Here is a 71,459-nt window from a genome sequence, read left to right on the forward strand (position 1 = left end):
TCCCCACATAATTTCACACATTTACCTAGTCTTAGGATAGTCTCAAAAGGCCTTCAGAACACTCATTACTCCTCTTAGCACCTTAAAGCCTATTTTTCCCAATTTAAAGTTGATTGCCTGTTACACAGGAGCTATAAGATTTTTTTTTGTCTAGTGCCTAAACCCAAGCTTAGACACCTATATAAATTATTTTACACATAAAAGTGTTCTCACTTTGGGAAACAATATCTCCGAACATATACCTCCTTTGAAAATGGCCAAAACTCATTTTAAGGCCATACAAGGGACCTACTTTATTTTCTTTTGTCTTTCACCAATTCACACACTTTAGAACATTATTCTACGTATAAAAGTGTGCTCGCTTTGCAAAGTAGTAACTCCTAGCACATAACTCCTTTGAAAATGGCAGATTCACATATAAGGCCCAAAGATGGAACTTATTCATTTTTTCTTTTCATCTAACCTAACCAAAGGTTTAAACATCTAATCATATAGCCCTTAGACCATATAAGTGCTCACTAGCACAAACAGTCACTCTTAACACGTACTCCCTTTGTAAATGGCTAAGAGGAACATAAAGGAAACCATGTCAATTTCAAGATTCCAATGCTTTAGTCCATCAAATTCAAGCTTATCGTACACATCTAATCCGAGATTCATTAACATATTCATGATTTCCCAAGGTTCCACAATTAAAGCACATAGGCCTAAAAGTGGCATTTTTACAACCAAGGAATTCTTCAACCATTTAACTCCCACACTCTCTTATACATATATACATACATACATATATTCCAAAGCCTACACACATGTTCAAAATTTAATTTGCATTTCAAACTCCTATTTTCCCCCTTAGGGTCGAACATGCATAGGAGAGGAGCCATAGAATTTTTCTTTTTATTTACATAACTACATACACAATTCAAACTCTTAACATATATTCTTCCCTACTCACAACTCAAAACTCCAAAGACAAGGAATAATCATTAAACCCTAACATGCTCTTAAACATTCAAGACTTGGGATCAAAATTGGAACGATAGAAATAGAGATTTTTTACCTATAATCAACAATCCAAAGCCCAAAGATCATCCACCAAGCTTGGATCATAAAAAAATCCACTTTCTTGACCTTGTGAATAGTGTCACGAAAAGGGGGGGACTTTTCACACACTTAATTCTAATCTAAACCAAGTAGTGGAATGGACTCCTTAGGTGCTTTACTATCAAAATGGTGTAATGAACCTTTGTATTTGGTTGAGTGAGGATGGAGAAACAAAGAGAGGAAAAAACTTGAAAACCTAGCTCTAATAGAGAGGGAGGGGATCGGCCAAAAGGAGAAAGAAGAGGAAGAAGGTGAGTGAATAGTGTTTCACTTAAGCCACTTGATCTTATAAGACATGTGATCATTTAACGGATGTTTTCTTCTCAATCAAATTCACTTAACGCGACCCAATATTCACTCAAAGCTACGACTATAATTTTATTTTTCTGATTTTACTTACATTCACTTATAAGCTATTCACATATGAATTCAGACACTGTTTCCGAAAACATGCACCGCGAATCACTAACTGTGCAATTTTGCACGCAAAATTGTAAAACTTTTGAACTGAATACTTTTGGTTTAAAAATAACTTGTATGACATATATTGGACTTAAACATACTTTTACTAAATTTTTTCAGATTTCTGGACTCTACAGATTGTCTAAACGACAGTACAAAATACCCAGCATAAGCACGTTTTATGAGATTTTTGCAAAAAGTGTCAGACTACACCATTTTCCGTTCTGAACTCATATTTGGCATCAGAATTTCCAAATTAGGTCGCTAACATCATTATACTCATTTCCAAGCTCTACCGGTTGCTACAAGCATTGCAGAATACTAGGCAAAAGTTCATGACCTAGTCATGATTACAGTCAAAACACTCGAAATCATGTTCTGAATCTAATTATGACATTTAAATTTTTAAATTAAATCTCTAACTAAGATTTACCAATTGGGATCATTATAAGCAGCATAATCTTCTAGTCTCCTAGGCCAACTTCGAGTACGAGTTGAACTTCTATGCAATGTAACAGGGCACCACTTTTCCAAGGGAATATCTCACAACACAAGGCTTTTCAAGGAATTCTAAATTAATGGTTTTACTCACAAGAGAAAACTAAGCATCTTTGATATTTACTCCTCTTGATTTCATTCATTAAATCAAAAGCTAAGTTTCAAGCTCCAACGTCAATGGCTTGCTCGAGCTTGGAAGGGAAACACAATGGGGAATGAGGCTTTTGTTGAAAAGATCTATGTTTACAATTGTTTTAACTTTTACATTAATAAAGTAACAAATAAAGTAATACCTCATGTATCCTTTCATCTATTTAAAGTCACAAGACCACATTTAATTCATCTAAGGTGATTTTCAACTTAATAAATGTTACTTAATAATGTCTCACCATATTATTTAACATTTTTGGGTATAGTTTGCCTAATTACCATTTTACTCCAAAACTCTTACTAATTGCACTTTTGCCCAAAAGTGACTTAATTCCATTTAATTAGATCTCATCTCTAATTAATTTCCATTATGCATGATTAAACATTTAATCACATGCAATTTTCACATTTCATAGGTTAGGATTATTATAAATATCAACAAATCAACAACCTCATAGATTTTGTTAGTCTATCCTTAGATCAAACAAAACCTGGCAATATATTCAGATCAGAATCATATACCAACATCCCTATTGTCATGCATAACTCAAGCATCCCTTTATGATTGACCAGTTCACAAAAGAATTAAGAATGATAAATAGAATAATTGCACAACATGAAAACAAGAACACTACATTGAGAGGAAAAAATAAATTAATTCAAGATTCAAAAGGGTTCCATCTAGCTTTAACTACAAAAGAAACTAGCGAGACATGGCAAAGGAAATGAAAACAAAAGAAATCATAAAGGCTTCCTCAAACTCCATCGCAATGAAGGTGTAGTGAATCTCTACGAATCTCCCAGCTTGATATCCTTTCATGAAAAGCTCTCTAAAAGGTCATGAAAGAACTATTCGTAAAGACGCCAGTGAATAGGAATTTGGATTGTGCTTTCCTTTTTGGGGCGCTCAAATGCCAAATCTTTTGAATGAGATTTTATCTACTTTTGAGTTTGCAAGTCCAAATGTTATCAATTATCTAAAACACCAAAAAATATAAAAAATTAACTTAATTAATCATAAAAAAATAACTTAATAACAGTTCATCTCATATTATTTCAATATTAACAATTTAAGACATTAAATTCATATTTTAAGACATTAAATTCATATTTTAATTCTTAATTTAGGATTTCTAAGTCTTCATTTTGCATATAAAATATTATGAATTTAAGGTAAGTATACCATGTGATGGGTATTGTATTCTACCAAATTCATGCTGAAATCCCATAGCTTCTTGGCCAAATCAACGTCTACTCCCTTTGAGTTTGCTTTGGCAACATTATTATCGACAAAATACTCGCCACTGATTCCCCTCGCTTGGGGGTGCAATGCTACATAGCATGTTGTTGCTGCTCCCTGTAATGAGGTTGAAAAGGTGCACATGGACTATTACAAGAATCAAATGTTAAATATTAAATTTTTTAATACTCTTTTATTATATTAAATAACAAAACAATGTCCCTGATATCTATTTATTCATAGGTCATATTGATTTAATTTACCTGCTGGATACTTTTAAGCATAAATCTCCCAAGTATTTTAATTACACCTGCATAAACCAAACATAAAAATATCCATAAAACCCAACAACTGTCATTATTTGCATGGAAAAGTACTTGCATAAAAAACTATATGTGAAGAAAAAAAAAAAATATGAAGACAACATGAATTGATGTTGCACTTAAAGTGCCATAATTGACAAAGGCTGTCTCCAGGTAAACATGAGAAGTGTTTTTTTTAAAGGATTGATTCTTGTTCAGTGAGTAAAAGGATAGTGTAATGTATAAAGCTCTCACTGTGCGCAGGATCCAAAAAAAAGGGTATATAGTGAGAGCCTTGCCTCGAATGTATAAGAAGTTTGTTACATTATGTAAATATGTGACACCAACCGTTATTTAAACAACATTCATGTACATATTACAGAATATTTCATTTACAAATCACATGATTTACATAATTCCTATACAGGCTAATAAACTCACATGAATAGTGCAATGTAGTAGTTACCAGATAGTGCCCTATTGTGACGAAAAATATTGGTGATAATGGTTCCCGGATGAAGAGAATTAGCAGTGATATCTACCCCATCTTCCTGATCACGATATAACAACAAACAAGTAATATTATATACATCACAGGCAAAACCAGAGGGCCATTTTTACTCACAAACAATTGAGAAGGAAGTCAACTAAACTAAGAGAGAAAAGAATGAGAAAACTAAACCAAATTTTCTCACAAGTGATGCAAAGTTTGAGCATTTCCATAAACCTGAAAGATTGGCTACAAACCCGATTGAAATCTAGGACTAACAAAAATTGGTCACTGATAATCAGAAACTTTTCCTTAAAATTAGTTAACAAACATCCATTAAAAAGATATGAACAGTTTTGACAAAAAGATATTAGATAATGAAGTAACATATCCTACATAACCAGTCCAGTTTTAAAACACTCAAGACATACACTTGTATGCAAATCACTACTCATTAGTGCAAGTTGGTGTGACAATGATTAACTCGTTTATATTGGAACCATCGCTGAATCATGCATTAAATAAACTTAAAAAAAGGTCAAGCCATGGTCTAGAATATTCGATCAGAAATATCAGTTTCTTGATGAAATTGTGAAAGCAAAAGACAATGAAAATAACATATGCAACATCAGGGCCATCAATTTCTTAATAATCAGTCAAAAGTTTAGAGACATTAATGAGATATGATTAATGTTAACTTATAATGGTTATCAATAACCAGCTAAAATGTTGCATTATGGTAAACAACACTATTAACTAAATCTTTCAACAAAGTAACACATTACTTATTTTACGGTACAATATTTTAACATACCTTGAATTGTCTTGCAAGTTCATTGGCATGTAAAATGTTAGCAAGCTTTGATTGCCCATATGCAAGTGAATTATTGTAACTGCACACAAGGAAGCAAACATAATGAACTACACAAAACAAAACACTTATCCTTTGCACAGATACCACAGGAACCATATATGTGTGCTTAATTCTAAATGCAGGTTTTCTGTATATAGACTTAGTCTGACACATTCTGAGTGATAGGTCACAACAAATATATACATAGTAATGTGACACCTAATGCCACATATGGTGGGCACCCAAAAACAAAGGGAACATAGCTGAAAGAGAATGTTGAGATATATAGTTCCACATTGGTTATATGAGCAACTAATGTGGCCTTTATAAGGCTTTGGGTACTTCCACCCCAAAAGCTAGCAGCTCAAAGGGTGAGAGTGCCCAAGGTCTTATAAACTTCACTTTAGTTGCTCATACAACCAATGTGAGACTATATATCTCAACAGAGAAGTCTAATATAAAATTAAATATCACTTATCAATTTAAGCTTTTGAGTTAAATTGATTGCATTACATAGCATTAAAGCTTGTCACCAAGTGGTCACAAATTCCATCCTCACTGCGCCCACTTTTCTAAAAAGTATTTAACTATGGAATTGATTGCTTTACAATCACAAATTAAAGATTGACAATGGTAATAAAATTGAAGTGTTTAGCAAAATTATTCTTGTATTGATAAATTTCTACAAGAGTAAGGCTTAGGTAGTTGTCGCCAGTCTTACCTTGATTGATCATTGATTTTATCAAAACGGATTCCTTCACGATATGTTAACTGGTGAGAAAACGAGGAGACATTAACAATTCTTCCTTGACTCTTACTTTCACTTGTTGTTTTCTTCATAGTATCCAACAAAAGATTTGTTAAAAGAAAATGACCTGTGGAATTATGTTAAATAAAATCAAAAGGATTAAGATCATTTTCACATCTTCTCAGCATATGCTTTTAAAGAAACAGTAGAAGAGTTATTTGATGTTTTATATAAATTATCACCCAATTATATAAGCTAAGAATGATCTTAAGTATAGAAGGACTACACATAGATTTCAAGTAAAAATGATTTATAACCCTTTCCCAGGACCCAGAGAGACAGGTTTCACATGTGTCTGCTGCTACAAAGTGACAAAACTAGCACCTTTCATCCCTTTCTTAATCCTCTGAATCAGAAAGAACAATAAATTATATTCCCTACACTACCTTTTTTTTTTTGTCTTATTGTTTCTTTTTTACCCCTTATACAATGAAAAGCTCATAAAAAATTTCATGTTACGAAAGGTTAGATATTCTATACATACCTAAGTAATTTGTTGCAAATTGTAGTTCAATGTTGTCATTGGACAGAGTGAAAGGGGGTGCCATAATTCCTGCATTGTTTCTTAAAGTTGCAACAAACAAATAAACCAGAAAACATTACTATTCCATTGTTTTTCCTTGAATGATTAGAATTAAGAAGTGTGTATAAATGGACATAAGAGTGAGTAACTGACAACTGTATTAAAGAAAACACACACGGGTTGGTTACTCGTACATGGGTATAATAATAAGAAATCTTATATCAAATCTTGATGGGCTTGTATCTAATAACTTATATATCTAATAAATAAGAGCCGCTAGATATAAAATAGGATTAATGGCCAAGATATAAAGTGTATCTTATATCGGTGCAAAATAATCTTAATCCATATATATATATATATATATATATATAGGTTTGGATTTGTCATTTAACATGACACAACAAACTTTCTTACACATACAAAATTTTGTGGAGTCCACATTTTTTGAAGAAAAAAGAAAAAAAAATTACGGCACGCAAAACGAATCTCTATAACATTACACAATCATTTTTTCTACAACATAACTCTTATAAAACCCATATATATATATATATATATATATATATATATATATATATATATATATATATATATATATATGTATATATGTTACATAGTTAAAAAATAGTTGCAGGAATGAATATTACTATTCCTGTAACATACTTCTTATATTTTCCAGGACATCTTATACTGGTGTAAGTAACTCATTTTTAACTACCGGTGTAAAATGATCCTGACCCTATATATATATATATATATATATATATATTTATACTTTAGAACTATTTCTCGATGGGGGCAGGGGAAGGGATATAACTCATAGTGTCAACGTGGTGGTAAAAAAAATCAATTAATACCGCGTACAAATAATAAGTTTTATCTATTAATTTCATATTTATAACTAATGATTGATATGATTTATAGTTGTAAGCTTATGCTAAATAAAAAGTGATAATATTTTTTAGTAAAAGAAGGTACGACAGTATGGAAGTTGGATAAAAAAAAACAAAAAGGAAGAAAGAAAACATGGATTTGTCAGACAAGAACAAAAGAAATGGATAATTCCCAGTTTCCAAAACAAAATAAAATAAAATGGGAAAACACTGAAAAAAGTGACCTGTGACAATAGCAGTGAGACCACTTCCATCGATTCCATGAGTGACTTCCTCTGCAGTGGAAGATGATGAAAACCCAGATGCCCCTTTTCTGCAAAACGGCCACATGTTTTTTTTTCTCTCCCTCAAGTCAACTCTTAAAACTCTCAATCTCAAAGGACTACAACCTATCTAGTATTTGTTCCTTATATATTTTTTTATATCATATGATATATCATACAAATATTGGACGACTTTTTATTTTTGTCTTAAGAGTTGGGAGTTGTAAACGTTGCATAAAATTTGTAGGAAGATTCCCTCATGTTTCCCATGGTGGTGTCAAGTTGAAAAGAAATAATATTGGGAAGGCACTTGTTACAAAATTTAAAATTCAAAGTATATGATATGAAATATTTTTTAATTAATATTGTGAAGGCACTTGTTACAAAATCTTTTTTATAATTATTAAAATTAAATTTTTGCCAACAAAAGGTAGAACTGAGAGCGGCAGAAGGAGGAAGAAGTCTTAGGAAGACCCTGTCGGATGAAATTAATGTACAGTTGAGATGTTCCTGTCCGTACGAGATTATATTAATGCGATAAAAGTGGTTACTTTTAAAAAAAATCTTTATTTAATAAATAAGAAACTAATTTTATAAAATATAATCAAAAGTCAAAGATAAAAAACATTTTTAATATTTAAAAAACTGAAATCCCTTTCTTTCGAAGTTATACACGTACTTAAAGCCAATATCCAATTTTGGTCTTCACAAAATTCAGTAGAAATATATATTTTCCATATTCATTCATGACTCAATTACTCTCTCTCTATTTTGTGTAAGGATAACAGCTCTAAGAATTTTTTTTATAATTATAAAACTTAGATTAGGAAAAAAATACGTCCCGTATAGTTTTTTTTATAATTGTATATAAATTATTTACAATAAACTCAAAACCATGTTGTTTTGAGACAAAAATTAAGGTATTTTTATAATATTAATTTATTTTAGAGTTATAATACTCTTTATCATTATAATTTTTTAATTTTTCAACCTTAAAACGACATCATTTTAAGAGTGAATGTAGATAACTTATCTGCAGTAATTGTACAAATATTTTTCTGTAAAACTAATATAGACGAAAAGTTCGTTCATGTATGTCAATCCTCATCGACAAGAATTCTTCATTTTAACTATAAAACTATCCAAAAGAAAAAATATTATGAAATAATTGTATAAAAATTAAATAATAATTAAATAATTTAATTATAATAATATTAAGAAGAAAAATCAAGAATAATTTACCAGTCATGTATTTTATTAGATGCGAGTAGAATTTGTAAAGAACCTTGGGATACACTACCCCAAAAGCTAGTTCAAAAGGTGAGATAGCCCAAAGCCTTATAAACTCCACTTTAGTATATATCTCAACACGCCCCTTCACACAATAGCTTATTGGGCTTGAAGAGTGGATGATGCAACAGGCCAAGTCTACTTGTGCTAAGAAATTCCACAAGAGAAAGTGGGGGACGGCGAGGATCGAACTCGGGACACGAGGCTCTGATACAATGTAAAGAACCTTGAGATACTCCACCCAAAAGCTAGCTCAAAGGGTGGGAGAACCCAAAACTTTATAAACTCCACGTTAGTATATATCTCAAGAGAATTCCCATCTCAGACTTGTTATTGTTACACAATTATAAATTAATTCTCCCATAAAATTAAGGGAAAAGTGTCTATACTTTTAAATTACACAACTTACATCCTTTCACTCTCACAAAGAGGTGGGACCCACAACTTTATTTTTTTTGTCAACTCTCTCTCCTCCTTTATCTATCTCTTTCTCTCTCTTAAAATGACACAACTTTACATCCTTCAAAATTATACACACTTTTCCCTAAAATTAATTATTCCCATATAATAAAGTAAAATTCTCACTTTTTTTTGTTTAGACAGCATATCCATATGTATGTATTCTGATAGGAGAAGGGTGAAGGGAAAAGAAGAACGCATGAGAAGGATAAAGATATAAAATTGGGCTTTTTAACCCATATAAATCAAATTCAGTAAAATATTTTATTCATTTAATTCTTTTGATAAATTATTTATTAATTTAAAGCGAAAGAAGTACACGACAATGCGCATAAAAATACACACGAAAGGCCACCATATCCTACATGTCGACGGACTGAGGTGCACACAAAGGATTTTTTTAATATGATCCAGGATTATCATAGTCTTTTCACTAAGAATTTTTTTTTCTCTTTTCTCTTTTTTTCTTACCTCCACGCCACCAATTTTTTCTTGGGCGGGGAGCACACAAAATTAGCTCCACACAAGATTGTGCCGCATCTAAAATGCAGAAAAGGACTATGTGCGTCTTAGGCTATATATTCGCGGTAGGCACTAGGCCGCTAGCCCCCTCCCCCACTCTCATTCCCTAATTTTCTCAAATTTCATTTTATCTCTACTTCGGTGATCTCACTCTCAAGTAAGTAGCTTTAACTCTACACTTTTTTTAATTCACAGAATTGACTAGGTAGGATAATTGATTTTATTTAGATAAGATAGTGACTATTATGGTTAGATAATAAAGTGATGTTAATATGCTTAGGTATTGTAGAAACATTAAGTTAGCACCTTAAAATTGTTAGAAATTAAGATTTAATGTGTTAATATATTAACACCCCGACTAGGAGGAACATATATTACACTGAGAATCTCAATAGCCGACTTACATACATATATACAAAAGGAAAGAATCCAAAACAACGTTTCCTACACTCTAATTACAAGGTTTATAAAATTCTCAAATACAAACAGTTGCAATTACATAACAAAAAACTGGTACAAAATGCATCATCCATGAAGAGGTTTTCCATGAGCTAGACGTTTTTCTACTTCCGCTTCTTACCTGAAATGGGTCTCGTAATATGGGTGAGATATAAATGTCAATAAGCTATAAAACTAACTTTCATACTTTGTAGTAATTCAAGGTATAGGTTTAGCCATATTTTTTTATGATTTTATATTGAAATTTATACTATTTTTTTCTTTAATCTAAATTCATTTGATTCGTGCATCTAGTTGAAGATACGTTGTTGGGTGTTTTGTTTTGTTTTTTTTTTCCATTGAGGCTGCCTGTGCTCGAGAAATAGCTGTCATATATCCTGCTCTGGTTGGCTGTTCTCTTAGTAACTGTCCTGCCATGTATTTCATAAAAAATAGACATGTACACACGCACACACACACATATAAAAGTCACTAGTCATTTTAAAGCTATTGTATAGGCACTTAGGGCCCGGATAAGCTATTGTATCTGTGTACCGCAAATAGCGATTGTGTGCCTGTCCATTATGGACTTGTATGTATATTGAGCTCAAGCACGTGACACGTCTCTCACAAGTGTAATTGTGGCACTTATAAAGGCATTATGCCCATAATTGTACTGTATGTATATTTATTTAATAGGTATAATACCACAACTGTAACTATAACATGCTCTTGGTTTCTCAAAGGAAGTGTATAACTAATCATGGAAATCGGTAAATAAACATAAACAAGGATTGGATCGTCTAACTACTATCTTTGAAGGAAAGCTCATCAATCATAACAATAACAATAAAGCAATAGAACATTGAAATTATCAAGGATCTAACTACACTATCACATTTCATGCTACAGGTATCCTCGCTAGTTGCTCGCTGAAGCGAGCTACACTAGCGAGGAAGGTTAGAAAGTGTATAAGCTAACAAGGAATGCTCACTCAAGTCCAACGAGCTACTCTAGAGAGCATTTTCCCCACGAACCTGCTCGTTAGGCTACTCGCACTACAAGAAAATTGATTTTCAGAGGCATTTATATCTGCATTTTGAGGCGGTTCAAACTGCCTCTAAATGCTTGGTTAAGCGGTTCATAAATCGTCTCATTTATCATAGTCGCGAGTATAGTACCCCTAACCTGATTAATTAGTAAATTACATGTAGTTAAGTAATTAAGCATGTATAAGTGGGTTTAATTAAGTAAAAGACCTAATTAATAAACTCGGGTCACTTTTGAGGTAAAAAATGCAGTTAGTGAAAATTATAGGGTAAAAATATGTGTAGGCAAAAGTACCCAAAATATAAAAGTAAAAGTAAAAATATTCCTAGAAAAATATTCCACACCTGTGGGTAAAGTTTGAAAGAGAACGGAGTTAAATAGGTAGATAAGCTTATACCCGGTGGATGTAACTTAACTATGTTAAGTGTAAAAAATCATAAAACCCCTCCTATTTTCTTCATCTTCTTCGACGACAACAGAGGGAGAGAAGGAGAGAAGCCATTATCTTGAAGCTCAAAACCCTAACTTCTCTATTTCTCCACCAAATCCATCCATTCCAAAGTCAATCTTGCCTCAAATTTCATCCTCTTTAAAACACACAACTCTATTTTAGTTGGGAACCAATGTGGGAGGAGATTTTGGTTGTTTGTGGGGGCGAACATCTAGAATATTGGAGGGCTTGTGGTGAACCATTGTCTCATGGATGCTTGATACTTCTTCCTTGGACCCTTGTGGTGGTGTTGTGGTAAGCATTTTCACCTTAGTTGGTGTGTTGAGGAGATGCATATTAAGGGTTCTGTTATGAAAATGTGGTTTAAGATTGAGTAGTTTGAGCTTGATTGAGGATTAACCCTTTTGGGAATGTTGCTAGGAATGAGAAATGAATGGTAGAAATGAGTTTAGGTTGTCATTTTAGCACGCTTTGATATTTGAGAAAATTATGCTTGAAATTAAGGATTTTCTTGAATGGTAAGCCATTGTTTGATTGTAGGTTTGATTGTGTTCCTTGTATTGATAGGATTGAGGTAAGAGAACCAACTGCAACCCTTGTGGTTGTGTTCAATTGAGGAAATGAAAGCTTTGAGGTAAGTTCAAGTGCGAGGTAAACCTTCGGACTATAGGGTTGATCCCCTTGAGTGGTCCATCAAACGCCATTAAGGAGTAATGGTTTATAGGTGTGATATGTAATGATAATAGTAAATGTATGCTCATGCATTGACTCATGCATTGATAAATGTTATGATTTCTTAATGATCGTTGATTGATTATCAATTGTTATGGTGATATTTAGTCGTAAATATTGATTGACGTTATGATTGATAGTATTATGACAAGGTGATTGGTAGGAACTTCGCTTGAAAACAATCCTATGTGGATCTCTCTTGGAGGTTCCTATATTGAGCTTAGGGACTTCTCTTGGAAACAGCCCTATGTGGATCTCTATGTGGTAAGAGCCTAAGAGAAACAGCCCTTCGTGGATCTCTCTTGGAAGTCCATGTGATGTTTAAGGATAAGATTATGTTAAGTTGTTGTTATTATATATTCACCGGAAGTGAACCTTTGGGTGGAGTAATCTCCAAGGACCTCTGGTTTACTATGGTGTATTCGTACATCTCACCCCGTGTGGTGAGGCATCATTTCAGGTATTAGCAGAGATGATACTGGACAAGGCAAAGGTCCCAAGTAGCTGGCCTATGATAAATGACATTTGGAGATTTCTTGTTATATAGAAATCCCTATGTATATGATATTTTGATGCATTAGTTGTATATGAATGCATCTAGGACTTAGAAGTTGATCAGTGATGTTGTATAGCCTTTGCGCACCTATTTTGAGACTTTAATCACTTGTTATTTCTAAGTCTTTGGTATGTAATCACTATGAAGAATGTTGTTGTAATTGATATTGACACATTAATGGAATGTGATGCTATGTTCTTGTCATTTTGACTTGCAGAATGAATTATGAAAATGATGTAACTATTGAGGCATTGATGTTGTAAACAAAAATATCTTGAAGCATTATATGATGTAAGATTGTCAATTAGGTCTTATGGTGTGGGAGAGTTAATTCCCCAAAGAAAAATAGGTTAAAACAAGGGAGGGCATGTGTTGCCTAGTTGGAAAGCGTTAAAATGCTAAAAAGGACATTAAAATGCGCTCACTCCAAAGAAAAAAGGGAACGTCCCCTATTGGAGAGCAGTGTAACGGGCTAATGAGCGTCAGAAGCGCAAAAAATGCATAGAATACCTGTGGTGGATGTTAAAACGCGCTATAGGGCGTTACAACGTGCTATAGTGTTATTTCCTTTGGGTCCTGAGCATTTTAACGCGCTATTGAGCGTTGAAACGGGCTACTAAAACAAAAAATGGGTTTGATGAGCGCGTTGAAATACTCTGGAGAATGTTAAAATACGCTACCCGAAATTAGCACAAGCATACTTTAGTAAAACTTGCATAACTTGAGCTACGGTGCTCCAAATTGAGTGAGGTTTAGACCTATGTGAAGCTAACATATAAGACTATAACCCTGTAATATATTAGAACCATTCATTGAGTATATAAATACCATTTTAGGATAGAAGTTGATGTTACAACTCCAAAAGTTCGATTTTGAAAGTTATTTTGCGAGTTTAATAACTCCGGCTATACTTAACCAAATGATTAATGTTATACCTTTCTGGAAAGCCCTAGAGGTATAGTTTCACATACTTACGTATTAGAGTTAATAGTTATATTGATGTTGATGTATGAGAACCCCAAAAAAACATGTCTGTTAAAGAACGTTATGATATTAAGTAAGCAATTAACTACTCCGTAACGTCACACAATTATACTTATCTCATTGGTTATTTTAAATACGATATTTCTTAAAAAGGGAAAAGGAACAAGGTTTTAAAAAGAAAAAGTTTATCCGTATTTTAATTGAACTAATGTGATTGAAATTGCGCTTAATATCATAAAGCAATGATAACAAACCGGTTCTAGAATGGGGTGTTACAGCAAGGCAAAATACGGCGATTTTCACAAAATGCTGGAATAACCGCCTCTACATGACAATTTGAGGCGGTTATTTTAACCGCCTCCAAAAGACAATCTGAGGCGGTTATATTAAGTGCCTCCGAATAACGTGTAACTGCCTCCGAATAGTTAAAATTATATAAAATTTTATTTTTAATATTAAAATTGTTAATTTTAAAAGTTAATATAATTTTTATTTTTAAGTTTTTATTTTTAATATAATTTTCGACAGTGATTAGTTAATATAATTTTTTTTGCAACAAATTATTTTTAAAAGTTAATATAATTTTTATTAGTTGAATATAAATAGCTTATTGAATTTTGAATATGTGTCTATTAGTGTGGGTTGTTATATAGAAGGGAATGAATAAAGAGGAACGAGGCCATCCAATGTGGGACTTCAAAGTGTAGGTGAGATGATTTTTTTTCAATGTGCAACAGTAATCTTTGAAAATTTATATATAACACCAGATGATTCAGCTTAAAAATCGGAACGGTCATATTAAAGTATTACAAGACAAGAACACACTAACCAAATTTGAGAACGATCCAAGGACTGAACACAGAGATCTCCTTCTTTGAATCTCACTGTCCGATAGATCATGAGCCGCCTCTAAAAATGCTTTGGAGGTTGTTATTTTAACCACCTTTAATGTATATTTTGAGGCGATTTACATGAATTGCCTCCAAATGTCTATTAGAGGCGGTTAAAATAATTGTCCACATTTACCATTCAGAGGCAGTTACAATAAAACCGTCTCTAATTGCTACATTTAGTGGCAACTATACATCAACCGCCACTAAATGATCAATAGGGGAGGTTATTTTAACTGCATCTAATATACATTTGGAGGTGGTTATGGTTGAATTGCCTCTAAAGGTAGAAATTAGAGGCAGTTTTAATGTAACCGCCTCTGAATGGTAAATGGGGGGCGATTATTTTAACCGCCTCTAGTACACATTTTGAGGCGGTTTCACGTTAACCGCCTCGAATCAATTAAATCGACGGGAAATATTGCCTCTATGTATCAATTGGAGGCAGTTTAAGTGAAACTGCCTCAGTTAAACAGCCTCTAAATACCAAATTTCTTGTAGTGTCGCTTCAGTGAGAAAGCTCAGCGAGTAGTACCAGAATGTAGATTTCTGGTTCTGCTGTTGGTTTAGGTGTTTGGGTTGTAAAAGCCCCTTCGATTTTCGACTCTAGAACATAATCCTATGTCTAACCATACAGGTAATCATGCATGCATGATGACCCTAGTCAAAATCGTAATGAGTCATGAGGCACTATAACATGCATATACCATTTACCTTACTTGTAAAAAAGGGTTATCAAATATTATTGAATTATATATTAATCTGATACAAAGAGGTCTCTATTTATAGAGACTAAAAAACCTAATTCTTGACCTAATGGGCTTGGCCCAATACAACAAATACTAATAATAATAAAAGACCTAATATTTACAACACTCCCCTTCAAGCTGAGGAATAGATATTTATCATTCTCAGCTTGCTAGTAAGTTCTTGAAATCTGTCTGAAGGAAGTCCCTTTGTCAATAGATCAGCTAATTGACTCGCAGTGGGAATGTATGGAGTGGTAATCAACCCGCTATCAAGTTTCTCTTTGATGAAATGGCGGTCGACCTCAATATGTTTAGTCTGATCATGTTGAACCGGATTATGAGCTATACAAATAGCAGACTTATTGCCACATAGCAGCTTCATAGGTCCCTCACATTTTATTTTGAGATCATTAAGTATAATTTTCAGCCACAGTAACTCACAAATGCCTTGAGCCATAGCTCGAAATTCAGCTTCTGCACTTGACCTGTCAACCACATCTTGTTTCTTACTTCTCCATGTCACTAAGTTACCGCAAAGAAACATGCAATAACCAGTGGTAGATCGACGGTCAGTCACGGATCCAACATAATCAGCATCAGTGCAGACTTCTAAAGAGAGATTGCCATCACGTCGGAATAACAATCCTTTACCGGGAGTAGCTTTAAGATACTGAAGAATTCTCTCTACTACCTGCATGTGTTTCTCCTTTGGATCGTGCATAAACTGGCTAACAACACTAACAGCATAAGCTAGGTCTGGTCTAGTATGAGCTAGATATATCAATTTCCCAACTAGCCGTTGATATTGTCCTTTATCAACTGGAGGATTCTCCTCTTCATAGCCTATCTTGTGATTCTGCTCAATAGGAGTATTAAAGGGTTTACACCTGAGCTTTCATGTTGTTGTCCTCAGCAATGAATTAAAAACAGAGAAGAAATTGAGATTCTTTACAAATGAAATTCATGAGGATAAACTTCAATTGACAGAAGATCAACATTTTATGATACAAGCTTATAACCATGCAATCTCTTATTTTCTATGATGTGCCCGACATCATTTGTGATTTTTCAACAGATCAGTAGAGATTATATATACAGACTTCCAAACAAAACACCCCCTCACTAGGAACTTCTCAAAAATTATGAGAATTTGTCTCTCTTGCACTCTAGTGTTTAAGGATGCATTTATCACTCAATCTTCACTGTACTCAAACTACCCTAAGCTTGCCCATCTTCTCACTTTCTACAGTAACAATGATCCATAGAGCAGATCAAAAAGGTCTTTGAATAGTTGGCAATATGGCTTGGTATGTAGCTTGACTAGGGGTAGAAGTTTATGCTAGAGGAAGGGTTCAGATTAAATGAATCAGATTCAGCTAAGAGGAGCATTACAATTGTATTTATCCATATTTTTCTTAATTCCCCCAACTTTCTTCCTTTTCATTCCTTGTACTTTCTTTGAACCTTTCTTCCTCCTTTTTCTTCCAGACACTTTGTGTCTTTAATCCTTTTTCTTTTTTTCTTTTTCTTTTCTTCTTTTCTTTCAGACACTTTGTGTCTTTAATCCCCTTTTCTTTTTCTTCCTTCTTTTTTATATCTCCAACACTTTGTAACACTTTGTGCATTCATTCATTACAGGAAACACTTTTCTCCCAGCAGAACTTTTCATCCAATATCACTTATCTGAACCTTTTAATCTGAAGAATTGGAATGAATGTAGGTTCTTGGTTTTATAGACAAACAAGGTTAAGCTCAAGGGTTTCATGCAATGGAAAAATTAAGGTTGGCCATTTAAACTTTCTGGTTCAAGAAGGAAGTGCCTCAATCATTTCTACCCTACACATCATAAACCATTTCAAGCAAGAAACAGGGCAAGTTCTAGAGTTATTCATGCAGTGAAGTGCTCTCTGAACAAAATTTTCTGTATAGGCTCAAATTCTCACAGTTCAAAGTGCATGCTTGACTTTCTCTATATGAATCAAAACTAATCTTTCTACTCTTACACATTGAATGAGTCATGCAATCATTTCATTTAAGCTCAACATGCAAGGTATAAGATTGTATCCTTAGTTTGATCAATCATATAAAACTTTGATCAGTCTAATCCTCATGGAATTCCGTATCAAAACTGAAATCCAAATTCTGTATCAAAACTAAAATCTAAATCACACAAGAAAACTTAGAAAAGAAAAAGATTGAGATATTTCCCTGTTTTGGCTCATCAATTTGTGCGACATCTCCATGAAGTTTGCATGTCATTCAATCACACCCAATTCCCAGATTTAAACGTTGCTGTCCCCAGCAACTAATTTAAATCTAAAACAGCAATGGATCACTGAAACACATTCATATATAAACCAATAGCATTAGTACTATCGTAATGTGCATCATGCAAAAACAGTGAATATCCCAATGTACTTAACTTAATTACAAAAGTAAACTAACAACAAAATAAAACTAAAAGAAACTAACAACAAAATAAAAAGAATTTGAGAGTGTGTGAAATGAGAGTGAGGGAGTAGAATATGAGAGTGTTTGAAATGAGAGTGAGGGAGTAGAATTTGAGAGTGTGAAACACATGAGATAACCATGTAAATCATATAAGTGGACCAGCGCTAAAATGTTGAAATCAAGCGTTTTAGCGCTGGTCTCCAGAGACATATGCACATTGATGTGCGTCGCATCACGCTAAAACGGTCACGTCTGAACGTTTTAGCGCTCTAGACCAGAATTTTGAGAAAAATAAAAATTCACACATAAATATAGATTGCTGAAAAATAAAAATTCAATCTCAAATATTAATGGTGTCTGTCAATGTTGAAAGAACAAATCCCCGGCAACGGCGCCAAAAACTTGGTGTGGAATTAGCAAGTGTACTAGTCACACAAGAAATAAAATGATGAGTAAAGATCGTTCCCACGAGGATTTATGTTCAAGCACCGACTAACCATATATACTTAAGTTGAATCAACCAGAATATTATTAATTGCATTGGTTTCTTGTCACCAGAAATTTAGTTGAATTGCATAAAAACTTGATAAACAAATAAAATGTGATTATAATTTAAACAAGTAGTCAGATGTCAATTTTTCTCAAGCATGAATTTATGGATGAACCAATTTCCATAATGAATTATCTACTATGTGATGTTGATCAACCTTTTTCTTATCATCAAGATGTAATGTCTTACTACCCTGATTGATACATAATCAGAAACCCCAATGTCTTGGTGATTCCCTTCTTAATACATGCATTAATTACTAAGGTCTTAAGATTACATCAGAATCCTAGCATCAATGTCTTGACTACTAGAACACTGATGATGAAGTTGTCAGATACAGAAACAATGTAAACATGTCTGTTCTACACTATTCCCTTAATAGAAATAATTAATCAAGATAACTTCATACAATCACATAAGAGATAAACAAAATATCTAATTAACCATTCATAAATTCACACTTGAGTTCCATTGAATCATACTACAAAGGACTCTACTTAGACATAATGAAAATATAAACAAGAGAAGAAGAAATATCAAACTCCATTGTCATGATGGTTGAGTCTTTAGTCTTCAATTACAGTTACATAAAATGTACTAACTAATACAATACTAGATCCTAAGAAATTTGGAAGTTCAGAGAGAATGAGGAGTCAGATCAGATCTATGAAAGATCTTATCTGATATCCCCTCTCCTAGTATGAGAGATTATAGATATGATAGGCTATGAGATCTGAGATATGTCAGAATGTGAAGGCCCTTGCCTTTTATAGAGTTACAAAATACAACTGAAAACTGCCATAGGCGCTAAAACGTTCATTGATGGGCGTTTTAGCGTCCATGTTTGATGGATGCCCAACTGCTTTTAATTGATTCCAACGTTAAAATGGTTGACTTGGACGTTTTAGCGTTCAAGACCAGAGTCTTTTCCCACATCAGAGCGCTAAAACGTTTGATCAGGAGGTTTTAGCGCCCAAGACCAGAAACTTTTCCAACAGCAGCGCACTAAAACGTCAGTGTTGGAAGTTTTAGCGCTCGGCACCAGCAACTTTTGTCTTCAGTTTGCAGCAGCGCGCTAAAATGTTCTGTGTGGACGTTTTAGCGCTCAACACTTGAGCATTCTCCCTTTCTTCAGAATCTTCTTCCTTCTCTTTTTTGCTTCTTGAGCTTCATTTTCGTACAAGAACAATGTAAATTTTCAACATAAGCTTCAGAACTTGTATTTAGGACTTTCTAGGAAATTAACCCTCTTTTCCATCCATTTAATCACATAAATTAAGCTAATTCATGCTTTAAAACCTTATAAACCAAGGGTTTATCACCTGCTTCTTTGAGAAGATCAAGAACATATTTTCTCTGGCTGATAAAAATTCCTTTCCTTGAATGAGCTACTTCTATCCCTAGGAAATATCTCAGTTTCCCTAGGTCTTTGACTTCGAACTCAGAGGCAAGCCGTGTTTGCAGAATCGGTTTTTTCGCAAAATCATCACCTGTGATAATAATTTCATCAACATATACAAGGAGCACAGGAAGCTTCCCATTATGGGAATGCTTAAATAAAAGAGTGTGATCTCATTGACTCTGTCTGTATCCTAAGGTCATCATAACCTTAGTAAACCTTCCAAACCAGGCACGAGGTGACTGCTTCAATCCATACAAGGCCTTTTTTAATCTACAAACTTTATTTTCTCCTTTCACAAAATCAAAACCAGGCGAGATTTCCATGTAGACTTCTTCTTCTAACTCACCATTGAGGAAAGCATTTTTCACATCAAATTGATTTATATCCCAATCGTAATGGGCAGCAAGGGACAACAAGACTCTCACCGTATTCATCTTTACAACTGGAGCAAATGTTTCTTCATAATCAATGCCATAGGTTTGAGTGTAACCTTTGGCAACTAATCGAGCTTTGTATCTCTCAAGAGTTCCATCAGAATTATATTTCAGGGCATAAACCCATCTGCACCTTACTTCTTTCTTTCCATTAGGTCTATCAATGACCTTCCATGTTTTATTTTTCTCCAACGCATTCATCTCCTCTTGCATGGCTTGAGCCCAATTCCCATCTTTCAAGGCTTCATGTACTGATTTTGGGATTGCAATAGAGTCTAGTGCTGAAACAAAACTTTTGTGCTGCACAGAAATATTAGCAGGGGAAACAAAATGGGAGATAGGGTATTGAGTACAAGAGGGACAGGAGGAACAAGATTTCTTAGGACAAGATTTTTTTCCTTTTCTAAGAGCAATGGGTAAATCATCAGAATCAGTAGTAATGGGTAAGTAATCAGAAGTATTAACATCAAGATCAGAAATATGAGATTCAGGACTTACCAGTGGTTCAGACGATCGAGGTTGCTGCTGAGGCGGATCAACTCAGGTGTCATAATCTTCTGTATCTCTAGTGAACTTGATGTATCAGTCACAAAAGGATCAGTCACAGGAGGATCACTCACAGGAGGATCAAACACAGAAGGAACAGGAACAATAGGGACAAGAGGAGGATACACTTACACAGTAAAGAAGTAGACACTGAAGACTCAAAGAAGGGAGGTGATGAGCTTTCTGGTTAAGGATTCTCCCCCTAAAGATGAGGACCTTGGAAAAAGGACTCAGATTCTTGAAATGTAACATCCATAGAAACAAAAAATTTCCTACTACCAGGGTGAAAGCACATGTAGCCCTTCTTATCGGGAACATAACCAAGAAAAACACATTTAATAGCCCTAGGGTCCAACTTACTGCGATGATGTTTATGAACATGAACAAAAGCAACACACCCAAACACTCATGGAGGAAGACTCATAGTTGGAATAGAAGGGAAAAGAGAAGTTATAGAGTGAATAAGACTTACATTGTCAAGTACCCGAGTGGGTAAATGGTTGATCAAGAATGCTGCAGTAAGAATAGCATCTCCCCAATAGTATTTAGGTACATGTGTCTGAAACATTAATGCACGAGCCACTTCAAGAAGGTGATGATTTTTTCTTTCAGCAACCCCATTCTGTTGAGGGGTGTCAACACAAGTAAGTTCATGAATCATACCGTTATTTCGTATAAATTGGGAAAAACTGTGATTAACATATTCAGTACCATTATTTGTTCTTAGTCTCTTGATTTTTTTACCAAATTGGGTCTCAACCATTTTATAAAATTGAAAGAACAGATGTGGTACCTCAGACTTTTCACGCATTAAGTAAACCCAAGTTACACGAGTGCAATCATCAATAAAAGAAACAAACTATCTATTTCCAGAAGCATGAGGGACTTTAGAAGGACCCCAAACATCAGAATGAATAAGATCGAAAGGTTCAACACTCTTAGTACTACTAGAAGAAAAAGACACACGATGATGCTTAGCAAACTCACAAACATCACAATGAAAAGACTCAACAGACTTAGACAAAAACAATGATGGAAATAAAGACTTGAGTAAACTAAAAGGAGGATGTTCCAAACGCTTATGATGAAGCCAAATCAAAGAATCAGCAGTTGATTGACCATGAGACATGAAGATGTGATCTGTTATTTTATTTGCGGGAGATTGTGACACCAGATAGTACAGCCCACCTTGCTCTTTAGCACTACCAATCGTCTTCCCCGTGGCGAGATCCTGAAAAACACAATGGGTAGGGAAGAAAGTTACAGTACAATTCAAATCTTTTGTAATTTTATCAATAGAAAGAAGATTCGTGGAGAGTTTAGGAACATGAAGAGCATCTTTAAGATGTAAGGACTGCTGTAAGTTTATGTCACCAGAACTCGCAACTGATGTATGTGAGCCATCAGCTATGGCTATTGTATGAGTTCCAATGGTAGGATGATAAGAAATAAAGAAGTCAGCACAACAAGTCATATGATCAGTAGCACCAGAATCAATAACCCAATAATGTTTAAAATCATTACATGAAGAAAGGAAAGAATGAGTTTTGGAGCTCATACCAGTCATAGCTAAAGCACTAGTATCAAATGGCTTACTCAGATAATTAAGGATGGTTCGGAGCCGTTCCAATTCATCTGGACGAAATGCAGGTTGGGTCTCATTAGGTGCAGGAGTTATTTCAGAGGAAGGAAAATGCGCTTGACCACGCATCATTGCCATCTTTTCTAAGACAGTTTGCTTTCCATGGAGGCGAAAGCATAAATCCTTGATATGACCTGTTCTTTTTCAATAAGAACACCATCGATCATCTCTCTTAGGTCTAGAAGATGCACCATCATAAAACTTTGTAAAGGAACTCCTTTGAGAAGAGGCCATACTGCACAAAAAATAGTCAAAGAAAAGCTCCAAGAATCCAAAAAATACGGAAAAAATACCAAACGATGTCCGATCTGAGAAAACAACACAGATCCAGAACGAGAATGAAGAGACGATCAGAACGCTCTTGGCCGGAGCTGAAAAAGGTGATCCACGCGCCTCCACGCGCCGGTGGAGGTGTCTACGAGTGGGCCTCACTCGCCGGGAAGGTGGTGGCGCGTGAGAGCGCGTGCGGTGGCCGCCGGAGCTGAGATTTATGTGGGAAGGTTGTCCGGCGAACGCGGTTCTATCTGTGTTTGTTCGGAGTTGAAAAACCCACCGGAAAAGGTCCAAAACCGATGAACAGGTGTTGTGATGTGTTTGACGTTTACGATTTTGTTTGGCTACTGTGTGTACAGAAAACGAGAGACCAAAAAAGATAGAACAATGGAGAAACTAGAGACAAAAAAAAAACAGTGGCTTCTCGGTCCAAGAGGTCCCCGGAAAAATTTTCCCAGTGGCAGCTGATGGTAGCGAGAGACGAAGAAAGGAATAAAAGGGTTTTGTAAGCGCGGAAGCAGAACCCTCAGGATCGAGAGCTTTGATACCAACTTGTAAAAAAGGGTTATCAAATATTATTGAATTGTATATTAATCTGATACAAAGATGTCTCTATTTATAGAGACTAAAAAACCTAATTTTTGACCTAATGGGCTTGGCCGAATACAACAAATACTAATAATAATAAAAGACCTAATATTTACAACAACCTCTTTTCATTAACATGCATAAAAGTCCTCGTATACAACATAAGTGCAAGCCCTTATATTCTTCTTTCTTTTAACCAGATAACTCACACACACACAGAGTAACAAGCACATGCATATCTCTCAAGCATAATCTCAGTTCCATTACACAGCATACATATGTAGATATATATTAGAATAGGTGTACTTTTACAGCTTACCTTATTTGAAGTCTCTTCATATGGTTGATTGGAGGGCTGAAACCTTGGCTTTAGACGATAACTACTCTTAAAGTGTGGTGTCTTCCTTAACTCTGCCCTCTTGTACAGCTTCCCCTTCTGTCTTAGTCTCCCAAGCTAGTAGGTTTATAAAAATTAAGGTACGAGTAGTCTAGCTTTTATTAAGAGGAAAGGTTGGTGATCATTGAGGAAGATACTTGGTGTGCTAAGTTAGGGATTTGAGATGGTGAGTTTGCATGTTAGGTGTGAGTATGTATGGAAAAGTGATGGAGGAAAGTATGAAGGAGAGTAGGCTGTGTTTGAAATTAAAAAGGTTCATTTATTAATATTATTATTATTATTATCTTTTTTACAGAAAGTGGATCTTACAATATATGTGTTTGTATGTATGTGTGCGGTTGTGCGTATGTGTAATAATTTATGGAATGATTATGATATTAATTTGATTTTGTTAATCAATTAACATGCATATGGAGGCTGTGTGTCTTTTTATGCAAGACAATGTCTTCCCATGCGCGTCTTTACGCGTGCTACCAGGCATTAGATTGGTAAATTAATTGCCAAAAAGATTAAATGGGTAAAATATTACTAGTTTTGAATTACATAGGTCAACAGCCCATGAAATTGTTGATAGCCCACTAGGCCTTGTAAATAGAGATGTCAAATAGGTTAGCCCGTCCTAGCTGCGTAGGTTAGAGGCAAAAAGCCTGCAATGCGAAATAGCCCTCAATAATAAAAGAAAGAAAGAAAGAGGAAGAAGAGGGGAAGTAGCATGGGGGATTTAGCGAAATTAAACATTTTTGAAACGTGTTAGATCTGGAGCGCATGGGTTCGGATACTCTAGAATCTGAAGTGCAACGGATCGAATGGAATGGGCTCCGATTAAAGCAATACAACTTTTATTAAGCAATCCAACAGATCCAATGCAAACCTTTTTTATTTTTTATTTTATTTTCTTATACAATTAATTTTATTTTAATGCGCGTTCAAGATAATTGATACAAATTATTGTAATTTTTATTAATTAATTTATGTATGTTGTATAATTTCATTTAAAATTTGAAAAAAATATCATTAAAAAATCAAAATTGATGATAATCAAAATTTGAAAATAGATGAAGAATATACTGCTTATAAGGAATAAAAAAAAATAGGTGCTTTTTTTATGGTAAATCATATGCCAAATGGATGAAGCGAATGCATCAAGAGATTATCTTACTCTTAATATTAAAGACTCTATTTTATATATTTTAGGGAAAACTTTATTTTCACTTATTATGATTTTATGATTTATCATTTAACCTCCTATGGGCTAGGGCCAGACCACGAACCACCCAAAATTATAATTTCTTAATTTTTTTTTAACATATTCAATAAGTTAAAAATTATTTTAACAAATAAATATTTAACATTTTAATAAAATAATATCTGTACACAAATATACAAGTAAAAGTGTAAATAATATTTTAATATAAGTGAAAACTTAATTTTACGATATTTACTAAATTCGTTATTAAATGATGCCATCAAATGAAAATTTTCTCACCAATAGTCATAATATAACCATTCCTGATAGAAACTCCAGTGGAAAATCAAAAGTAACAATGGAAAAAATGTTCTTAATACCTTTATTGAACTACTGTTCTTAGTATGCTATATATTTAAAAATTAAACCATTGATTTTTTTCAACTATTACCGTTACAAAAACCATTTTACTTACATTAACCACAAAATTATCAAGGTGTATTATATACAATATGTTTCAGTGCAAATTTGGATATATAATATGCTTAGATGTCAATAGAAAATTTTATTTTTACTATGCACAAATGAACTTCTCTATTAAAATAAAGGGAAAACCATCTATCCTTTTAAAGGATATAAACTTATATCCTTTTAGATCATAACCGTTGATTTCCGTCCATCAACGGTTATAATCTATTGGGTCAAACTTAATGGGCCAAATTTATTATTAATTAATTAATAATAATTTTAATCCAATAAATTATAATCGTTTATGGACAAAAATCAACGGTTAGGATCTAAAAGGATATAAGTTTATATCCTTTAAAAGGATAGATGTTATTCCTTGAAATATATCACTATTGAAAATTTTATTTTTACTTATATTATGTTTATAATTTATTTTATATTTATAATATTTGAATTTTTTAAATAAGATATTTTTTATGAAGAAAAAAATTTAGCAAGCGGATAAGCCCTAACCTAACTCGCTAAAATATAGGTATTTAAAAGTTAGGGCTAAAAGAAATCCTAATAGATGATGACCAAATATAAGACTTTACAGGTCGGCTAGCGGGCTTTAATACATTTTCACACCTTGTGATTGTTATGTTGGAGACCAATGTGTTGGAGGATAATGGGAGGATAGGAATTAAAGAATAGCCAATTAATTAGCAAGTTTACTGTTTTACACAATCAATGATTGAGGATTTCACCCAATTTAATGACAATTGATGCTGCCATGTAATGGGTCTCCTTAGATACAGATTCTATGCCAATAGATTCATTGAAAATACATATGTCACTGTCGTTATATCATAGATATTTATATGACATCTGCATTGACAATTGCTTTTGGGTATTCTACTCAATTAATTTCATGCTGAAATCCCAAAGTTTCTTCGCCAAATCAGTGTCCTTTCCTTGTGAGCTTGGTTTAGCCAGATTATTATCCGAAAAATACTCGCCATTAATTCCCTTCACTTGTGGATGCAATGCTACATAGCATGTAGTTGCTGCTCCCTACAATGAGGTTGAAGAAGGTGAACATGGACTATTAGAATCATCACAAATTATGGAATTTTTAGATTGGCTTTTAGATTAAATAAATAATTAATAACACAATGTCCCTGATTCAATAGGTCCAACTGGGTTAAATTACCTGCTGGACACTTTTAATCTCATACTTCCCCAAGACATTAAGTAGATCTGCATGAATCAGAAAGAAACATAACCATAATATATATATATATATATATATATATATATATATATATATATATATATATATATAGCATAAAAAAAGATACCGAAGAATACAATTCTATAAACAATATCAGTTGACGTTGCAATTGAGTTCTATAAACTATAAAGGATGCCTCTAGGTGAACATTTGAAATTGTTTCAATAGAATGCTTAAAATATTGATGATGTTCAGCATTTCTGAATTCAATATTCAAAAGGGCCATCCTATGGAACATAAAACTATTGTTTTCTTCTTTTACAAAATATAGGATTAAAACACCTAGCACTATGAAGAAGACATGGAGCTTATTGCATTGTGAACACACTAAAAAAAACCACTTCCAAATAAATCTCAACTAGCATGGGTGAGGTAAGAGCAATTCTTATACTCAACCTTACCCTTATATATTTGTATATTTGTAAAGGGACTGTTTTCCAAATTTGAACCACTGAACAATGTAAAAGACAATTCAATGAAAATAAACAAATAAAAGGTATCCTTCAGATGATGGAGGGTTATGCAGAGTAGTTCATTTAGTTCCCAAATCCCACAATGTACATAATTCCTAGACGGACCTTAAATTCACATGAATGGTTAAATGTTGTAGTTACCTTTCGGTACACCGTCATAATGCCCATGATTTGCAATATTAGTGACAATAGCTCCAGGATGAACAGAATTTGCAGTAATATGTACCCCATCTTCCTGATCAAGATGTAACGATTAATATTAGACATATCATATACAGAAGCAAAACCAGAGGACCATCTTTACTCACAAACAAAATCAAATTAACTCATTCACTAATGTAACGTATTAATTATATTACGGTACAGTAAATATCAGCATACCTTAAGACATCTTGCAAGTTCATTGGCATGTAAAATGTTAGCAAGCTTTGATTGTCCATAAGCACGCCATTTTTGGTAACTGCACACAAGGAAGTAAAAATAATGAAACATACATTAAAAGTAATCATATCTGCGTGCTCAATTCTACATGTAACTAAGGTTTGCATAAGTCTATAAGATTATAACTATATCCACGTGCATCAAAATCATATTAGTGTGTTTTCTGTACAGAGAAGTTAATCTGATATACCCTCTATAGTGACAGAAGACCAAAAAATTTATACATAGCAAATTAGCAATTCAACATGTAATGTGACATATAAGCACAAAAAGTGAAAAACACAAACATAATATTGACTACTATTTCTTTTAACTTTTACAATTGAACAAATATTGGAGTTGAATTTCCAATGTTAATAAAACTGAGTCTCGAGCATATTTCGTAATTAAGCTACATCTTACCATGATTCATCATTAATTTTATCAAAAAGGATTCCTTCAGGATATGTATATCGGTGACCCTCAGAGGAGACATTGATAATTCTTCCTTCTTTCTTGCTTTCATGTGCTGTTTTCTTCATAGTATCCAACAAAAGATTTGTTAAAAGAAAATGACCTGTGAAATGATGATAAACAAAAACAGAAGAATTAAGATCACTTTGACGTCTTCTCAGTCTAGACATATAAAGAAACAGTAAAAGAGTAATTAGATATTTCATATAAACTACAAGGGAAAGGTTATATTTACGAATTTTTGTTTACAAATTCTTATAAACTACACTAAGTATGACCGGTCATACTTCAATTAAGAATGTATGACCGGTCATACTTAGTATAATTTATAAAAAAAGTTTGTAAACGTATCCTTTCCCAAACTACAATACAATAATATAAGCTGATAGGCTGAGACAGATCATGTGAGTAGTGAGACAAAACATAGATTTAATCCATCAGTGATTTATAACTCACTCCCCTTCCCAGAGAGAAAGATCAGATTTATCATGTATATGCTATAAAAGTAACAAGCACCTTTATCCCTAGGTTGTTAAGTACCTGCATCAGATAGAAAATACACCTCATTACCTACACTCCCTAGAAACTTTTTTTGTCAAAGTTTTTTGTCTTTCTCTTTTACACTGGAAAGCTCATAAAAGATTACATGTAACCAAATATCAGACATTTTCTACATACCCAAGTAATTTGTGGCAAATTGTAGCTCAATGTTGTCTTTGGACAGCATGAAACGGGTAGAACAAATTCCTGCATTGTTTCTTAGAATTACAAAAAACCAACCAAAAAAACATTACTACTCCATTTCCCGGAATGATCAGAATTAACTTACATATGTGTGGGTGTGTATATAAAGACAGAGTAACTAACAACTGTATTGAAATAACATTCTCATGCCCTCACCTAAAATTTAAGTTTGTAGGTGAGTTGTTCCGATATAGGATCAAGTGGTCTAGAATTTGATTCTTATGCCCTTATTCTTGTAATAAAAGGTTAAATTTTGGCGTAAAATAGGTGAGTTTGTGCATTATTTCTACACCTCAAGTATAAAGGGTTCTTCTATCGGGGGTGTTAGAATATATTCACCTAATAGCTTGTTGATGGCAAAAACATTGAATGGGTAAAGAAACATACGACAAAACATTGATAATGTAGCCAATGTAATCTTCTTACATGAGGATGTTCAATGGAAGACCAGAAGAATTAAACTGTGACACAAATTTACGAACTGATGCCATTGAACTAAGATCTAACTCCATGACATTAACTTTAGCTTTGGGAATCTCCTTAAGTATTGCTTCCTTGACATCTTTGGCAGCAACCATATTTCTCACCCCCATAATCACATGGACCCCACGCAAAGCAAGAACTCGTGCAGTTTCAGTGCCAATACCATTGGTTGTTCCTGTTATTAGAATGTCCACCACCAACCAAAATTTGCAAATAAAGGGACACATAGCTTACTAAAAGCATGTAAAGGACAATTAAATAGAAATATAACCTGTGACAATAGCAGTGAGGCCAGTCCCATCAATCTCATGAGTAACTTCCTCTGCAGTGGAAGATGCTGAAAACCCAGAAGGAGACATGGCTAACTCTATTCCTATGTCTCTCTGTCAGTGTTTGTGTGTGTCCAATGCATGTTCCCTCTTTTAAAGGATCAATTGCCGTCTTGCTGATTCCAAGGATAATGATGTAGCCCCCACCTTATTTTTTTATTGTTTGGCTTATTATTTTTTTTTAAGATATTTCAATTGGAGTAGTCTGATTTGAGAGCGCAAATCCCTCTTAAAGACATTATTTGAAAAAATCGAACACATGCTCACACCTCACATTCCTTCTTAATTTTCTGACATCAACTAAGCTACATCATTTGATTATTTATTAATTAGTTTGGTTTATGTTGGTCCCTTTTTTACCGCAAACGGCTATACCGTAGAGCCACTGATCCACCAATGTGCTTCCCAACACTATTTATCTCTAATTCTATACATATTTAATTCATCTTTTGTTAAGCGTGAACAATTTTTTTTTTTTCTTTTATTAATGCTTATATCATTAGTAATCTTTAATAGCAATGGTAATCGGTAAAAGGAAAAATTTCACTTTATGTTTTAGCGTGTCACCTAATATATAATATTTCAAGCTCATTATTTAAAATCTGTATAATTGAAGCATTGTACATTAATTTAAAAACAGATTATTTTTTTATAAATCAATTTAAAAAGCCGAGAGCTTCTGAGATGGCATTCTTAAAATTTTGGGAATGAATCTTTTTATGTGAAAAAGTGATTTGGTGATCACATTATTTGATCATAACTATTTAAAATAAGAAAATAAATAATATAATTTTTAAATAAATAATTTTGATCAAATAACATGATTATGATCACTTTTTTAACATATGAGAATCCACTTCTAAAATTTGTACAATTGACGTAAGGCTTGGCACAGGAATGTCGTCACTATCACTGTAACGCGTACTGTGTCCTTTTAATGCTTTTAATTGCACCGCTACCTAAATCGTGGACTCTTAACACAGACTCAATTCCTTCGCCCGCCGACCGAGTCCCACTAACGAGTCGCTCAATGATTGGTTAATCGGCATCTACAGTAACATAATCAAAATATTTTGAATTTTTTTATCGGGTCAGAGTATATTTATAAAAATAAATTGTTTATAAACTCTTAAGAACTACATTATTTTTTTTCGAGAAAATATTAGTCATACTGTCTTCTTTTAGAAGAACATAATACAATTTGTAAAAATTTGTAAAAAAAATTTGTAAACGGATTTTTTCCCTTTTTATTAAGGGAAGCGAACCGTTCATTTATTAGATTTAGATCTCCTTTCTCTAGCTAGTTTAATGTAATACCGGTCTATTGAGTCAAGTAAACCTGTGGGTGGGTTTCAAATATAGGTTCAGAATTAGTGGAGAATATAACTATGCAAAAGGAAAATGAGTATATATAGCCGGGGAAAGTGGCGTACTCAGAAAATATTTTTTTTATGTCCGCATATTTAGTGACGAGATTTTGAGGCAGTGCCTCCGAATTCTTTTTAAAAAAAAATTTCAAATGTATTAAAAAACAAAAAATATAAATAAGAAAAAAAACACTTCAACTTAACATAAAAGATTAGGGAAAAATATTTCTTCAGTTAATACAGATAAGTTATCTACATTTATTTCCAAAATGACGTCGTTTTGATATTAAAATCTTAAAAAATTATAAATATAAAGACTATTATAACCTTGAAATAAGTTAAAACTATAAAAATACCATGATTTCCACTCCAAAACGACGTCGTATTGGGCTTACTGCAGATAACTTATCTGCAGTAACTACAGAAAAAGCGAACCCAAAAAATTATTCTCAACACCTTTTTTCTTTTAATCAAGCTGATTTATTATATGGCATATTAAAATATCCAATAAAATATATGTCATCTCATTCCATCTCACTGTATTCCATTTATTTTCATTCCATCTCTCATTACATATCCAAACAAAATCTAATCTAACTAACATCATATTTAACTACTATACATTAAAAAAAAAATCAAAAATTCATATCCACAAATGCGAACATAGGCGACCAACTAGGTCCGCCTCTGGGCGGGGAAGATGTTTTAATAATGAGAGAGATATAATTATTTTTGCCCTAAAGAACTCATTAGATGTGAGACCAGGATCATCACATAATGTATGAGGTTCAGGAAAAGTCAAATCAAGTGTGGTGAGATAACTCTGTGTTATAATGTTTAAAAGCATTAATATATATATATATATATATAGTTTTTATTAATCTCATATTAAAAAAGATAGTTATCTCATGTCATAGAGATAAATTAGTGAGCTCCATCATCTGAAAAAATTAAAGAAAAGAAAAAGATAGCACAGTTATCGAAGGATGTGTAGGAGAGAAAATTTTTCTCATGTGACATGAGAATAGTTTTTCTTATATATATATATATATATATATATATATATATATATATATATATAAGGATAAGATCAATTTACATCAGTATAAGAATCAGTGTTAAGAAACCCGGACTGACTCGGCCGGGTCGACCCGAGAACCGATAAACCGATCATATAACCGGTCCGGTTGAAGCAACGGACTGGTCATTCATCAAAACCGGTGCGACTCGGACGATTTTCATGAAAACCGGTGACCCGGCCCGGTAAAAAAAAATCCAATTTTAAAAAAAAAAAATCATAATGGACATATTTGAATATTTTTTTGCTTATTGACTTACATAAGGTATGTACCTACAACACTAATATTATCTCAATTATGCACTATGCAGAAAATTTTGATTTGATTTATAGTTAGAGATGTCGTTTTCTGAACCTAAAGCCTCATATCACGATCATTATATTTTTGTTTAATCTTTTATTGGATAATAATATGTGATTTATTATTTTTTATATTAAAATATTTGAAATTTTTATCGTTTTTTTAGATATTTGAGTATGTTTATAATTTTTTAATATAAATTATAAAATTACATATAATTACCGGGTCATGCGATTGAACTAGTGACCCAGTACCTTGACCGGGTCAATGACCGAGCCGGTTTTAATAACATTGATAAGAATATTACACTCAATCTTCTCCTTTGATTTTCGTCCATCTAACGACCGTAATTAACTGGGTTATTTTCATTAAATAATTATTTTTATAATAAATTATAACTTTCATATATAAAAAATCAATAGTTAAGAAGATCCTGCTATATATATATATAGGGTTCGCTTTTTCTATAGTTACAACAGATAAGTTATCTGCGGTAAGTCCAATACGATGTCGTTTTGGGGCGAAAATCATGATATTTTTGTAATTTTAATTTATTGCAGGGTTATATAATCTTTATAATTTTAATTTTTTAATCTTTCAATCCCAAAATGACGTCGTTTTGTAAGTAAATGCAGATAACTTATCTGCATTAACTGCATAAATGTTTTTCTGATATATATATATATATATAGGGTAAAGGATTCCTCCATTCAATGGAGATAAGTTATCTTCATTGAGCCAAAAATAATATTGTTTTGGGACAAAAATCAAAGTATTTTTGTAATTATAATTTATTCCAATGTTACGATAGTCTTTATCATTGTAATTTTTTAATCTTATATATATAAGAATGTTACATTGTTTAAATGCAAGATTGTAATTATGGGTGTAAATAGGGTAGGTTTTGCCTTAAAGAGGACAGGCCTCTGTAAACTACTTTAAACCTGATTTGGTCTATTAGTCTTGTATAGACCTAAATTATAAGTCTAACATAACCTATATTTAAAAAACAAAAACTTAAACCTAGACCTATTAGCTTGTTTAAGCCTATTAGGCATTTAATGATTAAAAAACAATTAAAATAATATTACATTATTATTCAAAATTGTTAAAATAATAATTTATTTATTTTATTTGAAATAAATAATACCATATAAGTCGACACGTAAGCTTATCGGCCCAGTATGTAAAAGAAAGCATATGTCGTAATTTCTAAATAGAATTTTTTTTAAGCCTAAACTTGTCCTATTTAACTATATATAATAGGTTGAGTATGTAGGTCGAGCTATAAATTCCTCTTAGACCGATTGACTTATGCCCCTAATTGTAATTCAAGAATTAGACATGAAAGCACTAAAATTAAATCATAGAGAAACGAGCAGCGTTGGTGGTTGGAGGGTAAACGGTGGTGCGACGGATTGATTTCAAAATGAATGCTGATCTTGCGTTTCTTATCAAGTTTTCAAAATAATTGTGTCCATAATGATTTCATCATTGTTTAAAGAAACGTATCTTCTAACCAATCCTAATTGTATAATGTCATTTGTGATCTATTTTCAGTTTTCAATTTTGATGTTTTTTAGGATGAAACGATACAATTGTTTTCAGCTAACCCTACATTGGATATTAACACGAACAGATGATCTGACAGGAGGAAACAACAATATTTTAAATAAAATTCTTATTCAAACATATTTCAAGACATTTTTGTGGCATAAAATTATAAGCGCATTGATTCATGTTCCGTGTTTTTAAAATATATTAATGAATATGTGCAGGTGAAGAATATTTTTAATTCATTATTTTGAGAAGAGCCAATGCTTGCTACCCCTTTTTTTATTTTTTATAAAAAAATAAAATAAAATTCTTCGCAACATGTGAATTACTAAGGTGGTAGATGTTGGAGCGATGATGCCTTCAAAAGCACCGCATCACGCCATGTGGAATAATGAGGTGGGAGGCAATGCCTTTAAAAGTGTTACATGTTATAGTGCTTCCCACCTCCTTTGTCCACGTGGTGCGACACCCTTCCCATGTTAAGTTCTTTGCATTGAATATTTGTTCCACCCAAATTGTGATATAGAAAGAGAAGCTTCAAAATGGTGAAGTTGCTCACAACTAATAGTTGATGTAAGCACAAGCAGGGCAACCCAAATTAGGAGAGATCACTGACAATGGGTTAAGTGAAGAACCCAACAAACAATAACTTGTCAGGACGCCACATCCCAACTCATAGGTTTATGGGCCCTTTTAACTCATGCCCAAACTTCACATGCCATAGTTTAGTAACATCCAAGTTTGAAAGAGTAGTAGTAATTATAGCATGACATGAGCCATTAGAACCTTGGGAGACATGAAAACACGAGTATTGTTCTATCCTTTCATTACAATAAAAGAACTCCACATCAATCGGTGTACTTGTACCCATTTGCATCAAGAGTACTCAAAGAAATGAGATTGCGCTTCGAATCGAGAACATGTCCAAATCACTAATATTGTAACAACACCATCAAACATTTTAATTTTGATTTTACCAATACCAAATATCCTACAACGAGCATCGTGATCATTACTACACATTTTGACACTCTTTCATATGTTGAAAAATGAAAACTATAAAAAATGCAAGTGTGAATTATAAGTAATTAAGTTTCAAATCAACTAAGTGAGAATATGTCACAACTCGAATCTGAGCCATGACCAACGCACACGCTACCATAACACAAACTTTCTTAGCTTGGCAAGTCTATCTCCCTCAAAACACCCATAAAACAAAAGAAAATTTTAACAGATTCATATTCCAAAATTTATTGAAATTTTGACAGAATTTTCCATGTATTTCTAACATTTCCAAAAAAATTAAAAAATTCAAACTCCTGGTATGCAATCATATGTTACCAACCAATAGCAATAATAACAAAATATATAATCCAGAAACTTAACACAATGTAAAAGATGCCGCTAACAGACTTTCCATAACTGTAGAATGCTTAGAGTTCCAAAATAAACAAAGGGATGACATCCTGTCCAAAAAAAGAGCTATCAAAATATGCTACGGCTACCTGGTGTTCTGGATAGTAAAATACAGTAAGGGTGAGTCACACAGAGTCAATGAGGACATGATAATTACAATGAACAGGAAGAGAAAACAAGATATACATGAATGTTTTATCCTTTTGATAACTTAGCCATAAATATATTTGTACAGTGAAAGTAAATAATGTAAGTAAAATCAACAAAGTAGATGTGTGAATAAGAAATTAACAAATTCTGGAATGATGTAACGAGTATTTACAAAGTAATATAAAATCATGAGTTTAATATGATGGGATCACACATGACAGAACCAAGTAATGGTGGCTCCACCTCACTGATACTCATCTCCTCCTAAGGGTGATCTTTCCCTTAGGGGTGACTCTATCTAACAGGCAGCCCTTTTCTTTCTTTCTCAAGTCATATCATATCATAGCATCTCATCGAAGGTGACTTCATCTCTCTAATAGCCTTCTCCTCAAAGAGATGGCATGTCTCTTGGGACAGCTCCATCTAATGGATAGCCCTCTCCCTCTGGAATAAATATCCATATACAACCAGGTGCACCTAGAGTGTTACCCCCGCTAATGGTTACGAGATTCTAACATAAATATTATCTGTTTAGATAGTCTATGTTAATCATTGATTGTTCATGAAACTAAAATGGGAAGCTCCGATGGGTTTCACATTCAAAAAACTCACAACTTTAAATATCAACACTCACCCATGTATACAGGGATGTAAATGAATCAAGTGAAGTTAAATTTTAATTTAAATAGGTCAGATCTACCAAACATATTTTAAATTTGACCTAACTTAATAACCTAGTGTAAAAAAAGAAAACCACAGTCCACAACTTGAGTGGAGTAACAATGGGAAAGGCGCCAAACACCACATTTATCCATGTTGTCAATTTCAACCCCCCCCCCCCCCCCCCCAAAAAAAGGTAGGCATGATGAGCCAACCGTTCATTTAACCATTCCCCCCCTAAATTGCACAAATATAGTTTGTACTGCAGTTAGCCATCTTATCTTTTTCATGAGCCATTTCACCTCAGCCTGAGTTCATTTTGCACAATTTTTTTTTTTTTTTCATATTTTGCAAGACATGGTTCAACCCCTTTCTCAAGTGATCCTTTACCAATAGAAAGGAGTGAAAGAATAGCCAACCGATTAACTGTTTAATTAGCAAGTTTACTGCTTTACACAATTAATCATTTAGGATTTCATTTCCCAATTTAATGACCATTGATGCTGCCATGTAATGTGTTTCATAACATTACATAGATATAGATTCTATGCCATTAGAGGGGCACAGAATGCAAGGACCAGAATTCGTTAAATATACAATATCATAGATATTTATTTTTGATAATTACCCACCGGTGTTTGAAACCCTAGTGGGTCTCACTAATCCGATTTTGGGTTTAAACCTCTTCACCCTTCAAGGAACTGCAACTTCTACTAAGGAAGTATATGACAATCTGCATTGACAATAGCTTTTGGGTATTCTATTCAATTAGTTTCATGCAGAGATCCCAAAGTTTCTTCGCCAAATCAGTGTCCGTTCCTTGTGAGTTTGGTTTAGCCAGATTATTATCTGAAAAATACTCGCCACTAATTCCCTTCACTTGGGGGTGCAGAGCTACATAGCATGTTGTTGCTGCTCCCTATAATGAGGTTGAAAACCGTGAACATGGACTAACGCAAGAATCACAACTCAAATTAAATATGGAAAAAGTTATATTTACAAAATTTTGTTTACAAACTCTTACAAATTACATTATGTACTTCTAAAAGTACATAATGTAATTTGCAAAAATTTGTAAAAAAAATTTTATAAACTGATTATTTCCCATTAAATATATAATTCGCTTTTTGAGTAAATAACTAATTAATAACAATTTCCTGACATTATAAACTCAGCAAAATTGGGTTAAAAATTACCTGCCCGATACTTTTAAGCACAAAATTCCCAATCGCATCAAGTAGACCTGCATGAATCAGACAGAAACATGACCATAAAACAAATACCGATGAAAATAATTCTACAAACAATATTAGTTGATGTTGCAATTGAGTTCTATAAATTATAAAATATGCCTCGAGGTGAACATGGAAAACTGTTCCTATAGAATGCTTAAAAGATTGATGATGTCAACATGTCTGCATTCAATATTCAAAAGGGCCAACATAATCAATATAACTACTATTTTCTTCTTTTACAAAATAAAGGTTTAAAACACCCAAAACCCACGGAAGTGTAAGGACAATTCAATTATACATACAATCCTAAATTAAAAAAAACAAAAAAAGGAGAGAAAAGCAGTGCACTCAGCTTACCTTGGTTTACTGCAATACAGGACTACATTTTGCAAGTATATCACTATAGTCTCCTCAATGTACTCTCGTTACAATTTACTTAGTTACAAGATAATATAAATAAGCTTAGAAAACTCTAGTTATTCATGGACCCAAAATCAAATTACTAAATAATAGAAATTACAAATAATTTTGAGACTCACAACAATACTAAGCCTCCACAAGCATTGGATGCTGCCCTCTACATCCCACCGGGGTTGCCCCACGTTGCCTTTATCTATGCTAGGGTGTTATGAGTTGCTAACTAGATGTAAAATATGAGTCATGTGGGAGTTCGAGTTCTACGTACGCAATTGTGTTAAAATCTTAGTAAGGAGAGCTTTGCCTCCTTTATAGTCCTGCTTGGCTTGACCGGATTAGTCAAGTAATTACTTAATCGGTGGAGAAATCTCCAAAATAAAATTCATTGAAAATAAACAAAAAAAAAAAGGTATCCTCCAAATAATGTTAGGTTATGCAGAATACTTCATTTAGTATCCAAAATCCCACAATGTACATAATTCCTAGATTGAACATAAATTTACATGAATGATGAAATGTGGTAGTTACCAGTAGGTACACCGTCATTATGTTCAGACTTCACAATATTGGTGATAATAGATCCTGGATGAAGAGAATTTGCAGTAATATCTGCCCCATCTTCCTGATTAAGATGCATCGATTATTATTAGATATATCAGACAGAAGCAAAACTAGAGGGCCATCTTTACTCTTCAAACAAAAGTAAAGGAAAATCATCATAAAGGAAAAAGAGAAGGAGAAAAGAATCAGAAAAGTAAACAAAATGATCTAATGATTGTGGTTTGCTATAGTAGTTATGAGACTCGCTGGCACAAGGAATGCAAAGTTATGAGAAAGGTCTTTGTTGATAATAAAAAAAAAATTCCAAAAAGCTAGTAAAAAATTATCTATTCCAAAAAAAAGTTCACTTTTAATTCAACTAATAGATACTGATAAAATACTTTAATTACTTACAGCACAATGAACATACTAAGATTTAAGAAGAAAGTGAGCACGATATAAATTCAATATCTGCAACCTAACAATTAACCATTGAAACTATGAAATTCTAAGAACTATTAACTAACTCTTTCACCAGAGTAACTTGTTAATCTTATTACAGTACAATAAATGTCAGCATACCTTGAGATATCTTGCAAGTTCATTGGCATGTAAAATGTTAGCAAGCTTTGAATGCCCGTACGCACGCCATTTCTGGTAACTGCAGACATGGAAGTAAAAATAATGAAATATACATTTCTCCTCTCCACAGATACAACAGGAATCATATCTGCGTGCTCAATTCTACATGTAACTAGGGTTTGTATAAGATTATAACTATATCCACGTGCATCATAATCATATCAGTGGGTTTTCTCTACAGAGACTTTAATCTGGTACTCTCTTTAAGTGACAGGAGACAAAAAATTTACACAAAGCAATATAGCAATGTACATCTAATGTGACATATAAGCACAAAAAATCAATAACACAAACTTAATTTTGACTAATATTTCTTTTAACTTTTACAATTGAACAAATATTAGAGCTGAATTGCTAATGTTAATAAAGTTGACTATCCAGCGAATTTTGTAATTAGGCTACATCTTTACCTTGATTCATCATTAAGTTTATCAAAAAGGATTCCTTCAGGATATGTATATCGGTGACCATCAGAGGAGACATTAATAATTCTCCCTTCTTTCTTGCTTTCACGTGCTGTTTTCTTCATTGTATCCAATAAAAGATTTGTTAAAAGAAAATGACCTGTGGAATTATGATAAATAAAAACAGAGGAATTAAGATCACTTCGACATCTGCTCAGTCTAGACATATAAAGAAAGAGTAGAAAAGTTATTTGACATTTTATATAAACTACATTCCAATTACATAAGCTAATAGCCTAAAACAGATTGTTAAAAGTTATTTTTACCCCTTCCCCAACAAAAGTGACAAGCACCTTTGTCCCTAAGTTCTTAATTACCTGCACAAGAAAGAAAATAGATCTCATTCCCTATACTCCCTAATTTTATTTTATTTTTAAGTGTCAGTGTGTCTTTTTCTTTCCCCTTTTACACTGGAAAGCTAATAAACATTTCATGTTAGCAAATATCAGACATTTCCTACATACCCAAGTGATTTGTGGCAAATTGTAGTTCAATGTTGTCTTTGGAAAGAGTGAAAGGGGTTGCACAAATTCCTGCATTGTTTCTTAGAATTATAACAAACAAACCAAAAAAACATTACCACTCCATTTCCTTGAATGGTCAGAATTAACATATATACATTGATAATGTAGCAAATGTAGTCTTCTTACATGAGGATGTTCAATGGAAGACCAGAAGAATTAAACTCTAACACAAATTTCCGAACTGATGCCATTGAACTAAGATCTAACTCCATGACATCAACTTTAGCTTTGGGAATCTCCTTAACTATTGCTTCCTTGACATCTTTGCCAGCAACCATATTTCTAACCCCCATAATCACATGGACTCCACGCAAAGCAAGAACTCGTGCAGTTTCAGTGCCAATACCATTGGTTGTTCCTGTTAATAGAATATCCACCAGCAATAAAAGTATGCAAATAAGAGGCACGTATGATACTAAAAGCCATGTCAAGTTAAAACAAAGACACATGAGCAATAGCCTTTCACATGATTGTCATCAAATAACCTCAACTGGTATATTAATTTTATTTATTTATTTTTTTCCAAATGGTAAGACTTGATATTGTTGTTACAATAAAAACATACATATTTTGTGAGGTTAAAAGGAAACAAAAAGCAATGATAAAAGATTATGCAGAGGAAGGTAAACAAAAACTTTAAAGACCCAAAAATGAAACATCCATTTGTTTATAAAGATATAAAAAGCAGGGAAGGGACATTTCCTAGATTAATAATAATAATAATAATACGACCTGTGACAATAGCAGTGAGGCCAGTCCCATCAATCCCTTGTGTAACTTCCTCTGCAGTGGAAGATAACGAAAACCCAGAAGGACACATGCCTAACTAACTCTCTTTCTATGTCTCTATGTTGTTTGTGTGTGTGTGAGTGTGTGGAGTGCATGTTCCTACTTATGAAGTATCAGTTGCCGTTTTGTTGATTCCAAGGAATATCACATGCCCCAACCTCTCTTTCTTGTTTTGGATTCGGTTATTTGTTTGGTTTATGTTGTCCCTTTACCTCAGCCGGCGATACCACACAGCCACCAAATATGCTTTTCTTATGTGTCATAATTTTATGGGATTTATTATTCTTATGTTACATAAGATATAATCTATACCCTACACGCAAATTCAAGATGGATTTCATTTTACTTTTTCTCTCTCTTCTTTTAAAAGTGGACTCCACCTGCTCAAATTGAGTCTGTAGGAGATAAATATTATCTCCTACTGCATGAGAAAACTATTACCCTAATTTTATACACATTTATATTATGGATTAATGTTTTTCACGTTGTAGAAGATAATTTTATCTCTTATATACCTATAAAAATGTAATATCCCAGAAAAATAGTAATAATAAAATTAATAATAATAATAATAATAGTATTATGTACCCTTATGTATGGTGTTATAGGCATTGATTGCTAATAGTGTGTCATAATTTGACTTTAAAACTGTAACCTTAATTAGTGGATATTTTAATTGTAACGTTCAGCAGTTATGGGTGGTTATCATTTAATTAGTAAATTACAATAATTATTTTTATTTAATTTTGTAACCGTTGATATATTAATAATAGTTAAAATAATTATGATGACCATTGATATTATTTGCAGTTTCAATAATTGAAATAAGTATATGACTTTTGATATTACCTGTAGTTAATGTATCGGTTTCAAAACTACATATATAAACAGGACCTTAACCTAACCAAACCAAATCATTTCCAATCCCCAGCACTTCCCCATTTCTCTTCTCCTCTACTTTCTCTCTTCTTACTTCAAATTTTTATTTATTTTATTTTATTATTATTTTCCTTTGGTTACCAACCGCTTTTCTTCCCAAAATCACTTTTCTTCTAGAAGATAGCCAACACGAAGACCAGGTAATCCTAATCCCTAGAGAGATATAGAGATATAGGTTATATTGATATGAATTTTGTTCCTAGAGTCATATGGTAGCTTGATCTAAAATTTGTTATGATGTAATCCTAATCCCAAGGTGGTTGTAGATTTGTTGTGTAGAAATTTGTTGGGTGTATCCTAAACCTTTAGAAGTAATAGATTATTTATATACGAATTTTGTTTGATATAATATTGACCTTTACGGAGTAATATATTAATTTTATGTGATTCTTATTTGATATAATCACAATTTGTTATACCTAATCCTAATCATTAGGTATTTGTAGGTTATCTCTTTTATATGAAATTTGGGCTTAATCCTTATATGTAATCATAATTCCTAGATATCCTAATCCCTAGGTGCTCTTAGGTTAGTTTTATATGAAATTTGTTAAATGTAATCTTAATCCTTAGGGAGTTTTTGGATGTTTTCATATGTTATAGTAACCCTTAGGGTATTTGAATTAAATTATTTTAACCTCTAGTAATTAATTGGATTATTGGACTTTGGCTTTACTCTATTAGATGTGAATATTTGAATTCTGATTTGGAAAATTATAATATGATGATTGGATTTGGGTTTTACTCTTGGAATTCTGATTTGGAAAATTATGATATGATAATTGGATTTGGGTTTTACCCTAGTAAATGTTGAATATGAACATTGTGATATTTTGGATAATAGATTTGAAAATTATGATGGATTTGGAAATTATGATATTCTTGAAAATTTGAATTTGGAAATTATACTCTTGATTAAATTGATGTGGAAATTATGAAAGATATTTGAGAAAACTTTCCAATTATAAAGATTGTGACAAGATTGAATTTTATTGATTGTGTGTGATTGTAATAAATAATAGTGGGAAGATAGCTTTTGGGATGGTACCTCCTGAAAGTGATGAACACAACCTTTGGGCTTTATGCCTTTGATATTTATTTGATGTGACAATGATGTTTCCGTTCTTCCCAAAGTGGTATCTGGCAACAGGGTTTCCCGGGGTACTAGTAGCAACTTTGGGAAGAGGTGTGCACACTAGGATTTGATATTTTGATATGGCCAATTTTGATTATATGTGGCTGGCAACAGGGTTTCCCGGGTAACGGGGTAGACTGGCAACAGGGTTTTCCGGGTCTACCATGGTTCTCTTCCCACTAAATACACTAAATGGATTAAACAAAGATTAATATAATTAATAACGAGTTGATATTTGATTTGAATTTTGAGTTATATTATTTGATTGGATTATTATGAGTTATATTTTATTTATTTATTTATTTTCGTATATTGGATTGGGATTACCAGCTTTGCTGACTGTTTGTGTTTGTGATTGTTTTCCTACAATGATCCTACTGGGGGAGCAGATTTTCAGTGAAACAGATTGCAAAGGATGGGGCTAGCTGTGGGCAGTGAGGATAACGACTCAGAGAAAATTAGTTTTAGATTGGTGAATCTCTGATTTTATTTTCATATTTATGAATCTAATAGAGTTAGCCTTGCACTTGTCCATGTACAGGTGCGGCGGTAACATTTCCCCAAATTAGTTTTAGATTAGTTTCCGCAATATTTCTATGATCATAAAAATAAATAAAACGTGAATTTTGGCAATTTCTTTATTATAATAATGTTTCATAAATTGTTAGAAATTTAGGGGTGTTACAAAAAATTTGAAGGGCCCAAGTGGGACCATGTGAAGAGAAAAGAGAAAAAAAATATAGATTCCACACACTTTTATGTATGTGTAGAAGATAAACAAAATTATCTTCAATAACATGAGAAATATAAATCCCTTTATTTTATTAAGTGTCTAACAATTTAATTATTCTCTCTTTTTCATGATTATGCATATAATAAATACATGTGGGATATATTAGGATTGATTACACATCTGCATCGTTTAATCACACCAATTTAATGTAGAAGTATCACTCTTTAGCACATTTGAAATAGGTGAGGATTTCAATCTTTTTGAGATTTTCAAAGAGGTTGGGGGTTTACCCTAACGCGGGTGAGATATCAGTATTTAACTATACCTAGACTTTTACATACAAAAATAAAATATGTAAGCATGATATGAGAAACCGAACTCGGTATCCCTTTTTTCTAAATGGGAAATCTTTTTTTACATTTAAACTCATGCTTTTGTTTATATTTCACTCTAAGTCCTAATAATTTTCCCCTTTTAGAATGGACGTAGGTACTATAGTAGTATCCAAAAAATTATTGTTGAATGAAGATGAAGTAAGCAGTTCCCAGTGGAGTCAACTCTCAAAAATTAAATTTAAAACATGTCATTTCTTATGAAAAATAAAAAAATTTCAATGACTCCTCATTTTCCCTCTTATTTATTATTCTGACCTCAGTTCAATGTTATTAAACTCGGATTGGTCATTGACTCGGTCAGAATACTGGATCAATGAATCAGTAGTTACATTAATGAGTTATTAGTCGAACTGATTGAATTTAATTTATTTGATAAATATAAAATTAAAAAGTAAAGAACTTTAATGACAAACTGAATGGTGCCACTTTTAAAGATCCACTAATACTAATCCGTCGTTGCACCTTCCATTCTTAATTCAGCTAACTCCACTTTCAGCTGGTCAGGAACTTGTTGAATCTTGAAAAACAATTTGACTTTAATGATCCAAGTATTCGGTTCCTTCCCTACAAACTTCGGAATCTCCGTTTTCACATACTTTAAAACTGCTCTTGGATCATAAATATTCGATATTGGTTGGTTAACTACACGTTGATGCTGAGAAGGATTATCCTGAGAATGATTCTCAAAAGCTAGTCTTGATACTTGAATCAACATCTCATGAAACTGAGTCTTGATCGCTTGAAACCTTGTTTCTATTGACTCCAAAATCTACTTAAAACTTTGATTGCTTTGCTCCCGATGTTGCACAAACTCTTCAGCCAGATCTTGAACTCTCATGATTGCTATGATGTGCTCACAAAAGTGAAAGCACCAATGATATGGGACGCATACTCGTAAGTAAAGAACTTCAATGACAATCCCATACTATTCACGGAAGACAAACTCTAACACCCTTAAATGGTGGCTTGTTGTCTCGTAGCACGTTTTAGCGCCCTTAAGTCGTTGTAGTGCGTTCAAATGAGCAATTTTGGGTTCCTTAACGCGCTTTAGCACTCTATAGCATGCTCAACCACAAGGAAATTCCCATTAGCCCATTTTAGCGCGCTCTTCCTAGGGATTTGAAGGGTGACATTGAGGTGTTGGACTTCCTTTTCAAGAACATAACATCTCATAGGTACCTAATAACTTATGTTCACAATCCACATCACTAATAATTCTCAACTATATACATTTTCCAACTATATCAAGGTTCCATGAAGTTTCATTCAAATCAATATAAATCAAGAAACATTTCTTTCCAAGTAATGTCCCAAGATTACAAAATAGGACTTCTTAGCCTTTCACTTAAATCACATTGTTCATAGAATCATTAATATGTGTTCTTTACATAGGGTCAACCACAAGTAGTGAATCAAAACATATATTTTTGTACACATATCAATCCTCATATCTCAATCTGCTCAAGATTACAAAATAAGGCACATTGGCCCTCCTTTTTAACATAAGCACATACATGACCAATTTTACAACTTATTATAATACGTATGTCCAATGCACATCTCAAAACATAATCCTATTATGTTCCCATGTCAAAAAGGGGAAATCATAATATGCATGCTATTATTTCTTAAACTGGCTTCTTTCCACATAAAGTCTCAACTCAATCACTTACTATACCTGAAACATAATTTCCCACTATTTGCTCCTCGGACATAACATTCACTCCTCACATTCTTGCTCCCACAAATACCCTGAGCAAATCTCGACCCAATAAGCAATTGGTGCTGTTGTCGGGGATATTTTGGCAAAGGAGGCGTTCAGAAGAAGTGTATTTCTTTGTTTTCTTTTGTAAAATTTACATTTTTATATGTTTGTGTTTATTTTTATTTTCTTAACTCTGTTGCTCCTATTTTCATGACTATTGTTTATGAACACTAAGGCTGACGAACTTGCTCTTAGGCTTATACTGTTTGATCCAAAACCAGAAAGGACATTTAGGACTAGGAGGACAGTTCAAAGAACTAGAACGAACATAATGGCTGAAGTGATCATTAATGGAAATAATAATAACTAATAATTTTGGAAATAATGGAAATCAGGGTAATAATAGGGGGAATGGAGGAGGACATAATGGAAATAGAAGATCATCCTTAAATGATATAACAACACTTTTTAAAAATAGTCCTAATAAAGGATTCATTCCACCACCATTAGAAGTCCCTAACTTTGAAATTAAACATGTAATGTTTCAAATGATCATGAATGCTAGACAATTTCATGGATTACCTCTAGAAGACCTTCATGACCATTTGGAAAACTTTATTGAAATGGTTGACAATTTTAGAGTCTAAGGAATAACTTAAGATAATATGTGTATGCATTTGTTTCCTTTTTCCTTGGCAAGTAAAGCAAAAGAATGGTTGAAGACTTTGCCCCCAAATTCAATCACGAGTTAGGAGTAACTCATGGAGCAGCTCATTGCACGTTTATTTTCTTATGCAAAGCAAGCCTAAGTGAGATCTGACATTGCATCCTTTAGGATGTATGATGGAGAAAACTTGTATGAAGTTTTGGAGCGTTACAAAGATTTGTTGAGAAAGTGTCATAACCATGGAGTTTTAGATTGGGGAGTTATTCATACATTCTACTATGGATTAACACCTCAACTCAAAACAAATGTTGATGCAGCTGCTGGGGAGATTTGTTGGATTGTACCTATGATGAAACTGTTCATTTGCTAGAGAAATTAGCCAAGAAACACATCTAATGGCCTTTAGAGCACCAAAATGCTCCCGGGAAGCCTAAAGTGTTGGAGCTAGATGCATCCACTGCCTTAGCAGCACAAATGGCAGCCAGCTGAACAACCAACACCTTCAAATCCACCAAATCAACTTTATTTTTCTCAATCTATGCAATCTTGTTCTGTTTGTAATGATCCCCATGAATTTGGGGATTGTAGTACTGACATTGCTCCTGTTTACTATACAGGGAACTATAAAAACAACAACCAGAGCAGCAATCAAAATCAGAGTTACAACAACTAGGGATGGAAGAGCCAAAATAATGTTGGGGACAATTTTGGAAACTACCATAATAGACCTTCTTATCTACAAAAATAGAACCAAAACCAAGACAAGAATGAGGCTAGATTTAACTCTTTGGAGAGTTTGTTGAAGCAGTACATTAACCATAATAATGCCATGAGAAATATTGAGACTCAAGTTAGACAGATGGCCAATGCTCTAATAAATAGACCTCAAGGAGCATTACTCAGTGATACTGAGAAACCATTTTGGAGATGGGAACGAGCAATGTAATGCAATCAACATGCGTGATGGCAAAATGATCCCACAATCAGAAGCAGTAGTTAGACCTCACAAACGCAAGGCAGAGAAACCATCTTGGGAGATTGTTGATGAAGGTTCTGACACTTAGAGGTGTCAATATAAGTTGGTCCGTTGTTGAATATGGGTTGAAAAAAAGGAAATGATGAAATAAAATCATGTGATGAAATGTGAAAAACACCTAATGTACCCTAAAGCAGTGATGAAATGAAATCAAGTGAGGAGCTAGGAATTGCTCCCTGACAAGACCAACGTGAAACCCATAAAGAAGCAGGAGCCGGAGCAACTACTTCTACTTTATTTCTAGACACTAGATCGAAAGCCAAAAATTCCAACCAACCAGACTCTGTACCACCCTATGTTCCACTAAGTAAGAGGAAGAATGAACCAATTCAACCACCTTTTCCACAAAAGGTTACAGAAGCAACATCAAGATAAGTAGTTTGGAAAATTCCTAGACTTGCTAAAAATAGTTGCACATCAATATTCTACTTGTTAAAGCCCTGGAGAAGATGCCTTCCTATGTAAAATTCATGAAGGACATGATGTCGAAGAAAAGAAGAATAGAAGAGTTTGAAACTATTGCATTGACGAAAGAATCCTATAAATATTTGACCAAAATCCCACCAAAATTGAAGGACTCAAGGAGCTTCACAATTCCCTGCACTATTGTGAAGAATTACCATAGAAGAGAACACTATGACTTAGGCTCAAGTGTGAATATGATGCCAGCATCTATTTTTAAGAAACTTGAGATTTGTGATGTAAGACCAACCACGGTTACCTTACAACTTGCTGATCGTTCTATTGCCCGAGCTGAAGGGAAGATAAAGGATGTTCTTGTCCAAGTGGATAAGTTCATACTCCCAACTGATTTCATCATTTTGGACTTCGAAGCTGACTAGGAAGTTCCCATCATCCTTGGTAGACCTTTCCTTGCTAAGGGAGCGGTTATGATTAATGTGAAAAAAAGGGAGTGGTCCATGAGCGTTATTGGAGAAGAAGTAAAGTTCAATGTTATGAAAGCAATGAAGTTCAATGATGATAATACTGAAGAGTGCTGCCAAATTGTAATTGTTGTGTTGTTGTAGCTGAGGAACAACTTAAGGAGCAAAATGGAATCCAAGAGCCAGAAATTGGGATAAAAGACTTATAGGAGCTGGAGGAATACTTAGCAATAATAGACATTGCACGACCAGAGAGCAAGAAATAGAAATCCTTTGAGCCCCTCAATGGTTCGGAAGATGAGCAAAAGCCAAAACCTCCCTCCTTGGAGCAACTACCAATTCTGGAGCTAAAGCCTTTACTAGAACACTTAAAGTACATCTATTTGGGTAAAGAAACACTCTTTCTGTAATTATTTCTACTTTACTAACCCCTGAGCAAGAATTATAGCTTACAACAAGCTAAAAGAGTTCAAATGAGTCGTTAGATGGACGATTGCTGACATGATGGGCATCAGTCCAACCATTTGTATATACAAAATCTTGCTCCAAGATCCAGAAAGTTCTTTTGTGAAGCCACGAAAGAGATTGAACCCTAATATGAAAGAGATGGTAATAAAGGAAATAATCAAGTGGCTTGCGCATGTATAATCTATCATATATTTGATAGTAAGTGGGTTAGTCCTGTATAATATGTTCCTAAGAAAGCTGGTATTAATGTTGTTGAAAATGATAATCATGAATTAGTAGCCACTAGAAAAATAACATGTTGGAGAATTTGCCAAGATTATAGGAAGTTGAATAGTGTAACTTGTAAAGATCATTTCCCCCTTCATTTTATTGATTAAATGCTAGAACACTTTGCTAGAAAAGAATTTTTCTATTTTTTAGATGGGTACTCAGGATATAACCAAATTTTGTTTCTCCTGAGGATCAATATAAAACAACTTTTACTTGTCCTTTTGGAACTTTTGCTTTTCGTAGAATGCCTTTTGGTCTATGTAATACTCCTGCCACATTCCAAAGATGTATGGCTTTTGGTTTACGGATTTAAGAATTGATTATTTTTTAAATTATTTATGAACCGAATATATTTTCTAAATGAAATTAAGAACTGAACCCAACGATGAAATGTCGTTTTTTTTCTTTCTGAGATAACATTTCTAAAAATTGAACTGATGACAAACTCGACACAAGACAAAATCATATGTTGTCACTGTCACTGGCAGCATGTTGTGTCCATCGAATGCCTTTGACAACACCACTACCTAAATCGTTGACTGTGGACACTGACTCATTCCTTCGTCCAAGCACGAGTCCCTCGGTGATTGGTTAATCCACCATATCGTAAACATTTCCATTTCTTGATTAGCCAAAAGTGAACACCAATGTCTACCTAAATAATTAGTAATTGTCTATATGAAACTTAGGGTAGATATGTCACGCAATGAGAAATCTCGCACCTCATGCGAATGTCCGTTGGTCACTCTATAAGGGGTGTGTGTATTTATTGAAAAAAAAAAATTTAGTGCTCTGGAAAAATTTTAGTCCGATGGCCACCTTCTTCCATTCAAAAAATGACACTTGGATTAAAAAAAAATATTCTCTCTTTCATACACACATCACAGGAAATGAGAAATTTTAATTGGTCCGTCCCCACCGAGTCAGTGTTGAGATGGGAGCATTGAAATTCCTCTCCTATTTATGGGGCTGGTGAGTGCTCTAGGGCATAAGAGTGCAATGGTATGTGATGTATGTGTTCTGCCCCCAATAGAGGCTCTGTTCATGTATATACACAACCCGTATGAATGGTTATTAAGGTGTAAAGTGGCCCTAGAGCAATTATCTCACATGTGATGATCGTGAGCATGATATGGGTGTTGCTGGATCATCTCCTAGGTCGTGGGTAGGTGAGTTATGGCTTCGGCCGGATGGGCTTACCCGAGTGAAATGTCCAAGTTAGTCTTAAGCCCATTAGGCGACATTCCCGAAACAGAAACAAATAAAAATACCCTTATATTTGATCCAGTGGATCAATGGTTGATATTGAACTTTGGGCTGATCTGGTGTCTATCAAAGAGACAACCATAGGTAACTTCACCTGAGCTTCTTGGGCTTGCGACTATAAATCCAAAGGGTTTGGGCTTGGATGGACCTAGCGCATCAAAATATTTATAAAAAAAATAAAATGCGGTGCATAAATAAAGGTGCCAAAACTATAACTCCATTTAGTACTTAAAGATGGTGATCAAATATACATGTTGAGCGAGTATTTAAATCAGACTTTTTTTGGGATGCTAAGATTTTTTTAATCAATTAGGATTTGGGTGAATCATATTCATTGCACCTTCCATTTTGATTCACGTCAGAATTAGTAGACAAGCGCTTACGAATGCCCCTTTTCATAATTAGCTGATTGCATGTTTATCTCTGCTGTGTTTGATTTTAGTTGCTTGCATAAGATGCTCTGCTTCTGAAATTTGATTTTGCAACTGCAGTAACCTTGCTTATTTTTCTCATGAGTCATTTTATCTTTGTCTGAGTTCATTTTCAGAAACTTTAATTTTTTATTTTTTATTTTTAGTTTGCTAGACTTGCTACACAATTAAGTAATGATTGAGATTTCATTTCTCAATTTAATGACCATTGATGTTGCTGCCATGTAATGTGTTTCATTTCATAACATTATATAGATATAGATTCAATGCAAGTGGATTAATTAAAATTACACATGTCACGGTCGCTATATATCGTAATTATTTTTTATTCACTAAGGAAGTAGATATCATCTTCTTTGAAAATTGCTTTAGGGTATTCTATTCAATTAATTTCATGCTGAAATCCCAGAGTTTCTTCGCCAAATCAGTGTCCGTTCCTTGTGAGCTTGGTTTAGCCATATCATTATCTGAAAAATACTCGCCACTAATTCCCTTCACTTGTGGGTGCAATGCTACATAGCATGTTGTTGCTGCTCCCTACAATGAGGTTGAAGAAGGTGAACATAGACTATTAGAACAATCACAAATTAAATATGAAATTTTTGGATTCCGTTTTAGATTAAACAACTAATTAATAACACAATCCATGACACACACACACACATATATATATATATATATATATATATATATATATATTCAATAGGTCAAACAGGGTTAAATTACCTGCCCAACACTTTTAATCACAATTTTCCCAATCGCATCAAGTAGACCTGCATGAATCAGACAGAAACATAACCATAAAACTCAGCAAGTGTAATCATCTGCATGCAAAAATACATATAGTATCCTAATGGTGGATTATGCAAAATACTTCATTTACAGTGTTTATAATTCCTAGACAGGGCATAAATTCATTCACATGAATGGTGAAATATATGGTAGTTACCAGTAGGTACATCGCTACTAAGATAAGATTTTACAGTATTGGTGACCACAGCTCCAGGACAAAGAGAACTTGCATCATAATCAGTCTTTACAATATTGGTGATAATAGCTCCCGGATGAAGAGAATTTGCAGTAATATTTACCCCATCTTCCTGATCAAGATGCAATGATTAATATTAGATATATCAGACAACTAATCAAGCAAAACCAGAGGGCCATCTTTGCTCACAAACAGAAACAAATTAACTCATTCTTTTGAGTAATGTATTGATCATATTTTGGCACAATAAATGTTAGCATACCTCAAGACATCTTGCAAGTTCATTGGCGTGTAAAATGTTAGCAAGCTTTGATTGCCCATATGCACGCCATTTCTGGTAACTGTACATAAGGAAGTAATAATGATGAAATAAACATTATATTACTCCTTTTTTTCATATACTATATGAATCATGCATGTGTGCTCAATTAAACATGTAACTAAGGTTTGCATAACTCTATAAGATCATAACTATATCCACGTGCATCAAAATCATATCAGTGGGTTTTCTGTATAGAGACTTTAATCTGATACCCTCTTTAAGTGACAGGCGACAAAAAATTTACACAAAGCAAATTAGTAATGTAATATCTTATGTGACATATAAAGCACAAAAATTCAATAACACAAACTTAATATTTCTTTTTTATTTTTTTTATTTTTTTTACAAATGAACGATTATTGGAGCTGAATTGCCAAAGTTAATTAAATTGAGTCTCCAGCATATTTCGTAGTTATGCTTCATTTTACCTTGATTCATCATTGATTTTATCAAAAAGGATTCCTTCAGGATATGAATATAGGTGACCCTCAGAGGAGACATTAATAATTCTCCCTTCTTTCTTGCTTTCACGTTCTGTTTTCTTCATTGTATCCAATAAAAGATTTGTTAAAAGAAAATGACCTGTGGAATTATGATAAATAAAAACAGAAGAATTAAGATCACTTCTTCCTCTTCTCTGTCTAGACTTCTAAAGAAATAGTAGCAGAAGAATTATTTGATGTTTTATCCTTTATATAAAACTACAATCCAATTATATAAGCTAATAGCCTGAAACAGATTACGAGAGTTCAAGGATAAAACATAGATTTAATGTATCAGTGATTTTAACCTCTTCCCCTACAATAGTGACAAGCACCTTTATCATTAAGTTCTTAAATACCTGCACCAGAAAGAAAATAGACCTCATTCCTAACACTCCCTAGAAACTTTTTTTCTTTTCTTTTCAATGTCAGTGTTTCTTTCTATTTACCCTTTTACACTGGAAAGCTAATAAACATTTCATGTTAGGAAACATCAGACATTTCCTACATACCCAAGTGATTTGTGGCAAATTGTAGTTCAATGTTGTCTCTGGACAGCGTGAAAGGGGTTGCACAAATTCCTGCATTGTTTCTTAGAATCACAACAAACAAACCAGAATTACTACTCCATTTCCTTGAATGATCAGAATTAACATGTATACATTGATAATGTAGCCAATGTAGCTTCTTACATGAGGATGTTCAAAGGAAGACCAGAAGAATTAAACTCTGACACAAATTTACGAACTGATGCCATTGAACTAAGATCTAACTCCATGACATCAACTTTAGCTTTGGGAGTCTCCTTAAGTATTGCTTCCTTGACATCTTTGGCAGCAACCATATTTCTCACCCCCATAATCACATGGACCCCACGCAAAGCAAGAACTCGTGCAGTTTCAGTGCCAATACCATTGGTTGTTCCTGTTATTAGAATGTCCACCACCAACCAAAATTTGCAAATAAGGGGCACGTATCATACTAAAAGCATGTATCGCATGCCACATTTGAACAAAGACACATTCCAAGAATTACTTACAATTATCGTGGCTAAAATGAATGTAATATGCGTACAAAATGAAAGCAGCATATAAACAAACAAGTGAATTTCATTTCAAAAATAGAAAGTGCAAACTTTAGGAACATCAACCAAAATGCCACTGTTCACTAACTTTTTTTATCTAAATGCCACGCGAACAGTATTATTTCCCAATCTGCCACGGGGGCAAATTCGCTACCCGATGTAGCGAACTCGGTTTGCTGACGTGTTACATTTCTAGTGGATAACAAGTACCAAGTTAAAAAAAAAAATTAAAAAAATTTGAAGTTCGCTACATTGGGTAGCGAACTTGGTTAAAACCAAGTTCGCTATCCCGTGTAGCGAACTTGGTGTCCATTAGAAACGTGGCACGTCAGCAAACCGAGTTCGCTACACTGGGTAGCGAACTTGCCCCCGTGGCAGATTGAGAAATAACATTATTCGCGTGGCATTTAGATAAAAAAGTTGGTGAGCAATGACATTTTGGTCACTGTTCCCAAAATTTAACATTTTGAGATTTCGATGGAATTTTTCTGCATTAACACTAATTAATAATAGCATTTGATAATATTAAACTGTTAACCACTCAACAACTATTGTTGACCACTGAAAAAAGAGAATTAGCAATTCACATGATTATTATCTAGTGTGTTATAAACCAATCAATCAAATATGACTCATAAAGAAATGGATACTCTCGGGTGTAACGTATGATATGTCAAGATCTCAATTATTCAAATACAATTTTCATCGTTGATTTGTACTTGAATGGTTGAGATTGATTGTCGTAGACAACAAATATTACATTGTTGACTATTCCGTAATTATAGTTGACTACTAAGATAATCACCTATTACCTGTTATAACCAATCAAATACTAGACATTGAAAACAAATATATTCAAAACTGAGCTATAATCAGTCAGGTAATAGCTATCCAATGATTATTATTGACCATTTAGAGATGAATAATTGTCTTTGACAACGAGTATAAGATTGTTAACCACTTAAACACAAGCAATAACCATTCACATGATAGTCACCAAAAAACTACTATTGATCAATCTGAATCCAGAGATAGTCTTTGAAAAAAACTCATTAACGTGCTTAATTACTTCATGTAACCAATCTCAAGTGGGATAAGACTTTTTTTTTTCAAATGATTACACTTGATATTGTTGTTACAATAAAAACATAACATATTTTGTAAAGCAATGATAAAAGATTATGCAGAGGAAGGTAAACAAAAACTTTAAAGACCCAAAAATGAAACATCCATTTGTTTATAAAGATATAAAAAGCATGTTATCAAAAAAAAAAAAAAAGATATAAAAAGCAGGGAAGGGACAATTCCTATAATAATAATAATAATAATAATAATAATAATAATAATAATAATAATATGACCTGTGACAATAGCAGTGAGGCCAGTCCCATCAATCCCTTGTGTAACTTCCTCTGCAGTGGAAGATAATGAAAACCCAGAAGGACACATGCCTAACTAACTCTCTTTCTATGTCTCTATGTTGTGTGTGTGTGTGAGTGAGTGTGGAGTGCATGTTCCTACTTATGAAGTATCAGTTGCCGTTTTGTTGATTCCAAGGAATACACCTTATTGGTGTTTTCTTTTTTGACTCTTCTATTTGCTTCGGTTTTGGATTATGTTATTTGTTTGGTTTATGTTGTCCCTTTACCTCTGCCGGCGATACCACACAACCACCAATGTGCTTTTCTTATCTCTTTATGTCATAATTTTATACACATTTATTTTATTAAGTGTCTAACAATTTAATTATTCTCGCTTTTTCATGATTATGCATATGATAAAATACATGTGGGATATGTTAGGATTGATTACACATCTGCATCGTTTAATCAAAACCAATTTAATATCGCTTTTGAAATACGAAAGCATGTTATAAGAAAAAACAAAGTGAACACTCGTTGAATGGAGAATGAGTAAGCAGTTCCCGTGCCGGGGGAGTGAAAAATTGAATTTAAAACAGGTCATTTCTTATGAAAATTATTATTTTTTATTTCAAAAATTAATTAATTTATAATTTAGAATCAAGACACCACATTTTTGTTATGGGTGTGAATGATTGAGTGAACAAGTCTCATATTGGTTAAAAATAGAATAAGTGAGTATTATATAAGTGAAAAGACTCATACACCTAATACCTTAAGGTTTTGGGTTTAATTGTGGTGTTTCAAGCTCACTTATTGTTGTTGCTCACTTGATCATAATTAGCGGTTTCTTCCCTCCATGAGCTCCCCGTTCGCTAGAGGTGTTCGCGGTCTGGATTGGATCGGTTTTGGAAGCAAAACTCATCCGATCCAATCCCTTCGGTTTGATCATGTAATCATCCATTCGGTTAATTTTTTTTTTCAAATCCGATCCGATCCAATCCAATTTTTTTCGATTTGGATTGGATCGGTTTCGGTTTTTTGAATATCCTAAAATTAGTTTCATGATTATTGTGCAAATAACATCTTTTGTATATATTGGCTTTGTAATAAAAAAAGTGAAATACAAAAATATCAGTAAACAATACTATGGTTGATGAGACGTGACTAAGTTTTTTTTTGGATTTAGTTAATGAGTTAATGAGTCTAGAGTTTAGAAATTTTTGGGCTATGATTGGAGAAAGGACAAGTAAGTAGAGGATAATTAATACATTGGATCGGTTTGGATTGGATCGGTTTTCATCAACCCATCTGAAAACCGATCCAATCCAATTAAAATTTGCGGTTTTCTTTCGGTTTCCGATTTTTCGATTTTCGATTTATTCGGTTATCGGTTTTTCGGTTCGGTTTTCGCGATTTGAATCGGTTTGGATCAGTTGATGAACACCCCTACCGTTCGCTGCCCAACAAGTGGGTCATTAATTCAACTGTGGAATAATTCATTAAATCGGTTGAATTTAATTTATATAATAAATATAAAATTAAAAGCTTACTGATAAATAAAAATTGTTGGTGTAGTGGTAGAAGTTGTGCGTCTCAAAAAAAGTTAAGCTGGGTTCAAAAATTTTGAAATATTTTATCCAAAATTCACAAAGCCATTTTTCAACCGGTTCAAATACAGAAGCGGTCCACAGATCAAACCGAACGGGCTGAGATAGTGATTTGTGGGTCAACCGGTTCGACCGGCCCGATCCGAGTTCCGCAGTACTAGTTGATTAGTCACTTTCTTATATCACATGGATGCGCGCGCGCAAAGGAAAGCGCAGTAGAAACAGCCCAAGTAATTTGGTGAGGCCCATGGGCCCAAAATACAGAAGCTCCATTTACCTATTATCCACACGTGACGTAATAAACTACCTGCACGTGCCATGTCTTCTGCGTTTGGTAGAGTCACGTGCCAGCACTCAACGGCACACAAATCGGAGAAGAGGAAAATAACAAAATCTTCGTCCAAAAAAAATAACAAAATCAACGAGAAAACAGAAAACCCTAGCTAGCTCTCTAGCTCCATTTTCTTCTTCTACTCATAACTGTTTCTATCTTCCTCTTCGTGCATGCGGTCTTCCATTTTCTCCTCTTCTTCTTCTAATTCAAGGTACTTCTCTCTCTCTCTCTCTCTCTCTCTGTTCGTGTTCGTTTCAATCTTCGGTTTCCAAGTTGAACTTGAATTCGCGCTCTCGATTGCGGAGTTGAATTCTCTGTCGATGTTGGTTTGTCGCTGCAATTCGAGCTTGATTTGATGAAAATTTGGTCTAATTTGAATTTTATTTTTTTTACTCGTGTTGGTGTTGCCTTCCGTAGCTTGAGTCGTTGGAATGTTTTAGTTTACTTACTTCACATAGGAGCAAGAAAAATGGTACAAAGCAATGGTTTGAATTTCTAGTTAGCTCGTTCTAGCTTAGTTAGGTTTAGTGGCGGAGTCCTCATAACCATGAAGTTGCTGAAAATTAATATGGCATCATGTTTTGGGTTTGGTTATTTGGTTGACACGGAACAGAAGGCACACGTGCTTGGAACTTGAACTGAGATGATAATATCTGGTGCTATTTTTTAAAATTAGAATTTGCCATAGGTTTTCTAGTATTCATTGATTATAATAGTGTGGTGGTGAGGTCATAAGATGATACACTTCTTCTTCTTTTTTGATATTAATGATTTTTGCCACTCTTGTTATCCCTTGCATTTATGGCATGGAATGGAACGGTTTTTCTGTTCACTTTGGTTCTGCCGCTTTTACTAAAACAAAACAAAACAAAAAAAAAAAAACCGCTTTTTGAACCCTATGTTGAGATCGGTTCTATTTTCAAAATGCACCTAAAACATAATAGAACCTGAATGTTATGTTTTGTCCCGTTCTAACTTGTCTGCAGAAGCTACCTTTGATATATGAATTTGAGGAAGGCGTTGCATGATATAATCAACCTTAACAATAAACATTAAACTACGCAGACTGGATACATAATTAGATTTGTTTCAATTTAGTGGACTTATTAAAATCAAAATATTTTTAACTTTTTCTTTTCTACATATTCTTCAAAATATGCCAGATAAATCCCAAGGCAATGGTTTCATTTTCAGTTTTTCACCATCCATAATACAGAAATTTAGAAAGGGTTTGCAATTTTCTGTCAATAATGTTAAATTGAGTTGAAATTGATTTGTTATTTATTTGTTTTTATGAAAAGGGGGGACCGTAATTTTTTTTTTTTTTTTGTAAATTGGGGGGACCGTAATTTATAGTTATGAGGAAGTTAAAAAAAAATATATATTTACAAAAAAAAAAAAAATATATATATATATATATGTCTTGAATCACTTTGATGACTGAAGAAGTTCTGGTTTTTTCTGCATATTGGGTGGGTATACACATAGCATTTCTAGATGAAACTTTATTTGTTTAATTTATAGACTTTACAATCAGTTTACCTAAGGATATGGTTGGTTCACTCTGGAATCACAGTTATTGAGTATTGAATAATTTTTCATTCGCAATTGTTGATTTATGAATGCAGTCAATAAATAGTTCCCAGTCTTATGTTGTTCACCCCTTTGTTTCTTCTTGTCTCACATATTTATGCATGCACAGTATTTATCATTATATGATAAAGAAACTTAACAGATGTGAGGTTTGCAAGAGTTTGATTAATGCTGGGACCTTCTTTGGTTATGTTTAGGCAGAAAATCACACGGTTTATTGCCATAGCACCTCCTGCATTATCTCTTAGTAGAGGACTTGTGGAAGCTCTTCTGATAAGAATGCTTCTACTTTTGTTATTAGAGTCCAGAACTATTCCAACTCATGGAGAATATTCGAAGAGTTTTTGCTTATCTTGCAAACCAAAGTTTTTGAAGAAGTGCAAAGATTCCTATGCGTTGTAATTTCCTTGTTACTGAACTGGGATAAGTGATAAACTTGTCGTGCCAAAGCCCTAGTAATTACAAGTGTGACATTTTTCAAATGTCTGACGCTGCTATGGCAGTTATGAAACCTGAGGTATGCTATTATATTCTATTTATTTTTTTAATCCATTTGGGGTTATTTTTCGTTATGGCCTTGCTTGGATTTTGCTTTGGCATTATATATTGTTTCAATGCATTATATACTAATGCATTTGAAATTGCATTCTCATCTCATAACAGCAGGCCATAATGAGTTGGTATTAAGGTGTCTAGTATAAACTTTGAAAGGCTTTGGACCCCTTATATCTCTGACTATCTCTTTTACTTCTAGTTCTGTAGTATATAATTGTTGAGATATATAAAATTATTAATGTAACCTCACCCAATAGTTTAAGCTTTTGGGTTGAATTGGTTCTTTTCATGGTATCAGAGCCTCGGTGTACCGGGTTCGATCCTCACCGCCCCCCACTTTCTTTCTAGTGGAATTTCTTTCTTCGCATAGGTAGGTGGGCCTGTGCATTGTCCACCCTTCAAGCACAGTGGGCTCTCGTGTGAGGGGGTTTGTTGAGATATATAAAATCATTAATGTAACCTCACCCAACAGTTTAAGCTTTTGGTTGAATTGATTCTTTACTGTAATAAACTATAAAGCGTGCTGAAGCACTCTTGTTTCCTTTTTATTTATCTTTAATATTTTAAATTATCTTAATTTTGCATGCTCCCCTTTACTTGCTGTTGGTTCAGTCGGGATATTTGCTCCAACTGAATCTCCATAACTGGATTCTGATTTTAGATGATAATGATGGGGTTACTCTGTTGTTTTGAAATGTAGAATTTGGTAAAGTCAGGTTTATTGTTGTTAACTGAGTTCCTACTTTATTGAGTTTAATTTTCCTTTGGCATGCTTAGATGAAATCCTACATCTGGCTTCAAACTGTGGATGGTTCTATTCAACAAGTAGAGGAAGAGGTTGCCATGTTTTGCCCTATGATTCATCAGGAAGTACTTCAGACAGGCATGGGATCTTCCAAAACTTATGCTATATCTCTTCCACAACGTGTCAATCCAGCAATCTTGGGTTTAATACTCGATTACTGTCGGTTCCACCAATTACCAGGACGTTCTAATAAGGTATAGAATTATTCCAACTTCATGTGATTCTTTTTACCTTTCTTTTAAGGATATGTATTTTTTATTCCTTCTCCATCTTACATTTGAAGATTTGGTGCTAATTTGAACTACTACGTACCCAATTTGGGATATATTGGTAACTTGTCTCTCTGTCTTCTTGTTTCTTCATCAAGTTCTTGTCTTTTAGTTTTTGCTTTTGCTCTTATCAACTAAAATACTGGAAGGATGGCACAGTTTCTGTATTTAATTTCTACTATTGTAGGAGCTCAAAACTTTTGATGAGAAGTTTATTCGGATGGATACAAAGAAATTATGTGAGTTGACATCTGCTGCTGACAGCCTCCAACTGAAGTCTTTGGTTGACCTAACCAGCCGAGCACTTGCTCGGATTATTGAAGGAAAAACTCCTGAGGAGATTCGTGAAACATTTCATCTGCCTGATGACCTCACTGAGGTATGTGATGATAGCCAAAGGTGACCCTTAAAGTCTGCAACCATGTTTCTTGATTTCCATTTGGTCTTTGTCAGGAGGAGAAGCTGGAGCCTCTTAGAAACATAACTGACGATCCACGTATTCGACTTCTAAATAGATTATATGCTAGAAAGAGGAAAGAACTAAAAGAGAGGAAAAAATTAAAGGTATTTGCTACTGTTTTAAGTCCTTTAGTATTGACGGACCTTGCTTATTGAATGCGATTAATATAATTTTTATGTCGAAGTTCTTCTCAGCCTGTGTTGCAATCACACTAAAAAATCTTATGTGTTAGGATGTTGAGGTTGAGGAGGAACCTAAGGATGAGCGCTCAGTTGATGATCTTCTTTCATTTATTAATGGTGCAAATGGAGGTATGTATGTTTTCCACCACTTCTCTTAATGTCATTTTTCATTACTTTATGTTTCCAGATAACTCTGTTATGGTTTCTTTGTTTTTATTTATTAAGATGGCTTTGTTTTCTTATTGTCAAAAAATAGCAGATCGTTTTATAGCATTTTGCTCATCTCCACAAGATAATACTACTATCATGTGACTTTACTTCCTCTGCTTAGACTTTGAAATTTTGTTTCCTTAAATTATATTTAGACATCACGAATTACAAATTATAAATATGATGCTAAATATGATTATTTAGTTTTGAAAGTTTCCCTGAATAAGACTACTACTAGTCAACTGCTACTGTTATTATTTTTTTAGTTGTTTTGTTATTATTGTTTTATGCATGGAGTTACTCTTGCTTCTGATAGATGCTAGAGTAACTATATTGATTTCTTGTTATTTCATCATGATGTTTGCTTATATTAATTTTCAATCATATTACTTATAGTAAAGTCTTCTTGATAGTAACTATATTGATTTCTTGTTATTTCATCATGATGTTTGCTTCATTTATTTTCAATCATATTGCTTATAATAAAGTCTTCTTGATAGTATAATAATTTTAATGCACCCTATCATGTTTTTGCTTTACATAACTTGCCTTTAAGGACACATGATTTGGCAGATATAAAGGGAACCAGAGCAAATAAGAATAAAAAGAAGAATAGGAGAAGGAAAGACCATGCAAAGGATCCTTCTTCAGAAAATGCAAATGAAAACCATAATAAGGTTAGACTGCCACTTTTTCTGTTTGAATACACTTGTTGAGGATATGTGCATGAGATGTATACTATTTCTCCTGGCTTACATGAACACCCACTTGTTGGTCTCAGTATTTTTTTATTTTTATTTTTTTGAAAAAGTGTATGTCTCTAATTAAATATCTTTTTATGTATTTTAGGAGTTTAATCCTCTTCCTTCTGCATGTCACAATGGCAATTTTGACAATGCCTTGGAGGCCTCTGCAAGTAAACACTCGAGAATGCAAGATCATTCTGCTGTTAATTTTTCTTCAAAGCTCGAGTTTATTGATGGTGATCTTGATGATGATTTAGATCCTGCAATGAAAGAGGAGCTTGACAGGTTAGATACATGTTTCTGCTAGTTCTTCAATTGAGGGGAAATAAGTTCAAAACTATATATATGTCAATACACATTATATCCCTATTCTCAAATAAGTCATCATCAACATCAAACACTTTTATCCCAAACTAATTGGGGTCGGTGGTAGATGAACCTAAATGAAAGATACGAAGAGATTGAAAAAAGATAAAAATGAAATTTACGTGTGTGTGTGTGTGTATATATATATATATATATATAAAGAGGTAAACAATTAAAAGGGATGGTATATTAAGGTAAACTAAAGATAAAGATATATAAGAGGGCAAAAAAAGAGTAAGAAAGTAAGACGAAAAAATAAAATAAATAAATAAATAAATAAGTAAGAAAAAGAAAGATGGGGAAGGGGAAAAGAGATAAAGGAAAAGAAGGGGAAAATAAGGAGGGGGGAGATGAAGAGGAAAAGGATAAGGGACCATCTGGAACATCGGAATAACAACAAGTCTAACCCTCCACCATTCTTATAGCTTTTCTCCATTCCGTCCTAAGACACACTGTCTGCCAATCTATATCCCACTCCATCAAGTCTTGTTTTACTATCTTCCCTCAAGTAAGTTTCGGTCTACGTCTACCTCTCTGTGTCGAGCTCTTGGTAACAAAATTTTGTTTTAACGGGAGCATCCAGGGGCCTTTTTATTACGTGTCCAAACCACCTCAATCTATGTTCTCTCATCTTTTGAGCCATCGGTATTACTTCTACCTTTCGTCGAATATCTTCATTTTTTATCTTATTCATCTTCGTATAACTACACATCCACCTTAATATGTAGACTTTATGTTAAAAGAAACTTTATTTCTATGATTTCTTTATCTTCACGCTACCAGCATTAGTTGGTTATAGAATATCTGTTACCTCCTCCATAGTTGACATGTAGACTCTATGGACCCCAGAAGACTCTTTCTGACTGGTTTATCGCACTGTTTCAGTGATTGAATCCAGTGAAAATTTCTGAGATCACTCAGGATTCCTTCTTAAACTTAATTTTAGGCTTTATGCATGCTGCAGATGTTTTACATATTGATTCATTCATTTACTTTATTGGACTAGACAATTAGTGGAATGGTTATATGCCTATGAAAGAATTGCCTTGTCAGCTAATTGTTGAGTGATTTATTTTATTGTTTTATCTTTTATTTTGCACTAATTGGCTTTGTTCCTCTTCATGAAGGGAAGTGGAAGATTTTGCTCGAAGATTAAATTCAGATTGGCCTGAAAGGATGCAGGAGATTTTGTCTTTGAGCCAAGAAAGAAGACTAGTACCAATTTCTATGAATAGCATCGGTTCAACCCACTTGTATACAAGTATGTTCTTTTCTCTTTCATCTGCGTGTATTCTTTTAGAACCCTACTTGCTGCCTTTGGTTTCTATTGGAAGCATTTGAGAAGTTTGCTCAGGTCTGTTAGTTCTAAGATATGGTTAAGGACTGAGCGCTAGACCAGCATGGTATTATAGTTGCATATGTTAATTATTTTCAAGGACTTGTGTTGTTTCACGGGGCTTGATCATCGTATGTATTTTTTCCTTTTTTTTTGGTTTATTTTATGTATCTGTATATCACATACTGACAAGTTTTGAATTTCAACCAAATGATTTTAATTGGTGACCTATAATAAAGGCTGGGTTGGGGTGGTCTGGCATTACTAATGTTTTAATCATATATAATTGCAAGTTTCTTGCATTGAGCATGTAATTTATGGAGCATATAATTTATGACACATATAGGTTTTGATCGGAGATAGCGCAGCACTGGCAGATAATTCAGTTTTCAAGGTGAGTGGAAGTTTTAAGTTATCTGGAAGATGGCAGCATAGGATTTGCTGTTGTCTGAATCTTGGAAGTGCAAGTCTTTCTGTGAGCACCATGTGAGTAATATTTGTTTGTTCCTTGCAACCAAAATGTTGTTTTGTTTTTTTAACTTAGAACATTTTGAATTCTGCAAGCAAGGGGACGGGGGTAAATATGAGAGAAAAAAGAGAGAGAAGAAAAGAGTTATAAAAAAAACCTCTTGGATAGCAATTTGGGCATAATCTGCTCGTGTACCTTGACCATGTTTTCTTGTATTTATTCAGGGTCTCAATAATTGTGGTCCAGGTCTTTGAAGTTTGAATTTTTTAACAGTAATTTAATTGTCATTTTTGTTTTCTTTCTTTCTTTCTTTTTTATTTAATTGGGTGGTTGAGTTATAGTTAAGTTGAATTCTACCTTCCAGCCAGTGTTTGGCGTTGTTAACTTATTAAACTCTTTAACCACTTTTGCTAAATGTAGAGTTGAGTTGTATTGTACCTTTAGTAGTCTAATTGCTTCGGAGAGAAAGATGTTATGTTTGGGTTGATACCAAGGCAGGGGATTGATTAATTACTACTTCCTACTTATTCAAAAGAAAACGAGATATCGTTTTAGCTTCAACTTCATATTATTCTATGTTACTGGACGATACTTACATACCACTTTATCAGATTATGGTTTGATTATTAATTTTTTTTTTCTGTAATTTACTTTGGTAATAGTATTTATTCGTTGCATTTCCCTCATGCCATATCGTTGTGACCGAGGAAGGAAAGAAAGAAATTTTATATTGCAGATAGGGCTGAATTCATAGGCACATGCACTTTTGTGAGTCATTTATAAAACAAAATGATTAATTATGTACGTCCTTAATGAAGAGAAAATTATTAGAAAATACTCAATTTGAAGTTTAACTTATCTCCAAATCTTGTAAAGATTGTACGGTTGCATATGTAAATGACCAAATTCTAGAAATTGGTTTTGACAAAACCAATATGAAGGCAGTTGCCCCTATGGTTTCTGGGCTGTACAAAGTTAAAGTCTTGTACATTTACATGCTCTTCCCTTTTCTCTGCTATCTTTTAGTAACTGCGTTTAAGGAGATATATGGAGAATCTGGCATCCACATCTCGTAATGGTATTCGTACAATACAATTGTAAAAATCATCTTATTGGGCCATTGGTCAAGTTCCATGGACCGGGTTCACCTTAAAAAATATATATATTTGTTCCCATTTTGCAGTAGGTCTGTGCCGAAAATATTTTTGTACTACAGGGGCACTGAGAATTCATGGTAAAAAATAATTTATTTATATTACGTCTATTTTTATGATTATTTTTTTTTTATATTTTTTTTTTCTTTTTGGTTAGGAGGTAATTATTTCCATTGTACAGCAAATGTGCTACCTATCGAATGTGCGATAGATAGCACATCTATTTGCTCTCGTTAGAAATGCTGAGTTTGTTTGAGTTTTCCATTTATGGAAAATAAATATTAAAAAAATGTTTAAAAAAGTTTATGAAAATTAGAGAATTTTTTTTAGAAATATTAAAAAAAAGTTTAAAAATGCTGAGTTATAGTTTTTTTTGTTTTTCATAAAGGGAGAGGTTATAGTTATTATCTTTTTTTCTTACTACTTGTTACTACTAAATTTTAACTGTTGATTTCTGTCAATTTGACGGTTATAATTTATTAGAATTAATAATTAATTAATAAATGTGACCCAATAAATTATAATTGTTAGATTGACGGAAATCAACGGTTAAGATTTAGTAGTAACAAGTAGTAAGAAAAAAAAGTAGTAACTATAACCTTTTCCTTTTATAAATTAGGAACATTTTTGTAAAAAAACAAAAAGGGATGCTTAAAAAACCTATGAATGCTCTTTTTAAAAAAAAAAAAAAAATTCAAAAATCCTTAATATTGTAATGTGGTCTAAAGGGTATAAAAAGCTCTTATAAAAGTAGAGGAGGCAAAATGTGTTGAATGTCTCGCCTTGTTGAACCTGTCAAAAATGGAGTGGGATGAGTTGGTCAGACTTTTAGAAATGGGTTGAAAATATTAACTTGTCTGATTTTATGGCAGATTAATGGGTTAATTTATTTATGTAATAAAAAAATTAACATTAAAAATAAATTTTTATTTTATGAGTCTTACGATATAATTTTACACTCATTTTATTCTATATTAAGTCTAAATATATGTTAATATTCAGTTTGATGGCTTCTACAAATTTATTTTGCACTCCATATGTAGGTAATTGTTGTAAATCAATTAATTTTTTGTAGAGGACAACGAGATAAGGATATCACAAAAATTTGGCATGACGAATGGAACATTACATGCACTAGAAAAGGGAAGGGGGAAGAGAGGGAGAGTTCAAAATTCACCATATTGTTTGCTCCAAAATCATTTAACCTTCTACTTTTTTTTCTTTTTTTCTTTTTTTTCTATCACTTAAGTTGCTTGTGATTTTTTCCAAGTCCACATTTAACAGCTAATTTGTCCATTTTGCCCTAGTGAACAATTAAAAAAACACTAGGAAGGTAAGTGATTAAAAAAGAGAAGAATATGGGGTAAATGATAAAATATTAAATCATAGGGATTTTTTTTTTTTGGATATTTCATAGGGAATTTTTTTAACTTTTCCCTTCTAATTATTTAAAAAAAGAAAATGAAAAAACTTTAAATGAGGAACAAGATGAGGTATACGACCAATAAAAATAAAGGGTGTTTTGTTCAACATAAACTATAATTTGTTGCCCAAGAAAAAAGTTTGAATGCCTCACTATGAAAAAAAAATAGAATTGAGACAATCATCGTCATATTTTTGGGCACTTTTGCGATTAACTTAAATTAGGATTAGATTACGTAAAAATTTTAATTTTTTTTGTAAAATATAAACAGGTTTGTTATTGGTGCTTTAGTTCTATTATTTTAATCTTAATCTTCTATTTTTTTTCAAATATTAGTTTTAAATTTATTAAAAAATTAAATAGATAAAATTAAAATAAAATTAATAAAATTATTAGGATAATAATGATTTTTTCTTTGGTAACCATCTAAATGTAAAACAATGATGCATTCAAATACAACTATCTACAAACATAAAAAGATGCATTTAAATGATATTCGAACAAAACAGCTTTTATTTGCAATGGTCATATACCTCAGTAGCTTGTTCAGTTTCATATTATTCCTCACATCAATTTTTTTTTTTTTTTTTAATAATTGCAAAGGAAATGTTCAAAAAAACCCTTTATGGTTTAATTTTTATCATTTATCCTCTTGTACTTTTTTTTTTGGAAACATGTACTTTTATTTTTTTTTAATCCTTACATTCTGTGTTTTTTTACAGTGTATAGGGGCAAAATGTACATATTAATCCAATATTCAACTGTGTTAAGAGTGAACTTAAATGGAAAAAACCACGGAATGGAACTGCAATTCATACAAACCTGCATTACTAAGATTTAAAATACAGTTTTCTATCCATCATTATGTTACATTAATTATTTAAACTGTGTTATATATTACTTTAATTTAAAATAATGATTTGGTAATTACTTAATGGTTTAATCTACAATATTCGTGTGAACTTAGTAGAATCTCTAGCACAGTCTTTGTTGTTTCTCTTTAGAAAGCGAACCAGATGAAAAAGTTGTGAAGTATTTGATTGGGAAAATAAGAAGAAATCAATGACTTTGTTTTATGGGATTAGTGTTTTTTATGTTGTACAAGATAATTTTATCTCTTACACACACATAAAATTATATGAAGTTCATTTTTTTTTCTCTTCTCTTCACATGGGCTACACACTTTTATATATGTGTGGAGATAATTTTATCTCATACAATATGAAAAACATTAATCTCAATCATTTAACTAACATCAACCACAGTATAATTTTGAATTTAATTTTCATTCCATTTGTATCCCTTTTACTTTAGATGACAATGGATGTCTAATGTAGAGTAAGAAAGATTACACATTTTAAAACGCCATTTTCTATTTTTATTCTCCCATACTATAATAAGTGTAACAAAAGTATTGGGGAATACTATTTTTATACGTTGCGATTAAATTTTTCTACTCGTAAAACAACGCTAACTCATATGGAAGTGGGATATCTATAGGGACAAAGACTAAAATACCACATTAGGTTTAGAAATAAAATATCAAAATGGCACGTCTCACAATCCGTTATGAGTCTTAGTAGGTTCAATTTGTCACATGTCGCCTAGATAAGAACTTGTTGTCAAAAATAACAAATCTTGAACCCGTTATTTCTCATAGTTGTTCATGCAATACATGACAAACTAATAGTCTTTTTATATAATTGGATTACTATTTTGCCACATGTCACCTTAATAAAGTCTTCTATCAAAAACAATGGGCTCACTATTTCTGACAGCGAATCCTTATCCAGATAACACGTGACAAACTAGATTCGTTGAGACTAATAACGGACCTAAAAGATGATATTTTGGCATTTTATTTCTGATCCATAACATTTCAACAATTAAAATACCAAAAATGACGCAATTTAGTTCTTGTCCCTTATCTATATCAATCCTAGAGAAAAGGCTACATAGAATAGTAAAGATAAACAATATGAACGTGTGGCTCACTAGTTGAGGCATTCTTATTCCTGATCTGGATCAAACTGGCAGTTTGCTAAAGTTGTTAAAGTACTCCACTACATTAAGCGACATATATCTTAAAGTTCTATTCTTTACACTTTTTACAAGTTCCTCAGTAACAATTTATCCCTGCTTAAGGGGACAAGAAAATAAGAACCTGACTCTATTTTATTTTTCCTTGATTATATGAACAGTTCAAATCTTGAACAGTCCTTTTACTATTCTTGCAACTATCATTTCCCATCTACACTCTACAGTACTCAAGATTCAAAGGAAACTTTCCATGACAGAACTAGAATACATAGTGCACCAAGATAACTTACCGACCTTTATACGCTATGCTGAAACAGTAGAACAAGAGAGTGGTAAGGGCAAAAAAAATTGGGGATCTCTGAATTATCTCAAATAATAGAATAATTATAATCAAAATTTAGACAATTATGCCAAAGGGAGGGGTAAGAAAAGAAAAAACAATTTTGCTAAAAAAGACGATAACCAATGCACCAAAAAAAAAAATGACCTCTATAGTAACAAAACAAATTTATTACACAAATTTTGCTAATAATTCCACAAGAAAAAAGAACCACCTGATACCTAATCCCATATGACATCATTTGAAAGAAAAGGGCAGAATATAAAGACTTTCCGGCAAAACCTACCTTCAATATTCTGACAGAAGACCATCTGGTAAAACTGGAACTTCTGCTAACAAATTAATTGGCAACAAGTCAAACTGTGCATATCTGTATAATTGAATGATCCAATTTCTTCTTTCATATTAGGTAGCTATTTTTTGATTTGCAACATACTTTATCTTGGTTCCCTTTCCAGGCTTCATTTTGGGTTTGGATTTAGTAATTCTGGAGGTTACAGGCAACCTGTTTTCTGAGTTTGAAAGAATTTTGCATCTGTCAACATCAGAAGATTGACATGCTCCTATTTCAAAATCCTGTATCTCCTGACATCCAGTAGGTTCAGAATCAGGGGAAACAACAAATTTCACATGATTTGATAAGATAGCTTCTTTCCATCCTGCATGATAATTGCTTTAATTAGACTAAATAAAATAAAGACAAAACCAAGCATTTTGTCACATTGCCGGTGAAAGAGAACCATGACAAATACATGAAGGGACAAAGCTTACTTTGTGCAAGAAAGGCTTTTGCAGCATGGCTCGATAACCGTAAGCTTCCCGGATCCACTCTACCCTCTAGATGGGAGAAATTGTTTTCATCATCAATATCACTACCATCTATACTACACGACCTTAAACAACTTGGACCTGATAAGTTTTGACAATCTCCATTTCCATAGACTGCATCAGATTCTGTTCCACCGCTTTTAACTGGAAATGGATCTTTAGTTTCATGCCGGCGCCTCCAAAGCTTAACTGTTGACCTATTGTTGTCACTCATGACAAAATCAGGTTTCATTGGCTTATCCTGAGAACCATTCTGCTTGGCCACATTCTCAACCATGCAATCCTCTCGAGATGCCACTGTATAACCCTCTGATTGGCTGCAATTGCCAAGATTAACAGATATTGACCCTATCAAAACTTCATAATTCTTAACTAGGTCTGGTTCTTTCTCTACTATGGTTTTTAAAACCAACATGTCAATTTCTTGTTTAGGCTTTCGACTCCATACTTTACTACCAGTATCTATAGCACCTAATCTTTGATCGTGGCGGTTTCTATATTTCTGAAAGACTTCAAGTTTTGAAGTTGGAGAACTCTGGTTTGTGTGCAATTCATTGGCTACAGCCCATTGTGGTTTTGGCAGCCCCAGCCGTCTGGCAACTACTAAGCGCCGATGATTATGTCCACGTGCTGACTGTCGCTCAAGATTCTGATCAGTGCCAAAATCATACCCTGACTGAGTATCCCCATCTATTCTTTCACTAGTGTCAGGGCATTGTAAAGGTACATCTGAAGGAGCGTTATCTGCAAATGTATCTGGATTATGAGCTACAAAATAATATGTATCCAAAGATGCTTCTGCTGTTGATAAAGCCTTTAAAGTACAGCCAATATTCCCTTTAATTTCTGCCTCATCCTTGTGTCTTTGTTCCCTAGCCTTCTGTTCTTTTTGCCTGAGCTTTTTCTGGCGTTTCCTCTCCAAAATCTTAGCTTGTCTATAAAAATAGAGTGCATAATTAAATAAAGAGCCCTATTATCCATACATGACCAATTTTCATGAGATTACATTTTCAGCTGCATCTCTTGTAATTTTTGCTAAATGAAAGTTCAAAGATTAACTTAATGTAGCACATGATTTATTCATAATATAAGTCACAGAAACCATTATCAAATTCAAATGAAATCTAAGAAAAATAAAATCAAAATCATTGCAGAGGCATTGTTTGATTATATTTACATGTCAATTTAAGCACATTCTGGAAGCACTCATAAAACTGGTAGGAGGTAAGCTCATCTAAATTATGGCATTATGAATTTTAGGTTATGCAGATGAGCTGGCCAAATTTACTAACTAAAACTATGCATGAGAGTTTTCTGCAGGTTGATGATGTCCTTAACTATCTTAAAACCCTCCTGCTGACCTATGAAGGATTTATTTCTCTCATGATGCAAGGGCCTATCAACCCAAGTAGCACTAGGTTCTGCTTTGGGTTTCTTAGTTGTACCGATTCATTGGCTAAATGAATTCTCTTATTTCACAAAACAAGACAAAAAAAAGGTGGTGGTGGGTTGCTCAGACTCCATCCTAAATTTCATTTAAGATGACTTCCCAGCAAAAGAAGATAAATCAAAGATACATGACTAGAAGAG

The 71,459-nt window shown here is 33.3% G+C and overlaps 5 protein-coding genes across 21 annotated transcripts in view; 1 reads left to right on the plus strand and 4 right to left on the minus strand.

Annotated features, from left to right (window-relative positions):
* Window positions 1–2,926: 2,926 nt before the first annotated feature.
* Window positions 2,927–29,886, minus strand: LOC133297685 (short-chain dehydrogenase TIC 32, chloroplastic-like). Of its 5 annotated transcripts, none has more exons than XM_061496854.1 (9): window positions 29,786–29,886; window positions 29,458–29,689; window positions 28,966–29,045; window positions 28,237–28,390; window positions 27,775–27,853; window positions 4,223–4,307; window positions 3,718–3,764; window positions 3,398–3,571; window positions 2,927–3,191 (listed from the first exon to the last, which is right to left on the minus strand). In XM_061496854.1, exons 1-9 carry the CDS (start codon window positions 29,871–29,873, stop codon window positions 3,150–3,152), a joined length of 981 nt encoding a protein of 326 aa, XP_061352838.1. In that variant the 5' UTR covers window positions 29,874–29,886; the 3' UTR covers window positions 2,927–3,149. The 5 variants fall into 5 exon arrangements, with proteins under 5 accessions (XP_061352838.1, XP_061352842.1, XP_061352841.1 ...); XM_061496858.1 differs by lacking the exons at window positions 2,927–3,191; window positions 3,398–3,571; window positions 3,718–3,764; window positions 4,223–4,307 and adding exons at window positions 26,433–26,700; window positions 26,840–26,886; window positions 27,222–27,227; window positions 27,547–27,628 and having other exon boundaries at window positions 28,237–28,364; window positions 28,970–29,045; XM_061496857.1 differs by lacking the exons at window positions 2,927–3,191; window positions 3,398–3,571; window positions 3,718–3,764; window positions 4,223–4,307 and adding exons at window positions 26,433–26,700; window positions 26,840–26,886; window positions 27,222–27,227; window positions 27,547–27,628.
* Window positions 29,887–35,427: 5,541 nt separating this feature from the next.
* Window positions 35,428–41,181, minus strand: LOC133297695 (short-chain dehydrogenase TIC 32, chloroplastic-like). 8 transcript variants are annotated; one of them, XR_009749671.1, is made up of 9 exons: window positions 40,927–41,181; window positions 40,321–40,552; window positions 40,135–40,214; window positions 39,617–39,770; window positions 39,147–39,225; window positions 38,553–38,646; window positions 37,569–37,615; window positions 37,005–37,291; window positions 35,547–35,612 (listed from the first exon to the last, which is right to left on the minus strand). XR_009749671.1 is itself a non-coding variant. In XM_061496873.1 (9 exons), the coding sequence occupies exons 1-9, from the start codon at window positions 41,012–41,014 to the stop codon at window positions 37,133–37,135; spliced, it is 924 nt and encodes a 307-aa protein (XP_061352857.1). In that variant the 5' UTR covers window positions 41,015–41,181; the 3' UTR covers window positions 36,879–37,132. The 8 variants fall into 8 exon arrangements, 7 of the variants coding, with proteins under 7 accessions (XP_061352858.1, XP_061352857.1, XP_061352856.1 ...); XM_061496873.1 differs by lacking the exon at window positions 35,547–35,612 and adding an exon at window positions 37,769–37,787 and having other exon boundaries at window positions 36,879–37,291; window positions 37,569–37,616; window positions 38,582–38,646; XM_061496872.1 differs by lacking the exon at window positions 35,547–35,612 and adding an exon at window positions 38,037–38,042 and having other exon boundaries at window positions 36,879–37,291; window positions 38,565–38,646.
* A 10,109-nt stretch (window positions 41,182–51,290) lies between these two features.
* Window positions 51,291–55,277, minus strand: LOC133297684 (short-chain dehydrogenase TIC 32, chloroplastic-like). 3 transcript variants are annotated; one of them, XM_061496853.1, is made up of 8 exons: window positions 55,150–55,277; window positions 53,397–53,628; window positions 53,217–53,296; window positions 52,651–52,804; window positions 52,163–52,241; window positions 51,947–52,012; window positions 51,639–51,692; window positions 51,291–51,449 (listed from the first exon to the last, which is right to left on the minus strand). In XM_061496853.1, the coding sequence occupies exons 1-8, from the start codon at window positions 55,235–55,237 to the stop codon at window positions 51,291–51,293; spliced, it is 912 nt and encodes a 303-aa protein (XP_061352837.1). In that variant the 5' UTR covers window positions 55,238–55,277. The 3 variants fall into 3 exon arrangements, with proteins under 3 accessions (XP_061352837.1, XP_061352836.1, XP_061352835.1); XM_061496852.1 differs by having other exon boundaries at window positions 51,639–51,685; window positions 51,931–52,012; XM_061496851.1 differs by having other exon boundaries at window positions 51,639–51,685; window positions 51,922–52,012.
* Window positions 55,278–57,177: 1,900 nt separating this feature from the next.
* On the plus strand, window positions 57,178–64,672 carry LOC133297689 (SKP1-like protein 21). Of its 3 annotated transcripts, none has more exons than XR_009749669.1 (10): window positions 57,178–57,304; window positions 58,888–59,203; window positions 60,019–60,240; window positions 60,503–60,694; window positions 60,769–60,879; window positions 61,008–61,086; window positions 61,741–61,844; window positions 62,017–62,198; window positions 63,412–63,540; window positions 63,962–64,672. XR_009749669.1 is itself a non-coding variant. In XM_061496861.1 (10 exons), exons 2-10 carry the CDS (start codon window positions 59,168–59,170, stop codon window positions 63,976–63,978), a joined length of 1,077 nt encoding a protein of 358 aa, XP_061352845.1. In that variant the 5' UTR covers window positions 57,178–57,304; window positions 58,888–59,167; the 3' UTR covers window positions 63,979–64,670. The 3 variants fall into 3 exon arrangements, 2 of the variants coding, with proteins under 2 accessions (XP_061352845.1, XP_061352846.1); XM_061496861.1 differs by having other exon boundaries at window positions 63,407–63,540; window positions 63,962–64,670; XM_061496862.1 differs by lacking the exon at window positions 58,888–59,203 and having other exon boundaries at window positions 63,407–63,540; window positions 63,962–64,671.
* Window positions 64,673–69,123: 4,451 nt separating this feature from the next.
* The window catches only part of LOC133297691 (uncharacterized), an 11,639-nt gene continuing 9,303 nt past the window's right edge, over window positions 69,124–71,459 (minus strand). For both annotated transcript variants that reach the window (XM_061496864.1, XM_061496863.1), the window contains exons 9-10: window positions 69,813–70,804; window positions 69,124–69,700 (exon numbers count right to left, since the gene is read on the minus strand). In XM_061496864.1, coding sequence (XP_061352848.1) covers window positions 69,447–69,700; window positions 69,813–70,804 — 1,246 coding nt within the window. In that variant the 3' untranslated portion in view covers window positions 69,124–69,446. The remainder of the gene's footprint in view (window positions 69,701–69,812; window positions 70,805–71,459) is intronic.

Source organism: Gastrolobium bilobum, unplaced genomic scaffold, assembly GCF_033153095.1.
Source record: "Gastrolobium bilobum isolate Gb01-03AN ecotype WA unplaced genomic scaffold, APGP_CSIRO_Gbil_v1 utg3020, whole genome shotgun sequence".
Classification (NCBI taxonomy): domain Eukaryota; kingdom Viridiplantae; phylum Streptophyta; class Magnoliopsida; order Fabales; family Fabaceae; genus Gastrolobium; species Gastrolobium bilobum.

What these genes read in the sequence shown, in the direction of transcription:
- LOC133297685 (XM_061496854.1), bottom strand. Translation starts at nt 29,873, where the DNA reads ATGTCTCCTTCTGGGTTTTCAGCATCTTCCACTGCAGAGGAAGTTACT. An exon ending in TCACAATAGGGCACTATCTG is followed by an intron (nt 3,765 to 4,222) that starts GTAACTACTACA and finishes TGGTTTATGCAG; the next exon opens with GTGTAATTAAAATACTTGGG. An exon ending in TGCTTAAAAGTATCCAGCAG is followed by an intron (nt 3,572 to 3,717) that starts GTAAATTAAATC and finishes ACCTCATTACAG; the next exon opens with GGAGCAGCAACAACATGCTA.
- LOC133297695 (XM_061496867.1), bottom strand. Translation starts at nt 41,014, where the DNA reads ATGTGTCCTTCTGGGTTTTCGTTATCTTCCACTGCAGAGGAAGTTACA. An exon ending in CCTCACTGCTATTGTCACAG is followed by an intron (nt 40,553 to 40,926) that starts GTCGTATTATTA and finishes TTCTATTAACAG; the next exon opens with GAACAACCAATGGTATTGGC. An exon ending in TGCTTAAAAGTATCGGGCAG is followed by an intron (nt 37,292 to 37,568) that starts GTAATTTTTAAC and finishes ACCTCATTATAG; the next exon opens with GGAGCAGCAACAACATGCTA.
- LOC133297684 (XM_061496851.1), bottom strand. Translation starts at nt 55,237, where the DNA reads ATGTGTCCTTCTGGGTTTTCATTATCTTCCACTGCAGAGGAAGTTACA. An exon ending in CCTCACTGCTATTGTCACAG is followed by an intron (nt 53,629 to 55,149) that starts GTCATATTATTA and finishes TTCTAATAACAG; the next exon opens with GAACAACCAATGGTATTGGC. An exon ending in AAAATCAATGATGAATCAAG is followed by an intron (nt 52,242 to 52,650) that starts GTAAAATGAAGC and finishes CCTTATGTACAG; the next exon opens with TTACCAGAAATGGCGTGCAT.
- LOC133297689 (XM_061496861.1), top strand. Translation starts at nt 59,168, where the DNA reads ATGTCTGACGCTGCTATGGCAGTTATGAAACCTGAG. An exon ending in TGGCAGTTATGAAACCTGAG is followed by an intron (nt 59,204 to 60,018) that starts GTATGCTATTAT and finishes TGGCATGCTTAG; the next exon opens with ATGAAATCCTACATCTGGCT. An exon ending in TGCCTGATGACCTCACTGAG is followed by an intron (nt 60,695 to 60,768) that starts GTATGTGATGAT and finishes GGTCTTTGTCAG; the next exon opens with GAGGAGAAGCTGGAGCCTCT.